This window comes from Mytilus galloprovincialis, chromosome 1 (genome assembly GCF_965363235.1).
Source record: "Mytilus galloprovincialis chromosome 1, xbMytGall1.hap1.1, whole genome shotgun sequence".
NCBI lineage: Eukaryota > Metazoa > Mollusca > Bivalvia > Mytilida > Mytilidae > Mytilus > Mytilus galloprovincialis.
In genome coordinates this window covers 110195557-110246346 of record NC_134838.1, presented here as the reverse complement: position 1 = coordinate 110246346, position 50790 = coordinate 110195557, and the positions used below count along the sequence as shown (strand labels likewise).

Genomic DNA, 50790 nt, shown 5'->3' with positions numbered 1-50790 from the left:
TTGACACATTCCACATTTCTCAATTTTATGAAGAGAGCAAAACACTAATAGCAGTGTCTACCATTATATGTTTAGTTCTATACTAGTACACTTATGTAGTAGGATAAGGTCGACAAGTAAACCACTATACCATTTTGAGATTTAATCGCTCGCATACATGTTTAACACTGTCATACTGTATATTTGCCTGTTTCAAAAGTTGTCGTTGGTTGTCGTGTAAATTTGTTTTCCATTTTATTGTTTGTTTTCTTTCAAAATCATGCTGTTGGTTTTTGTCGTGTGTTTGTTTAGCTCTTGTTGAAGGCCTTATGGTATAGTTTGCTACTTCCACATCTGAAGGTCTCTCATGGATGGTTGTCTTATTTGATATCATACCAAATTTCATAATTCTGTTATAGACCATTTTACAAAGGCTTCAAAGAAACACAAATCTGAACAAAAATGAAAACTAACCTTAATGAGGTACTAGTAATCGTTTTCGGTAAAAAAATATATATTTCAAAGATGATATAATGACACATTCATCGTTATTGTACATTCTAAGGCAGCAACCATTTGATTTTCTGGGGGGAGGGGGGCTATGGATTTTTTTGGAAAAAAAAGTTTGTTTCCAGTTTTGGGAGAAAAAAATAATTTGTTTCCGAATAAAAATAAAAAGTTTGTCCAGAAAAAAAATCCATAGCCCCCCACCCCCCGAAAATCAAATGGTTGCTGCCTAAATGGGAAAATATAAGCAATCAGTTCTGGAATTCAAATCTTTACATATCCCTACCTATTTAAACGAGAACTTTTACAATTCAAACAAATCTACACACATGCCAAAGCAAAACTGCATGAAAAAAATACTAAGTTGAAAATTGTTCAAACAGTTTGAAAATTATTATTTCTTTTTGGCGAGTTATCTTTGAACTTTTTGTTGATTTTTAACGTCAATTTGTGTAAATGATAATTTTAAGATAATTTAATTTTGTGTATGATCTTTCACATTTGTGTTACAGAGGCAAACATTTAAAATTTCGAACTTTTGTTTAATACATATTAATGTACAATTTACTTTAAAATAGAGATCAGTGGTACAACAACCAAACAATACAGTAACGTTAACACAATAGACATCCAGCATTTTATCGTGTGGTTTTCTATGTTGTGATGTTATGCTATTGCTTCAGAAAAAGGGACAAGGTTTGGTATCATTAAAACGTTTAATCCCGCTGCAAATGTTTGCAACTGTCCCAAGTCAGGAATCTGATGTACAGTAGTGGTCGTTTGTTTATGTAATTTATACGTGTTTCTCGTTTTTCATATAGATTAGACCATCGGTTTACCCGTTTGAATGGTTTTACACTAGTAATTTTGGGGCCCTTTATAGCTTTTTGTTCGGTGTGAGCTAAGGCTCCGTGTTGAAGGCCGTACATTGACCTACGATGGTTTACTTTTATAAATTGTTACTCGGATGGAGAGTTGTCTCATTGGCACTCACACCACATCTTCCTATATCTATTCAACACTTTTAGCTCTGAATCGACGAAACTCTAGACAAGTACAACGAATGAATCATTGAGTCTGAAACTTTATCAACTCGAGATAAACTCATGAATACGTGTATTCTCCTATCGGTTGGTTTTATCCATAGTAATGAGAAAGTATAACAGAAAATGATATTTTGAAACTATTGCTATATTATTTCTAGAATGCAGTCCTGTTTCCTGTTTCAGTTGCAATTACAAAAATCATGGTATATCTCTTCATCTCTCTTCTCTTTCTTTATGAAATCAACCTGTTATGTTTTGCAGATATGATCGAAGGTTGCTGTCTTATTTACGTATTCTCTATATTTCCTTTTATACTTTTAAATCAGTTCCAATTGACTCTTCTGTAAAAAGTTGATAGTAAGCCTGAGACTATTTTCTCTTGTATAAAACACTACATTCTCATTTTAAAATTACAAATAATTTTTTTGTTTTGACACAATTATTGACATTCAGGAAACAGATGTTTATATTTATATTGGAATTTCAGTAACAACAGATGAGAAAAGTAAATGGAAATTACTGAGAATGTTTTACTTCTTGCAGGTTTATATCTTGCTTTATACCGTTATTGAGATGGTATAAACCTACAACAAATTCTAAACACTAGTTGTCCATAGAAGTGACAAACTGTTATTTAGCCTTGATACTGGTTGACCAAAGCTTTTCAATGGCACCTTTGTCTTCTTTACGTCTGTTGAAAATTCCTTTATAACATTTTTTATTAACAACTTCCGGTTCAGGTTCTGGACTGTCTTCATGGTCGAGTGCATCAAGAGGATCGAAATCATAAACATATTTATTGTAGGGATTTTCGGCTACAGGATTTTTGCCATGGTAACCTCCACCGAGAAGCTGTTTCGGCTTTCCAGTGTTCTCGGGAATACTTAAATGTCCATCAATAGAGTTTCTATCGTCCTCGTCATTGTCGTTTGTATGTTTCTTTTTATAATTTGACAAATATGAACTTATTTTGTCATCTTCTTCCTCTTCAGTTTTTGGTTTGAATGATTTCACATTCTTAGCAATGAAATTTGTCTTAGGTTTCTTAACATCCTTATCCTGTACCACTTCTTCTACTGGTACCTTTTCAAGGAGTTTTGCACCTGGTACATTCTTATCTTTTTGTGTAACTTCTGTTGTTTTTTTGTTATTTTTAGCAACTTCAACCTGGTTATTTGCCTTTTTCGGTACTGGTTTAGCAGTATTATTGTTTTTGTCTTGGCTTTTATTTTTCTGTTTGGAATCTGTGCTTTGAATAGTTTCATTTGCCTTCGTGTTAAATTTTGGATTTGACCTTTTACCGTTAATTTTGTTGTCCGATTCTGATGGTCGTTTTTGAGGGGGCTGCTGTTGATTCTTTGCAGCCTGTTTTTTCTGGTCCTTGACCTTTGATGGAGATTGTGGCGGAACAGGAGATTCCATAAATAATGATTCAAGTGTAACAAGTGTCGGTTTTTCTTTTTTGCTTTTTGATGGAGCTGGAGATTCCGCTTGTGGAAATTTTTTTACTGGTTTTTCTATTTCAGTTTTAGCCCGATTGTGTTCAGGGACCATTTTATAAACACCCAGAGTTCCGGCGTTTGATTCTATTTCTTTTATCATATTTTCAGCCTGAAATTAGAATGAAAACTACATTTTATATGTCAACGATGTAAGCATATCAAAATGTAAAAAAAAAATCTTTAAGAATATAGAATATTTTATACCCTAAGCGGAAGTTTGCAACAAGTGACGTTATAAAAGTTGAAACGGGCTAGGAAACATATTATCAAATTATTTTATACACAAAAAGAAGAGAATATCAAGGGTAAAGAAAATGAAACTACCAGTCATTACACCGACGTGCTTCAATAAGTTTATGAATGAATGTCATATCATACTTGACCATTAGGACTCAAACCTTTTCAAACGACATGAAAAATATCACCTACCCAAATAAACACAGAAGCCGCTTCATGACTTTCGGAATGTATCTGTTCGGCTGTATATGGTTCTATTACTTTTTTGGCCTCCACCGCAAGAGTTAAGTTGACATCTTTAGGGTCAAACTTTGACATTTTTGTCAAGAAAGACTTCTCACCGTGTAACCCTAATATCTTTTGACATTTTTTCCATGTCTGAAAATGATATAAATCAACTATTCATGTTTTGAATTTATCTCTAGCTCTTCTTTTTTTTAATTTTGACATGTTTCAAATTTATATGACGTATACAGATGTTAGCTAACTATAAAACAAATGGTTAAACATCCTATCATTCTCTGTGAAAGATAACTAATGGATTAATTGACATTATGCACGTCTTCACTCCATAAAATTGGTGGTTTCGAATCTTATATAGATACATATTATACCACCAAAGATCAACAGTTTGAGATAATAATGTAATTGATTCAGGCTGCGTTAGACACCCAACTTTCTTATGTTCATGTTCAAGCCACTTTAGTTTCGGCTTTCTTAGAGAAATGAGGAGGATCATAGTCTCCATGAATTTAAAATGTACGTCTATTACATGTACTGTTTTCAGATTGATTGCCAGAGAGGCATTTACTCGTTACCATGGTTACAGAGAAGGAGGTAAATAGAGAAGATCGAACTCTGTGTGAAATGATTGACAACAAATGTGAATAGAACTGACATTACTTAGTGCGGTCTGTCATACTGATTTCTGAAAAGGTGGAAAGAGACGTACATTTTTAAAGAGGATCTAGCGGATTAAAACGACATGTTAAGAGCATACCTTAACTTCAGAAGGATCATATCCCATCAACATCAAAGCTGCCATGATAGTCTGATGGACACCGTTAGGTGGCGTGTTATACTGTCTTATTTCACCAACTACCCTATTGTCTGTATTTCTGGCCATGTCTTGCATAGTTCGCATTGCAGCTAGTCTATCTCTTAGTCGTTTTGCATGTATCAACTGTTGGTCGAATGATCTATCTTCATTAATAGCTGATGCCACTACTATGGCTCGGTCAAGATTGGTCAGCTCTCTGGCTTTAAACGCTCGAAGTAAATCTGTAGTAAGTATAAGATTTATTATGTAAAATTAACCGATATTTTCTGGAAATTTTTAGATAGTAAGTCCTTTGTGAAGAACATTGTACTGGATAAACAGATGGGTAATATTTGTCATGCGTCAAAACATAACAAGTACATTAAGTCTGGGAAGATATTTAAACAGTACAAATTTTAACTCTTTTATAAGGATTTTTTTTATGACGACATATTTTAATGAACCTAAAATACTGCGCCTTTTAAAAACACGTTCTGATGTTATTGTTTTTAAACTTATGTAACACAAATGTTCCAGAGGAGGTCTATTACTTTCAATGTTATAACCTAATGATTATTAAACCTGGTTCCATTAATTAACTGGTACATAAATAGGTTGTTCCTTTGGCAATTTTTGCCTATTATTGCTTACATCCACTTTATTTCAATTTTGGTAGATAGTTGTCTCATTATAAATCCTTATTTTCATGTATAATTTACTTAAAATGGTACTCATCAGTATTTGTTTTTAAAAGGAAAAATAGAAATGCACTTACCTTAAATTAAGCATTTGTTAAATATTAAACAAGAATATCATATACACAAAATAAAATTGATTTCTCTCCGAAAATTTTAAATGCTCACTTTACAACTTTAATATATATCGATTTTATCTAATTGCTACGTTTTACTTTTAGATTAAAATATGAAATATTATTACATTGAAGGACATAAAGTTTAAATGCCTTAAATAATAAAAAATCTGTCAATTTTAAATATTTGTTCACATAGTATATAAATTGTTTTTATTATTTAATTTCTACGTTGTAAATATCATATGAAAACATTGTACCACGCGAACCATATTTCAATACTATATTTAGTAAGTAGCACAGATAAGGAATATTTTTTATACATGTAAGATATCACGTGAAAAATGTCAGGTATACATATAGTTCACACGAATACACAGCGTAAAATCTAGTGACATAAAACATAATGTATGTGAAGTTAGCAGCCGGTTCGTTATTCGATATTCAAAATTTAGTTGATAATCATAAAAACAAAAATACTAAATAACATTAAAGTAGGATTTTAATAGTAAAGAGGACTGATAAGAAAATCGTTTCATGACACTTCTAACTGCCGTAAATTCTCGTTGTTCTCGAATGTAAATTTAACCCTTTTCTAACTGGCATATTTGTCTTTATGTAATATAGATTTTTGTCAATAAAGGAACTTCAAAGATGTACTTTTATAAATGATATTTCTTAAAACAAAAAGTAAAACCGATCACGCTAGAAACATTTTGGAATATAAATAGAAATACTTATGGAAAGCCCAAAAAAGAAATATGTAGTGAAAATCTACCTGAGACCGCTTAAATGAGGGTGAGACCCCCAGGTCTTTCAATGTCACCAAAATTCAACTAAATCATAGACTCTGTATATATAAAGGTTGTATCAGACGGATCATCTTCGATATCTACGGAGAGCATAGATTGTCACTTTTTAGCTAAAAATTGTCAAAATTTTAGGACAAAGGGCACAGGGCAATGGTGAGAGCCCCCTGTCCCACAATCTTTCTAATATTATGCAGACATTTAGTAGATGAAAAGTGACAATCTAAACCTTCCGTAGATATCGAAGATGATATTATTCTGGGACATCCTTTTTATACAATCTCTATATATACAGTCTATATACTCGTATAATTTTATGTATATTGAAAGAACAGGAAGGTCTGATCGTCATTTAAGCGGTCTCTGGTAGGTTTACACTATATATTTCTGTTTTTGGGCTTTCCATATTTATTTCTATTTATAGTTCTATATGTTTCTATCTAGTGATCGGTTTCTGTTTTTGCTTTAAGAAATATTAGATATAAAACAACATTTTTGGCGTCGTTTTATTGATAAAACATATAATAAAGACAAATATGCAACTTAATTAAGCATTGATAAGGGTAAAGAGAGTTTAAGACAACTCGAAGGGATCATAAGATTTCCTATGTATCTTTTCGCTCCTTTCAACTAAAAAATCATGCTTTTAATGTTATCACATATTATAATTTTTTATAATTTTCAAATAAATTTGAATATCGAATAACGAATAACGAACCGGCTGCTAACTTCACATCCATTAAAACATATGCCTTCGCTGCAATCACTTAGCTGGAAAACTACTTTGTGGAAATTTCAGAAAATTGCATGTATGCTCAGTACTGTGTAGAACCCTTTGGAATCTGCTTTCTGGTCGGGTTGTTGTCTCTTTGACACATTCCTTATTTCTATTCTCAATTTTATTTAGTTTTTGTGTACATGATTTTTAATTTTAAATATATATATTTTATCAATATGCAATAAAAGAAGGATAATTTATAATTGGTTTTAAGTGTCAGTTTAACAAGTTTCTAATGCAGTTTTTTAATAAATAAACAAAACCTGAGGTAGAGGATTTACTATTCCTTCGTTCTCACCGGTTCATAACTATACATACCATACTTTGCTTCCAGCTTTCTGATCTTTTTCTTACTATTTCTCAACAGATCATCATCCTTTTCAGGTTTGTTGTATTGATACTCTGACAAAGCCTGTCGTATTAATTGTGGATTGTTTGATTTTAGAGCTTCCGTTAACATTTGGGCAGCTTCTATCCTTTTATCAACTGTAAACATGCATTAGCTTATATATTTTTAAAATCGATTTGGTCAACAATTTTTGCAAAAAACAATATGAAAAAGCTATTATTATCTGAACGAAAGTTTTTTTTTATAATAATGATATGGGAACACACCATCTCATAAGTCAATAAATGGTTGCTTCATTTTTAAAATGCATAAACACCTATCTTAATCACCGATCCTAAAAACATAAACTAAACTATTTAAATAAAATACAACACAAGATCGATGGGTATCTATCTATATATTGACCAAAAAAAAACACAATGCAACGACCTCTTTAAATCTTGAACATGTCACTTTTCGGAAATCATGATCAGTTATTAAAGTTCCTCAATAAATTCATAAAATGTCTTACTAGTAAACACAAATAAGAACCGGTCTGAAAAATATTGTACTAAATACTGTTTACTTAACCATTTATAAACCACTTACAGCCCGTAACAGAGAAGTGATCGAATTCGCGTTTCTTTACCGTCAGCATAAGTTACGTTATCGACAAACTTATTTCAGAAGTGACATAATTTAATTTTCTTCATCGACAAAATATTTAATGTGCAACGTGTAAGTTTTCATTGTTTAAGTCGAAGTTTTTTTAACACAGTAAATCATTTTTTATAATCAACCTCTGTCATTGGCATTTTCATTTTAACAGTAAAACGTTTCTACAATAAACATGACCTCATCGATTTGCTCAATGTAGATATTATATACTGCTTGCACTGTGAATATTTATGGGATTCAACACTGTAATAGTTTTTCTTTCGTCTGATACAGAATACCCCATATCTTTTCTTTTTCATAGCTATCTGTTTATTATGTCCCCGGGATTATGTCAATCATACATTGTTGCAATACCGACATGCCTATACTTTGTCACAGAAAAAACTAAAATAATTTTCCTTCAAATCGAAGTAAAAAATACAAATGTACCCTTTAACATTTGAAATGTTGAAGACAAAATTGCTCTATATCTTAAGTTATTGACGAATAGATTATTTGAAATTTAAACCTCTATACGATGTGATGTACGGCATTTCATTTTATCATTGGTAATGATCCATATCTGACAGAGAAGAAATATTCATAATTCTCAGAAAGTTTTCATAAATATTGTTAGATACCACTAATCGTTCCAACAATCAAGACAACAGAGACAAATATGGAAAAAATATGAAAACGAAAAGATATGACTTAAGTGTTGTCATGTTCACGGAGATGGCACTCAATTTACAAAAAAATAATTGATGTTTTAAGGAACTGTAGAGGTCTCCACATGTTTTCAACAAGGGTAGAATTCAAAACCTTGAATATGAAAGCCTCGAAATCCATGATACTTTTTCTGTGCGGTAATTATATCTTCAAATTCCAATCATGTACACGACATATAATACATGTATATTCATACATGTATATTTATATATTGGGAATTTATTTTTGTTTCCAAACAGAATTATAAGGTTATGTATAAGTGCCTCCGTTCACTGCACAATTGTAAATTGTCTTCCTAAAGACCAGCAAAAATTAATGGCACAAGTTCACGTAGTCATAAAAAAAAGTCGTATAATTTACGTTATCGAACAAAAAATCAGAAATACGGAATATTATATGTGAATCGTTAGGAAATCCGTTTCCCCTACATGTTTTAAAAGTCAAAGAAAAATGTTTTCCCTGATAAAACGTTTTAAGAACCAGCTTTGTGTAACCTATATATAGACAAATTCGACTGGATACAAGGAAGTTAATATGTTTACTCTGATTTGAAATTATCTTTTAGAACTTTAATAGGGTAATAGGTGAAATGTTGCATGATCCCTCAAAATGACAGCAAGCGCAGTTTTCCGGACGATTTTCATTTGTACACTGCTAAAAACTGTCAGGTTCTGGATATGGTATATTTTGGAGAAATTTTTTTTTACTGATTTTTACTTAAAAAAAATATTCTCTGTGTGTGTCATTGCAAGAAATAGTTTTGCTCGTTATTTTGTCATATTTAAAAAAAAATCTCAACTAAATTTTCCCGTTTAAACTGTACTAGAAAAAAGTTTGGCATGTGAAACGGACGAAGACATATTCTAACAGAAGTACAAATACAAGTCCTCCCCTTTGTGTATACACATGAGAAAACATTTCAAAGTTATTGATTGAATTCAAATCCACAACACATACGGTACACATTGTAGTCCGAAAAAATAAAGGACTTCATTCCTATCAAACACCTTTTTAATTGTTTACCAGTATATTTCTTTTAGTTTTGGGTAAAATTGTAAATTTAGGAAATAATACTATCAAGACGTCCTTCCATAAATCTTTTTTTTTCTGTTCTGACTTTGAAGAAATGACTACTTTTCGCCCGATCGAAATGGTGCATGGACATATTTTGTTTCATATTATTAGAATTATTTTCAATATTATCAATATTAAACTTGATTATCGACACATGAAAGTTTGTCAGCATGGTCAATCTTTTTAACGTTAAAGTACCAATAGTTCGGTCACTACTCAATTAAGTTTGTCGGTAACGTAGCTAATTTTGACGGTAAAGAAACATCAATTCGATCACTTCTCTGTTACGGGCTGTATAATTCACCGGAATATCAACCTTGCGAGTGTATACCCCATACGTGTTTAAAACCGTATGTTAAAACTTTCCTTTATTGTTTGAAAAGTTACAAGTATAAATATTAAGCTAAATTAAAGAACTAAAAAGTCATCATGACGGACAAATGGTACACACAGTAACGGAAATGGCTTAAAATTATCTCATTCCTTTTATAGTTTATCTATTACTGATAGTTTTACCTTAATGCCCGCGTCACACTGTCCCGATTTTTACGCCGATGACAACACGATAATGGAAATTTTCAAAATCGGGACTGATCGTATCCAGATCGGGCTATTCGTAGTGCCATCTTTAACCATCGTAGAACCATCGGCCACTTTTTCTAGCCTTCGGGGACAACTTCGGGAAGGGTTCTAAATTTTTTAACATGTTAAAAAATCCCCGAAGGTGCGTCCGATGTTGAGGGTTCGTATTGAGTTCGTATCACCATCCTCACTATCGTAATGTCACCGGGAATGCATCTTTGCACATCGTATTACATTCGTGTTTCCATCGTTTCCATCGGGCAGTTTTGACATTACGATGTCTACACGAATGAATCACGAAGATACCCGAAGGTCTTACGATGGCAACACGACTTCGAAAAGACCTCGTAATCCCGTCGTGTTGCCATCGAATAAAAGTACGAAGGCGACAAGATGGAACTACGACGGCAATAAATCCAGCTAAATGTAAGTTAATTTTCGCGTTAAAATACATTTAAAGTGCCATGCGCGATATGCACTGGTCAGTCTAATATGACAGTTAAGAAAGACGTTCACAAAACATGGAGCTCATATCATATGATTCTATGAGAACAAGAAAGGCGACAGCGTTGTTTCTATTAATTCAAATGGAACAAGAAGAGCAGCTATTACAGGCTCAGGATTTACTTTTACAAATAAAATATTATTTTTTGTCAATTTGCCATATCAAGTAACATAATGAAAATCATAAACGCGCCTCGTACACCAACACTGCAGGTACACGTATATAGGGAAACCAACTTTTTCTTCATTATTCTGATTTTTTTATGTATCGTCTGAGTTGTTGTCACACGAATGTTTACTCCATAACCATTTTGTTTTCTATATGTCATATTTTGCCGCATTTGTTGCTTTCCCCACATCATTCCCTTTGTCTATATTATTATGATATTCTCCTGGAAAGAGCTCTTTTTGAATAAAAGGGATCAACGAACCCATTACTTTACCTTTAAGATAGATCAGTAAACATGGTCATAATTATGGGTGATTATTCAGACTAGTGCACACATTTTACAGTTCAAACAAGGCAATGACGAGCGTGGCATCCCCTCGTATGTAACATATTGGGGACAAATATGGACACTATATTTGTATATACACATGCAGAAAATGGTAAATTGAATATGCATATTTGATACATAAACTATTTTTCTAGAAATCAACCAAAACATTCAGTAACTGGAAATACCTTTAATATTGTCTTTAGAACCAGCAGGTAAAAAATTGAGCAACCAATTCCTGTGTATTATGCTATTTCAAGGAGAAAAAAACAAGTCCATCTGCATGACCTTGACCTTTGGCCTTGAACGTAAAAAATGTCAGATCATTACAAGGAAGAACAATATACCAAATGTGGTTAAAATCTTTTGAAGCATATTGGTTTTAGAGTGCCCACAAGGGTGATATTGCCTTGTATTACAACTGCCACTGTGACCTCGACCTTTGAACTTTAAAGTCAATAGCGCTTAAGATATTCTTAACGAGTAACACCATACCAAGTTTTGAGCATTTTGGGTCTAGAGTGTCAATAACAATTTTATATACACGCAACTTACATGTAGTAGGCGAGGGGATAATAAACTAAGTTTTATAAGAATTAGACAAAAAGATCGATTTCCCGCCAAGCATGGCAGACTTGTACAGAAACGATATGTTGTCGAAATTCTGTTCGTATCTTTTAGACATCGTATGGCCATCGCGCCATCATCGTAATCCATCGTGTAGCCTTCGTAATCCATCATGTAGCCTTCGTGATCCATCGTGTAGGCTTCGGCTGAGATATGAAGCTTAAATACCCGTCTTCGGTTAATCTTCGTATGTCCATCTTTTGCTATCGTATATAATTTCGGCACCATCGTATAGACTTCGTTATTCATCGTACTTTCTTCGGTCACGTTTTGGTATTTTAACGAGATCGGGACCAACTTCGTACGAACTTACAATTTTCGCATTCGGGTGTCCATCGTATATAAAAATCGGGACAGTGTGACTCGGGCATTAAGATTTGTGGGGTTTTTTTTCTACATGGACTTGAATTAAAATTACTTCCTTAATATACTACCTTGGAAATATTTTTTTACGCAGAACGGTTATGATAACGTGGAAAAACATAATAGTCAAAGCTAGTTGTATTTTTTTTTTTTTTATTGTTTTGTCATAAATTTGGACGTTGTTTTTTTCGTTTGTTGTTGTTTGTTTTTTTCCTAGATGTTTTGGCATGCCTTTTATAGATGTATACAGAGGTTTTTTATGTAGATAAAAATATGTATATAGCATGGGTACATATGTTAAAGAATTCTAGATTACTATTACACTTTGATAATAATATGATTTAATCTCACCATCAACAAAGTTTTTGAGACGACTATCATTTATATGACGTTCCAGATCCGAAACGTCTGTTCCGGCATTTTCTCTTTCTTCTTTTATAATTTGCAAAACTTCTTTAGCGTCTTCTTCTAACTCTTCCTCTTTGTCATTCCGTGTGATGATATATCTGCTGACTAAACGTAGAAACTTGTTCTCCTGTTGGAAAATATTAAAGATATAATCACCAAGGTCTTCCAAGGTCACCTTATAAATGTCAATACCTTTCTCTGTATATCTTTGTATAGATTGAGAATTCTGAGGTTCAGATCTGTCAGCTTTCTGGAGAAAGGCTGTGAGTATGTCGATACCTCTTGGTACAGGAATAGATATTTCAGTGTCAGTCGTAACTATTGATTCTGCTTTAACTTCTTTTGTATGCTTCCAGAAGTTTTTGCTGTTTTCCAATGTTTTATTGTTTAATGTTCCAACTTCTATGTGTCGACCATGAGAATTTATAAGGAAGGCGTACGCATTGTTTAACTTTTCTGGTTCATCTTTCTTAATTGCATAGACATTAAATGCATATTCTCCGCGCACTGGAACATCAATGGCGAATGCTTGCTTTTGATTCTTTCTATATTGATTCACTCTCATTCTAGGAACGGCTGACGGATCATTTGAATGAAGCTCGCCTACTAAATCAACATCTGACTTTGTCATAAAATCTATATGTGTGTGTCCATCTTTTGCTATAATGTAGCCATTTTCATGCATATTTGCTGCAATTCCTAAACGTTCGATGGTAGGATGTGGACCAAGATTATCTTGGGCGATGTTCGGTAGACATTGTACCTCTCCTTTTTTCATGGAGCAATGTATTAGATAGTTAAGAACATTCTCTTGTTCCATTGACTCTGTGTTTCTTGTAAAGAACTTTAGTCCGTATATTCCCTGGTGTGGCAATCTTGTTCGAACAATATATTTTCCTTGATTCCAATAAAGCATAGCGTATTTTGACATGTTGGCACTGTCCACAAACGGATTGAGTAATTTCATTTCTAATCTAAGTTCTTGTCGTCCTTCGATTTCAATGTCTAGTATTCCTGTTGCTGTGTAAATACTTGATTCCTCGTGTGTAATGGGAACTAATCCTAATCGTCTGGACACTTTGTTCGGTCCCCAGCCTAGTTTAGGATAGTCAGGTAAAGGTAGACATTCCTTTGCTAAATGTGTGGACAAAACTACAAATGAACATATTAAATCAAATTTTTCTAACCCTTCAGTTCCAGGGTCACATGCGAATACATTGACACGAAACTTGCCAAGAACTGGAATATTAAACATAAAGTGAATACTTTCGTCATGTCGTTCAAACATAATGAAATGATGGAGAATTTTATCAAGTTTCCTGGCTGTGTCACCCTCAGGAATTGTTCTAACAAAGTTGTGCTTAAAATGATAGTTTTGGCCTCTTACTTGTGGAAAATGGAGTTTAAATTCAGCTTGTCCTTCAACTACTTTTACCAATATATTATTTTTTGGATATGTTACTCCCATTTCTCTGGATCTCTCTCGGACGTATAATCTTTTGAAAAATTCAACTTTTGACATATTGTCCCTTAGTAACTGCCATTTGTCTTCATCGGGATAGTGTGTCCATATTAAGTCTTCTGCATTTGTGAAGAAATATTCTTCGTCGGCATCATCATCATGACCAATTCTTTGTATAGACCTTGTACTAAGTGATTCGTCATCTTCACCCGAGTTAAGTTTTACACACCATTTTGCCCAGAAAATATCAACAAGACGCCATTCGTTTTGCACAAACACAGCATTCCATTGTGCTTTCAATTCTGGAGTTTCTGGTTCTCCAAGATCGTAGTCTTCATTCTTTGTTATTCCATCGATAACTTTACATGGAACTTCTGCCATTCTTTTAACAAAGCATATTTTAGTACTGTATTATATGAGTAAAGTTTAATTTTCTAATAATTTAAGCTTTTATGACTTATAAACACTATTGGATGCAACCTTACAATTGTTTTTAAACATCTGAAACATATACAAGCATACACTATAATACTCTATAAGATATATATCCCCTTTGAAGTCTTTGATCTGTTCAATGTTTAAACTTTTCAATACACTCATCTTCGTCTAAAGTGTTCTAAAGTTATTTGTTAAATGGTCGTTCTTTCGTCTTTCTTATTCGGATATTAATACGAAAATGTGGTATGGAGTGTCAATAAGACAACTTTCTACAACATCGAGTATATAACATCGACAATCGTTCCGAAACATCGGTGTGTATCATATACTATGGTGATGATTGCGGATTGTGTATTCCAATAAAAGTGATTTACCTTTTGGACAGCTATGACGCAATTGAGAGACATTTCACATGTTTTTTTTTCTTCTTCTTTGTTCTTTTTGCGGGTCAGATTCACGAAGAATAAATGAAATTTAGTTTTTTTTAGCAGAAAATGGACAGAATGATATAATGAATTCAGATATGTCATTTCTCTCAACTTTGAGTTGTTCTTGGTTTGTTTTAAATTTTACAGAATACATTGGTTTTTTGTTGTTGATAATGATGCAACACCTTTAGTGATATTTTTATTTTATCAAATATAATTTTTAGGGCGTGTATATGTTGAGTTGTACTTACGTGCATAAGATATAGAAAAGATTAGCAAGGTTTCCCATATCACATTGAATTTTACTGAAGTATTCTAACGGTGTATCTGGTACTGGTGTTGTAGCTATTTCCATATGCTGTACATCATAGGATGTTATCCATCTATAGATCGCCCTCACCCGAACCAAGTCATCAAACACGTCATCACCAGTTAAATACTGGACAAGTTCCCAGAATGTTCCTTCTAACAATGACTTGGGTGCCTGATTTCACATGAAAATAAAAAAAAACCCTGGTCGTTATCAATTGCAAATTTCTGGATAAGTGTCATCAAATCAGTGGGTTCAGTTGCATAATAATGAATACTCTTTCAATGGAAAAATAACAGTGAAACCATTACGAAATTCATTCAAATTATTCTAGGTATGTAATTTTATGTCAAACCATAAATTGCTCTGATTTTATTTTTAACTGTGACTAAGGATTTGTACAGAAAGAATTTACAAATTCTTGGACAATCAAAGTTGTGTCATCAACATTTAATTCGATTGAGGACAAATTTATTTAGATGCAACAAAGAATAAAAAAACACTGATGAATTTCCTGATTAAGGACAAGCACATAGTAATATGAGGGTGATATTTAGAGTTTTTGGTTGTAATTGTGGTTTTGTGTTCGGATGCTTTAGAATCGTCTAATTATTTGAGAGTTTGTGTTTCGCTTTGAATGACCGACTACTCTTGCAATCATGACGCTTAAAGTCATTGATGTATTTTTTATTGTAAAAATTGGGGTTTGGGAATGATACGAGCGATTAGGAGACTGTGATGTTCCGTACTATACGAATAAATACGTCGTAACTACAATCCCCTTCCCTTTAATAAATGTGACCTACCAAATAAGACTATTTACCGGAGGTGTTATCTCATAAGCAACGCGACGGGTGCCACATGTGGAGCAGGATCTGCTTACCCTTCCGGAGCACCTGAGATCACCCTTAGTTTTTGGTGCAGTTCGTCTTGTTTAATCTTTAGTGTTCTATGTTGTGTCATGTGTACTATTGTTTGTCTGTTCGTCCTTTTCATTTTTAGCCATGGCGTTGTCAGTTAATTTTCGATATATGAGTTCTTTTGTCCCTCTTTTTTGATCATACGACTGAACAATTTTTTTAATAGTTATCATTGAAGAACACATGCCTTTTGTCAAGATGTTCTGTGCTTTGAAATGCTTCTTGTTTCTTTTGGATGATTGTGTTTTTTTTCATGAACTTACCGTTAGCGCGTGTCGATCAACAACATCAAAGTTGATGCCACGAAGAAATACCTGCTTCGTCTGCTTCTGTGGAATTGGTTCTGGAATTTCCCCTTTCTTCAGATTTTTTTTCCATGCCCCTGGTCTTTCATCTATCTGATGAAATACAATTATAAAGTATATATGTATAAACGTGTGTACGATTTTGGTCGTATTATTTTGATTCGGATTGTCTATTTGCAAATTCCGAATGTACTCTGTCATAAGAGATCCAGGTGTCCAAGCTATGCCTTTGGGAGAGACATAAATGTTCATTGACAATGGAGAGCTAGTATAGATAGCAAATGTAACTGTGTGTAATGTATTTAATCCGTAAGTTTTTTTTAATAATCTTTTAAGTTCAGGTAAAACTTTTGATATCAACATTTTGTTTTTAAAACGCATGTTCAACTGTTCATGCTTTGAATGAGTAGCGTCCCAGTGTGTCCAGTTTAGAACAAATGCTACAATTGTCAAAGGGAAACCACTTGTGTAAAAATGTGTGTAGTAACACAACAAATCGGTCATTGCCAGCAGGGTATTATGTTTTCAAAATGTTTCATGAACAATCTCACTTACTTAATAAACGAAACGGCCAAATTCTGATAAGGCCAAACTTGCCAGAGGGAGTTGAAACCTTAGTTTCCTTATAATTTCAGAATTAAGAATGGTTTTATAATTATGTCTGTACTAAAGCAGTGACTACTGAGCTGATGATACCCTCAGAAACATATAGTCCACCAGCAGAGGTACCACCCAGTGCTGTAAAATATGAAACCAATATGTTATTAATTGGTCTATCCTTTATATGTATGTACCTTTGCTGCATAGCTTGATACAGTTTTATCATCACCATCATTTGTGTTGGCCTTCTCTAGTGATTTTTCATCTTCATTCGTCTCAGCATGCGTTGGGAGTTTTGGTCTTTCAGTGGCTTTGGCTTTGGATTTATTTGCATCATTTGATATTTTGCCTTTGACAGTTTTATTCTGACGAATACTTTCATTGATTTCCCTAGCATTTGTCTCCCTTGGGACAGTTCCGCTAGTGGTTTCTACTGGCTGAGCGACATTATTAGCCGCGTTCTCTGTTACACCTTGTGAACCTTTAGACTCATTAGCGCCCATGTTCCTAGCGATATCTAAAAATTGTAATATGCAATAGTTCATAGAATCTTACGTCAGATGCAAACAAATATGTTACTGATATTTTTAATGCCAACATATTATAATACCCCTTTGTTAGAACAAATTTGGTTCGAAACAAATATTTTGTATTTGTATGTGTGAAATCAGTGTTTCTGAAACATGGTAATAAACACACTATACAGTCCACTTGTATTTTTGTCCTCCTGATGAGTTAAGCCTTTTTCAACTGATTTTTATAGTTCGTTCTTATGTTGTCAGTACTGTTATACCACTGTCCCAGGTTAGGGGAGGGTTGGGATCCCGCTAACATGTTTAACCCCGCCACATTACTTATGTATGTCCCAAGTCAGGAGCCTGTAATTCAGTGGTTGTCGTTTGTTTATGTGTGACATATTTGTTTTTCGTTTATTTATTTATTTATTTTTTTTTTCTTACATAAATAAGGCCGTTAGTTTTCTTGTTTGAATTGTTTTACATTGTCTTATCGGGGCATTTTTATAGCTGACTATGCGGTATGGGCTTTGCTCATTGTTGAAGGCCGTACGGTGACCTATAGTTGTTAATGTCTGTGTCATTTTGGTCTTTTGTGGATAGTTGTCTCATTGGCAATCATACCACATCTTCTTTTTTATATTCATTAACAAAGGTGTGTTCGTTACAAAAAAATGCTCCATCTGATGAGTTAAGCCTTTTTCAACTGATTTGTATAGTTCGTTCTTATGTTGTACTGTTATACCACTGTCCCAGGTTAGAGGGAGTGTTGGGATCCCGCTAACATGTTTAACCCCGCCACATAATTTATGTATGTGCCTGTCCCAAGTCAGGAGCCTGTAATTCAGTGGTTGTCGTTTGTTTTTGTGTTATATATTTGTTTTTCGTTCATTTTCTTATATAAATAAGGCCGTTTGTTTTCTTGTTTGAATTGTTTTACATTGTCATATCGGGCACTTTTATAGCTGACTATGCGGTATGGGTCTTGCTCATTGTTGAAGATCGTACGGTGACCTATAGTTGTTAATGTCTGTGTCATTTTGGTCTCTTGTGGACAGTTGTCTCATTGGCAATCATACCACATCTTCTTTTTTATATTCAACAGAGTTATGTGGAAGAACGACTGAAATCGACATTACATCAATATTATGATCACAATTATGAATTGGTTGATCGATATAATGTGAGGGTGTACCAATACACTGGCGGCATCTTTTTGTCGTCTTAGATCTGTAGATACCAGTAAAGTCGTATGATCAGAACTTTTTCAGACAAGTATAAATGCGCACGGTAGATGATGCGTACATGCCAGGATACTCTTACCCTCTAACGCATCTAGTCTTGATCCTTTTGAGTTAAGCCTTTTTCAACTGATTTTTATAGTTCGTTCTTATGTTGTCAGTACTGTTATACCACTGTCCCAGGTTAGGGGAGGGTTGGGATCCCGCTAACATGTTTAACCCCGCCACATTACTTATGTATGTCCCAAGTCAGGAGCCTGTAATTCAGTGGTTGTCGTCTGTTTATGTGTGACATATTTGTTTTTCGTTTATTTATTTATTTTTTTTTTCTTACATAAATAAGGCCGTTAGTTTTCTTGTTTGAATTGTTTTACATTGTCTTATCGGGGCATTTTATAGCTGACTATGCGGTATGGGCTTTGCTCATTGTTGAAGGCCGTACGGTGACCTATTGTTGTTAATGTCTGTGTCATTTTGGTCTTTTGTGGATAGTTGTCTCATTGGCAATCATACCACATCTTCTTTTTTATATTCATTAACAAAGGTGTGTTCGTTACAAAAAAATGCTCCATCTGATGAGTTAAGCCTTTTTCAACTGATTTGTATAGTTCGTTCTTATGTTGTACTGTTATACCACTGTCCCAGGTTAGAGGGAGTGTTGGGATCCCGCTAACATGTTTAACCCCGCCACATAATTTATGTATGTGCCTGTCCCAAGTCAGGAGCCTGTAATTCAGTGGTTGTCGTTTGTTTTTGTGTTATATATTTGTTTTTCGTTCATTTTCTTATATAAATAAGGCCGTTTGTTTTCTTGTTTGAATTGTTTTACATTGTCATATCGGGCACTTTTATAGCTGACTATGCGGTATGGGTCTTGCTCATTGTTGAAGATCGTACGGTGACCTATAGTTGTTAATGTCTGTGTCATTTTGGTCTCTTGTGGACAGTTGTCTCATTGGCAATCATACCACATCTTCTTTTTTATATTCAACAGAGTTATGTGGAAGAACGACTGAAATCGACACTACATCAATATTATGATCACAATTATGAATTGGTTGATCGATATAATGTGAGGTGTACCAATACACTGGCGGCATCTTTTTGTCGTCTTAGATCTGTAGATACCAGTAAAGTCGTATGATCAGAACTTTTTCAGACAAGTATAAATGCGCACGGTAGATGATGCGTACATGCCAGGATACTCTTACCCTCTAACGCATCTAGTCTTGATCCTTTTCTAGTTAATGCAATTCTCGCAGTTTTTATCAGTATCAAGTCAGGAATTTGACAGTTGTTATCCATTCGTTTGGTGTGTTTGAGCTGCCATTTCATTATGGACTTTTGCTCCATACATTATTTGGAGTAAGATGAAAAATTGGTTTTGTATTAACTTACCGTTTATCAATGAATTTCACAAATTATGAATTTCAAACGAGTATCCATTTTGTTTCTTCTATCTGTACAACGCTAGTGTTATAAGATTTAACTCTCCGATGAGGGTTAAGCGTTGAAAAACATACCCTAATTCTATTGTGTTATTAATTCGTAGCTAATATTTAGCCGTTAAATTCAAAGTGCATTTAACGGAGATTAGTGGAACAATCAATATTTATTTTTACATTCCTAAATTTTTCCTATTCATAATACTTAAAACGTATGGTCGATTTAACGTATGTTTGAAAATTAAAATTTAATCAAAACAATCCATCAAAGTGATTTTATTTGAGATTTTCCCGCTGCTTTGAAGACCCATTGGTGGACTTCGGCTGTTTTCTGCTCTTTGATTGGGATGTTGTCTCTTTGAAATATTCCCTATTTAAATTCTCAGTTTGATACTATATTAAAAAAAAATGTAACTTTTTTTTTCTGGTATGGACATGAATGATAATCATCTAAATGCTAAATTGAAATGTCGCAAAACTATCGACGAATACAAAGCTATCAACCTGTAACAACCTTTGCCCATAATCAAATGTTAAAGTTGCCAAAATGTATACACGTATATGCTTTTAGAATCATCTTTGATCGTTTATAAATTATGGAAATGAAAGCAACTTGACGTCCATAAATGAAAGTACATGTACATCTTAAAACATTTGCCAATTATTATTTAAGAATTGAATGCTCTTTTTTGTAAATTTATTGGGGTGTAAAAGCGTTGACCGAAGTACATTTTGTATGAAGCGCGGAAGCGCTTCATACTTAAAATGTGCGCACGGTCAACGCTTTTACAACCCTATAAAGTTACAAAAAAAAGCATTCAATACTTATAATTACATTTTTAACTATAGGATCATGAAAACACGCCTTTTATCAAGTTTTTATTTTATTTACCTGTGCACTTTATTGTGGGACCTCGTGTCATCATGAATGAGAAGTTTTATTGAGTGATACAACTGCTTAAGGAATAAAACATGATGTGCAGTTAGCCAATCAGAATAACGTATTGTAATGAAACATACATCTAATGTAATTATTGTGTAATGAAGTTGCTTAAGGAATAACGCGAGATTGCAGAGTAGCCAATCAGAATCACGTATTATAATGAAACATACTAATGTAATTATTTACGCTTGAATATTATATCACACGTATTTGAATTCATTCCTATATTACATTTTTTTCTTTTCGATAATTGATGATGATTATTTTCAAAAGGCATACGGTATAGTAAAAACACTACGCTGTTTTTCCATATAGCAAGTAAAATAATAATTTCAAGGGTTTCTTTTCGAAAAAAACATTTCATATTGAAATAAGAATGTTAGTTGATTTTTAAAAGAAGAGGTATAACAAGAGTCAAAAACTTATATTGTAAGTATAGTAAATTCCACATGGCTTTCAAAATTATGGTATCATCAGAACACTTTTGGTGCAAAACAGTCACTTGCCACTTTTTTACATTTTATTTCTTCAAAAGTAAAACAATTTTCAAACATCATATTTGAAAAACTAAGAAGGTTATAGAAAAATCGGAGCTACAACAAATTAAACTTCCCAATTTCACATTTCAACAATAAATGTCTCCTGAATGATGCATGATACCAACATATTTGAAAAACTAAAAGGCTTATAGAAAGGTCAAAGCTAATGTACTAGTAACTGAAAATTACTAAAAGTAATGCGAACAACCAATCAAGGAATCAACGCTATGCACGAGCACCACGAATTTCCTTAATTTAAAAGGGTTTTCTATGTTTTACAGCGACACATTTTATTAGAGAATATCCGGGGTTTTTTTCATGCCGGTACTGAAATATTGAGATACTTAGCTGGCAGTACTCTCGGGGACAAACAGTTCACAATCAGGTATTGAAGTAGTGGTTAAGTAACCAATTAAACACATTTTACTGCACCAGATGTACATTTAGAGGTCTCTTCGGTGACGGCAAAACAAATTATGAAACCAAAACCTATGTATATATAATCTGCTCTTGCTGCTATTTCGTATGCCCTAAACTGTGATGATGGACAAAAGTCAAGATGTTACGTATTAATTTCTCACCAGTGACACACCATCTTCCCCGTTTTCTACATTTACACATCTCAACTCCTATATAATGCTCGTTTATTTTGACATACGAACTTGTTTTACAGGGGAATGAACCTTCGACAAAAACTGCTCAACAGAGTTATAAGAAAGAAACTACATTATTTTAACGGTCACAATCACGAATTGGTTGACCGCACAGATGTGTCTTTGTCTCAATTCATTATTAGATACATGTTTCGCGGTTTTGGGTCTTTATAAATCAGAATCTGCCACTTAACCAATTGTATCTCATTCCCGATATATGCAATATTGACCGATTTTCAGACAAAGCAGGAATTGCGTTCCCTGTAGATGTACCCTGTCTCGCTCCTTTTGGAGATGATGCGATTCTCTCAGGTTTTTTTTTATTATTGTCTTAATTGAGTCACCCTAATGGTTGTTTAAAAATTGTGCTTTTAGTACTCTTTATGTTACCTCTAATTTACAACTAAATAAAATTTTAATTTTTGATAAGTCAAATAATCAAGATTAATGAAATCGATAACCGAAATTGTTCTTTTTAAATCCGAAAACTGGACATTGAATTTGAAAATGCGTTTTTAATAGTAGTAATTTTGTAAATTAAAAAATCAAAAACCTAGGTTTGAAATGAAAAAATTAATACTTTTATCAGCTGAGAATTCGAGATTAAGTGAAAATTTAAGATGTAAAAGTTTGATGCTAATTATGTTTTATATTTTTATAGTGATTAAGATAATACTACAATGTTGACTGCTGTACCCTATGATATTTTTACCTATCATGTCTGGGTTTTTTTTTTGTTCACACATCGTTTTCAATATAACGGAATTTTATGCGACTGCCTCACAAGTGGGATATTAAGCTAGCTATAAAATAAGTTTAATTCACCATTTTCTGCATAAGAAAATGCATGTTCCAAGTCAGGAATATGAGTTGTTGTTGTTCGTTTGATGTGTTTGACCCTATAAGTTTGCCATTTGATTTGGGACTTTCTGTTTTGAATTTTCTATGTTCATGAAAAGCTTCATTTGTAGCTATAAAACCTTCAGCTGTTTAAATGTCATGCCTGTTATTTTACGCATAGATTTTACGTAAAACACTGTCTGGTAAAATCTGAACTAGCGTAGATTGATATTTATGAAACTGAGTCAGATTGCCTTATATCTTTTTTGCATCCTATAGGTTTTTCGACCAGAGTTTCATTTTGAAAAATAAAACAACATTCCAATCTTCCATCGGAAATTGATATTCGAGATGAAGACCATAATTGGGGTAATTTACAAAAGAAATCCCTTTATCCTACGACATTTACGGCTACAAGTAAAGTATAGTTTGTAATATTTTTAAAGATGTCGTTTTAAATTTTGTCAGAACGTGATCTTATAAAACCGACTATATGGTATCGTTGAAGGCCGTACTTATAACCTATAGTTTGTCCGGACGAGGTCTTATAAAACCGACTATATGGTATCGTTGAAGGCCGTACTTATAACCTATAGTTTGTCCGGACGAGGTCTTATAAAACCGACTATATGGTATCGCTGAATGCCGTACTTATAACCTATAGTTTGTCCGGACGAGGTCTTTTAAAACCGACTATATGGTATCGTTGAAGGCCGTACTTATAACCTATAGTTTGTCCGGACGAGGTCTTTTAAAACCGACTATATGGTATCGTTGAAGGCCGTACTTATAACTTATAGTTTGTCCGGACGAGGTCTTATAAAACAGACTATATGGTATCGTTGAAGGCCGGGACGAGGTCTTATAAAACCGACTATATGGTATCATTGAAGGCCGTACTTATAACCTATAATAGTTTGTCCGGACGAGGTCTTATAAAACCGACTATATGGTATCGTTGAAGGCCGTACTTATAACCTATAGTTTGTCCGGACGAGGTCTTATAAAACCGACTATATGGTATCGCTGAATGCCGTACTTATAACCTATAGTTTGTCCGGACGAGGTCTTTTAAAACCGACTATATGGTATCGTTGAATGCCGTACTTATAACCTATAGTTTGTCCGGACGAGGTCTTTTAAAACCGACTATATGGTATCGTTGAAGGCCGTACTTATAACTTATAGTTTGTCCGGACGAGGTCTTATAAAACAGACTATATGGTATCGTTGAAGGCCGGGACGAGGTCTTATAAAACCGACTATATGGTATCATTGAAGGCCGTACTTATAACCTATAATAGTTTGTCCGGACGAGGTCTTATAAAACCGACTATATGGTATCGTTGAAGGCCGGGACGAGGTCTTATAGAACCGACTATATGGTATCGTTGAAGGCCGTACTTATAACCTATAGTTTGTCCAGACGAGGTCTTATAAAACCGACTATATGGTGTCGTTGAAGGCCGGGACGAGGTCTTATAAAACCGACTATATGGTATCGTTGAAGGCCGTACTTAACCTATAGTTTCTTACATCCATGTCATTTGAACTCTGGTGGATAGTTATCTTATTGTCAATCATCTACTTATTTTTATATCAGTATATAAGTAACATTTCATTACATGTAAAAGTATTGCTTATTGTTTCTTATAAATATAAAAAGATGCCAATAAGACAACTCTTCACGAGAGACAAAATGACACAGAAATTAACAGTTATAGATCAAGTATGTTGACCTGTTTTTTAAGGCACACAATAAACAATTCAACCACTGAACAAAATAAATAAATTGAAGAAAAAACAATAGAGGGTGAGCACAAATAAACTACAGTTGTTGTAATATTGTTACGATAAGAGCAAGAATATACAAAAAGGGGAAAATATAAGTTTTAGAAAATGAACATTATATTTTTATGCTATACATAAAAAAAAAATCACAAGCGCATTCAATTGTATTCCACATCACGAGGCTCGTCACAAATTTTCTTCAGTTTTTCCACCATTTCATAGTGATTTCTTTTCACCATCCGTCGTCAGAATCATCCCATTCCTCACTTTCAAAGATAATTGTTCCGTTTGTCTCAGTAGAATATTCCGGTAGCATTGCCTTTCGTGGAGCAACTCTCTTTGAGATGACTGATTTTCCCGACATGCATCGCTCTACATTTCCTTGTTGATATTCCATAATACCAATGATTCCTTTGACCTACAAAACAGAAATCAATCATAAAAACAAAGGTAAATTTTGTTTGAATATACATGTTATAGTCAGTACAAATGGAGGAAGCTATGAATTTTTTTCTGACTCACAATTCAATAATTTCAACATTTTAGTTAAGATTGTCTCACTCATCCTTTCCCCCTCGATATTATTGAGCCTTATGCAATTGATAACAAAGGTAAGACAATGCACATTCATAATTAAAAAAGCAATAATCATATATCACACACAATGTTAGCTAAAATAAAACAAATTATCATTACATTGCAGAAATGGCAGTTACGGAAAAAGACTTTTCATGAAAAACGAGATGATCCGGGTTGGTATAAGCTTCCCATGTAATTTCGATGGAGAAACATATCAGCCTTAAACTTAGCCATACAGTGAATTAGTTGTAAAATAGAACAAAATAAGATTTACAATACAGTAAATGTCAACATGATCGTAAACAGAAAAATATGTCGTATAACTACCCAAAGAAATACTGTTGCTGCTCCTTTACTGACATCTCGGACCTGCCAGGCTTTGTATGGTTCTAATATTGTCTTCACGGCATTCAGGATGGTATTGCTTACTGATCTATAGTCAAACTGTTCCATTCTTTTCTTAAGGTTGTCTTTTCCTGATTTAAACAGTAATGATTTGCAGGTCCTCCAATCCTATTTAAACATACACAATAAGAATCAAAGTACGAGATATATTATTTGGGATAAAAAAAAAAGAATAAACATTAAAAAATATTATTATTTACATTTGTAAATAGTTTTTACTCAAAACGAAGTTTAATAATAAAAAAAAATGTAAAATAAAAGATATTTAATTTTATCTATCAGTGTAAAGGAGGCGGAATGAAAGGATTTGTTTTTTTGCCATTGAGATGTGAACATGGTAAAAGTCTCCGATTCTTTCTAAATTATGACAATTTTCATTATTTTGTTGACAACTAAATAAGGCTACATACGTTACCTTCACTTCCTCTAGTCCATAGCCTAACAAAAGAGAGGCCGCTACAAGAGTCTGGTGAACAACATTTGGTGGTGTCTGGTACATTTTCAGCTCGGCTAAGGATCTTTGATCAATTTTGGACACTATTTTAGAAATTTTATCTATTTTGTAAATCCGAGAAAGAATTCTAGTTGCTACAACAATCTTTGAGTTAAGAGGTTGATTAAGCCCTGATTTCTTTGTTTGTTCCACCGCATCTTCTAACATACTTTCTTTCCTTGACTGACAAGCTTTGTCCAGATCTAAAGATAGATTATAATATTCAATTACTGATATTAATTGTACAACTAAAACATAATTGTTCTTAACCAATTTGCTCCGTGGATTTGGTTAATGGATATCTTTGATAAATATTAAAGGTATACTGTTTGTGGTTACATCATTTTTTTTCTGGTTTAATTGTATTATATTATAAAGCAGAATGCAGACTAAAAAGTTTCTATAATGTTCGTTTTTGTTTTAAAATTCTTAAATTCTTGGTATTGTACTAATCCGTATCTTTCTGTATTATTTATGAAGTTGTTGTATGAAACAAGTAAGTTAGGTGCTTAAATATTGCTCTCAGTGACTGTATAAATCTTCGATGCAGTGTCGGTTATAACTGTGTTGCTTGTACTTATGCTTTTGGTTATTTTAAATAACATTAAAGCAGAGCTTAGATATTCTTGTAATGAGTTTTAAATAGTCGTTTTGGGAATTTGATGTGTTGAGGGAAGGTCTTTAGTGGTCCGTATTAAAGCCATTCCCAACGTTTGAAAATACTCGGGGATGATTAAAAGCTTAATCAAAATATATACTATAGACCGAAACGTCGGGTGGTGTGTTGATAGCATACATGTATTTTCAGAGTAAAAAATACGGCATATAATTTATTAATCATGTGGATATGGTTAAGTTAATAATTTACATTTTTGAGCTTGAAGAAACATGATCATCTGATTGGCTTCCAATGAAAGTGGATCGGTTGTTGATGGTCTAGTGACGTCATATACCTTCATACATGTTATTAATTTATCCAGATCTTTCTGACTGATGGCTTTTTCAATGTTCTTTGTTAATGTTCCCTTTGTAGCTGAAAATGAATCCATGAAGTTTGAGAAATGAATAAGAAGTCTCATTACTTTACAGTCAAATTAATTAATATATATATGTATATATATATCACACACTACTATTTTAAAATAAAATCTGTGAAATTTAAAAAAAAATAAAACCCATAGCCTCTTGTTTGTTCATAGTTAAATGCTGACCTGTTATATGCAACTCTATAGGTACAAGATAAACAATCGACACTATAATATCGTACGACCATTCGATTTGATGGACAGAATAATTATTTTCATCCTATCAAAGGCCAGATTATATTTTTTCAGCTCTTACTAATGGGCCAATTTATTCATTTCTAAACTCCTCCTGCCCACACCCCTCCCCACCAAGAAAATCAGACGTGTCCTCAACGTGTTTTGAAATTTGTTTTGAGAAAAAAAACGTACACTGAACTATTACATTAAAATGCATCAAAATCATATATCATGGGTGAATTTAAATTGTGTAAATGTACATTTTCTGAAAGTTATTTTACAACCGCAGATCTATGGTAAGAAGTATTGAAAGGAATAATAGACCGAGGATCAAATCAATTTATACATTTTGCTACCTGTTTAGAAAGTATGTGTTATTAATTCATGACAAAAAATCCCTATCTGCATTTCTCTCAGCAATGAGCTAACACTGGCAAATGACTGTCAGCACAAGTTTGAGCGGAATTACATGCTAGAGAAGAATCAATTGTTCATTGCAGAAAACAGATAGCAACACACAACAGGCTTTAGCAGGCATTTATCGCGACAATCAATGTGAAGAAGGGAGACAGTGATACATTAAGAGAACCCCAAAGGAACATTTAGATACATTTTCATATTAATTTGCTGGGAAGAATGCACCCTCAGTGCAAATAATTCTAATGTACTACCTTACAATTTCGATGAACAAACATACAGAAAGAATATAGTGAAATTGATCACAGATAAAAAATTTCAAGAAGAAATACGACATAACTGTCAAAATAAAGTATACATCTCAATTTTTATAATCCTAGTTTCCATATTTTTTTTTATATTTGCATGTTTTATACAAACCTTTAACTCTCACTTCGCTGTCTTCTGTTACCGGTCTATTGTACAAGTTATTTGAATCATTTTCTTCGTCGTCGTCAAACAAAGCATTCACGTCCATGGATTCCCAGTCATTTTGGTCTATAGCAGGATTAAACTTTCTGACAATATAATACCTGGCTATGGTAGTCAAACCTTCTTCTGAATGGGTTTTGAATATATCCAGCGTAAACTCGCCTGGAAGCTTTAAATGAACAGCCAATTCGTTTTCCTGTTTGACAACTCTGGCAACTTTACTTAGCTGATTTGGAGGAACATTACTACTCCGTAAGGATGTTGATATTTCTCTGATGTCTGTTATGGCGGGAATTGTAATGACAGGTTCCTGTGTTACAATAGTCTCGTGCTTTATTGGCGTATGCTTACTTTGGCTAGTTTCTTTTAGCATTGAAGGAAATGGATGACCTGATGACTTTACTAGACAACTATATATAGGCTTAATTTTATGTTCTGGGTTTTTTCCAATCAAATTAAAGGAATATAATCCCGCAATAGGCATGTCCAGCTCAAATATCCAATTTCCATCTCCATCTATACATTTTTGACAAGTCATCATCTTGGATGATTTATCATCGGTACTACACAATTCTTGGTAAAGTTTGACACCGGAGCCTGTTTTAAATTTCAGCTTTGCTATTCCTTCGTTTGCAACTATCTGCCCACTTTCTATTTCATCTTCACTAACGAACTCTTTATCAGTTTTCTCATTGCTCATATTGTTTTGATTTTCTCCTGTTACATTCTTTTGATATTTTCCATTAACACCAACCCCTTCAGTATTTCTAAACTTAGCTGCGACCATTGCAATTGTATTTGTATCGATAGCACCATCGACTTGATTTGCTCTTCCTTTATCATTTTGCCCATTCTCTTTTTTCTTTTGTTCACCAACGTTTGAATTTAGATGACCTTTATTAGTGTCTATTCCCCTCTCATGTACACTTGGTACAGTAACATCAATATCTGTAGAACTTTCTTGAACACCTAAGTGGTCACCCAGTATTGCTGGTAAAGGCTGTACTTTATCTTTCAAAGTTTTACCATTTATAAGAAAAGTAAGTATATTTTTGAGAACACTGTCTTCTGGTTCATATTTCAACTTTCCAAATATTTTCAAAGCAAATTCTCCATCAAATGGAACTTTGACTAGTATTATATATTTTCCTTTTTCAAACCTTCCCGTTGTAAATCGACTGAGCTCAGCGTCACTCATTGCTTTGCACTTTAGTTGATGATTTATAAAGTGGAGACTTTTCGTTGGGACTAAGATTTCGACTTCACCTCTTACGGTCTCTATGATTGATTCACAGGGTATTGGTGTAACTCCTTCCTGAAGCATATATGCATTTGAACCCCAACCTAACCGAGGACAATCAGGATACTCATCAACTTTTATTTCAGCTGTTCGTAGACATTTAATTCCGTATGAACAGAGAAGATTGTAGAGCTTATCTGTGACTATATCTTTCCCGTATATATCCAAGCGGTATGTACCCGGAAATGGAACCCTCACAGTATAGCATAGTTTGTTTCTAGAATGTTCAAACATTACAAAATGTCGTAAACTCTTCCCCTCAGAACTGTGTTCAGACTTTATCAATACTAAATTATGCGAAAACCTGTACTGATGACTTTTACCTTCTGGTAGTGTAAAATCCATACTGATTGGAGAATTTTTCGCCATTAACATGCAGGCATCTGATTGTGTGTTAGTTTTCATTCCCATCACAAAGAAGTGTTCTCGAACATATGGCGAATTCTGCCATTGTTTTAGAGTCCACCAATTTTCCTGTAATTGCCATTCCGGGTCGTCTGGGAAATGAGTGTTAATGAATTCTTTCGGATCCGTTAAAAAGTAGAATTCATTAACAGGCCTATTGGGTTTGCCAGCGTCTGCCCTTTTGATCTTTCCTTTTGCATCGACCGAAATCTTGTCGTCATAATCACCTTCATCAATACACGAGTATGACCAATAAGGATCAATCAGACGCCATTGGCCTTTGATGAAGACAGCATTCCATCTAGATTCTAGTAGTTCTCTATCGGGTTCATCGCCAATTACATATAACATGTTCTTTGTCATACCATTAATAATAACGCAGGGAATATTCGCTATTCTAGATGAAAAGAAAGAAATATAAGTATATCATAAAATATTTGGTTAACGAAGGCTTCGTCAAAAAGAGCATTTGATTGTACCATTGAAGGTATATATAGTGGTATGGCAAAAAAAAACGCAATTGAACCACAGTTTCTGTAGTATTTTGCCAGTTATTATATTGAGGGCTTTTTAATTCCCTTTTCCAATTTATGTGATATATGTTTGGTTTACTGAAAGTTAAAATTAGCTATTTGTTGGCTTCTTTAAAAGTACGTGGTTTGTAAGAAGTATTTTTATGTAAATCTTTAACCGTGTTCCTATTTTCTAAGAGAAATTAACCGTGACAACGAAACTATTTTTTTGACTGTGACTCAATTGACACTTAAAAACTATTACTGGCATAGAGCATAAAACAGATGGCAGTGGTCTCCAAAATCTTGCTGAATGTTCATTAGATAATCAATAGGTGACTGTTCTGGTGGCAGCATATCAATTTCTATACTTTCTGTATCAAATGACGTCATCCATCTAAATATAGCACGAACCCTCAGTACCTCGTCTATATATTCAAATGATTTCTTTACTATGATATGTTCCACAATGTCCCAAAACGTTTCCATCAAAAGATCTGGGGATACCTTTAAAAATAGTGTTTCGTATTAATTTCGAATCTCGATACAAAAACAATGCTACTAAAATCAATCTTTCAAACCAAAATGAAACAAAATAGCTAAGGCATATAGTATTGATAATGCAAGAGCTTTTCATGACAATAGCAAGAAGCGCAGTTCAATTCAACGGTTAACAGGTGTTATTTAAACGTCAAGTGCGCTTCTTGCACGTCAAAACTCAGAATGTTTGTTTGAACAAGAATTGCCAGTTTTCCTACAAAACATCTTTAGGATCCCTGTACGGACTTTCCGGCTTTCTTCACCAAAAAAACTAAAAACTGACAACTTCTATTAAAGCAATAGTGCTGAAAGTGGGGTTTTAACACAAAAAAATCAAAAAATAATAATCTGTTCTTACACATTTGTTAATAAGTTACTTACATTCAAAGCTTTATGATCAATGTTTGTGAAATCTTTATTTTGCAAAAGCTGTTGTTTTGACATTGTGGTAGGTACGGGCGGTGGTACTTCTTCAGATCTGTATGTACCACGATCATGGTGGAAAACATCTGCTAACTAACAAAGATAAAAACAAATCATGATTTTCTGCTGTAAGTCAACTTTTCTTGGAACGGATGAAAAATCCACAGTGTGTTAGTTGCTGTTGTTTTATACGTGTGTCTTTCTTGCATTGAAGTTCTGTAACAATATTTTCAATTACCTTAGTTTGAAATTCATTGAGGTTAATGAAACATAAGCTAGTCACGGTCTGAGTGTTTTACCTCCCAACATACTCGAAGCGGGATAAAGGATTGTGTCAAATCTATATCGTTTTCAAAATATTGACAAACATGGTACAACTTAAAACTATGATCCTTTATTGCAGTGTGTCTACTGTATAGAAACAAACTACCCGTCTCCAACTACCCTATAATGTTAACTGATGTTAGTTATTATGAAATGTCTGGGTACCTAATTAAATACTTCATCAACAGACGATTCATGTACTCGGGTTTCTTTTCCATTACAATGCTGTTTAGCAGCATTTAAATCATGATGTCTTAATATTTAACGGTTATCGTCTCCATATAAATGTTCATCGTCTTTAGCAAATTTGGTGTAACTTTGACCTACATTTGCCGCTTGATCGATTTAAATTTTGCGTTTTTTATGGTCTTTTACATATCACAAAAAAAAAGTTTGGGGGAACATGTCCTTATTTTCCGAATCAGGACTGATCTGCCAATTCAACTTGCTGGGAATAACAAAGAAAACAAACATTGATATAGCATGAGTTATAACATACCTTTTTAGATTATACACAATTTTTGGAGGGGGTTAATGTTGCTACGTCTAGCTTTTTCAAAACATGCTATGAATCTTTGTTTTAATTTCTTTTTTACCATATCTAAAATTTGTTTGGAATATTTAGGTTTTTTTTTCAGGTACACTTTAGTGTTTGGTTTATCCGTTATCGTTTTTTATATAGATCAGATCGTTGGTTTTCTCGTTTCAATGGCTTTACACTAGTAATTTCGGGGCCCTTTATAGCTTGTTGTTCGGTGAGAGCCAAGGCTCCGAGTTGAAGGCCGTACATTGACCTATAATGGTTTACTTTTATAAATTGTTGTTTGGATGGAGAGTTGTCTCATTAATATTGGCACTCACACCACATCTTCCTATATCTATTGGTAAGATAATCAATATATCAAATTTTTTTGATTTTATAAGATTTTGATTGTTTACAAAACTCTGTTGTTTAAGCAGGATTTTGTTTTGCTAATTTTATCACTTTTATTGCATATCAATATAATATGAAATGCAAATGCATGTAAAATTCTGGTAGTCGATATATAAGAGAATCATGTATTAACTATAAAAGTAAATGTTGCAATTTTAAGATTTTGATTGTTTACAAAACTCTGTTGTTTATAAGCAGGGTTTTGTTTTGCTAAAATTATCACTTTTATTTCATATCAATATGATATTATAAATGCATGTCAAATTCTAGTAGTCGATATATAATAAGAGAATAATGTATTAACTATAAAAGAAAGTGTTGCAATTTTTGTAAATAAATTTTTAAAAGTTCGGTAAGAAAGTCTACAAAGTAAATCAATGGCAATAATACTCACTCGATATGCACTTGTCGATTGAGGCCTTTTACCTCCTATATTTCCCATTTTGAAACGATGATCTGTTCTAAAACACTTTCATAGTGAAATGTGTTTCTTCTTTCGTCAAAAACACGTTTATGCAACGGTATATTTTTGAAATAAAACATAAACGGTTATGATACGAGTTTAACATAAATATTGTGACTAAATTAGATATAAATAATGTCAATAGCATTAGCCTATATTTCGCTGTAATTGTGGAGGTGAACGTAAGTTAAGCATTTTATCTCTTATTGTTAGATCAGGTGTCAATAAAATGACATTTAACAATTGGTATTGATATTAAAGATTGTCAAATATTTTTCCAAAATTATAAGATACTGATCTTTATACATTCTGGCAGTCATCTATCAGCAGATAATTTGTCAGTCTTCCTTCAAATTTGATTTATAATTAGCATACAATTTCCCAGGAATATCTCATTTCTACTGTGCTGGGAGAGATCATTCTAATTATTGCTTGAACGATATATGTTCATGCAAACATGAAGTTTCAAAACATTAAACCTAATATTTAAGGTTTCGAAATTTTGCATATTTTGACATTAATGAAGCATATTATAGAAATATTATTGGTAACATTTTATATCTTATGAACATATATTCTCAATAAATATGAATGAGAGTTCACAATGAAACCACAATTAAACGTGGTTTTATTGCCGATGAAAACTCTATACCAAAGACACGACGACGGTGTAAAAAGTTAAAAGGCACAGCATGGCAATGACAACCAGTAAAACTTCATGTTCATGACAGGAACTTAAGAGGTGGGGCAGGGTTGTTTGTGACTTCTGGACCATCCCTATGTCTTTTATAGTGTTGTAGAAACAAAACATAAGCAATATGAAAACAAAAATCAGTTTGAAAAGGATTTACTCATTAACTTAACAACATAAAACAAACTAATTGCTAGCTATACTTACTGCAGGTGTGATAAAATGATTGAAGCTGTTAATTTTCTCCTTGGTAATATTTATATACGTTTCGGCAACAAAGGTTATCGACAGGTTGTAGATATCCCTATAGGCACTAAGTGTGCCCTTTTAATAGCAGACTTGTTTTGTACTATTATGAATCACAGTTTATGACCAAACTCAGTAAAGACCCGTCAAAATTGCATTTAATTGATAAATTCAACAACACTTACCGTTATCTTGATGATATATTTTTTTCGTTAAATAATCAAGAATTTTCTCAATATACTGCTGAAATTTACCCAAAGGAACTAACTTAGAATAAATCAAATTTAAACGGAAAAAACTGTGTTTTCCAAGATTTAGATATTTCGGTCTTAAACGGGAAACTCCACACTAAAATTAACGACAAAAGGTATAATTTTTCGTTCCCTATTGTTAATTTTCCATTTTTAGATGATATTATTCCTTTGGCACCATCTTACGGTGTTTATATTTCACAGCTCGTTCGCGTGACCGTGTCTGTTGTGACGTTTATTATTTTAACGAACGAAACTATTAAGCCAGGGATTTCGTTACCACAAATTACTTAAAACCTTAACTAAATTTTTCCATAGATGTAAGGATTTGGTTTTGAAGTTTAGTTGTACCTGTAGAAGACGTATTTCTAACGGGATTTCACATCCGCATTTTGAGAGAAACTTTGTTTACCGTGCCGGAAATTTTAGAAACAATGCTGGTAAACTTGTCGATCCTTTAAATAAACTTATTCTTAAAGGTTTCAAATTCGACACTGTAATTAGATCATAGAATATTGTTTTTATTGGTATAAATTTTGCTTTTGTTATCAGTAAATTAAAAGCAAACTAAATATTACTTGTATGTATACATCGTTCAAGACCGAGAGTTAAAATCATTCCTCAGTAAAGGACCTAAATATCGTCCCCCGTCAATTATTTATTGGAATGAGTGTCGTAATATCATCCACGACTCACTCCATACTTACTGTATGAAATGGATAAAACGGGAAAAAGCTGACAAAAAATTTTTGGACTCTTTTTTTAATTCAGTAATGAAGATAGTTGATATACGTATTCAACATTTTAAAGAACATTTTACTATAAGCAATAACCACAATAAACATATTTCTCGTATCAAACATAAACTAAAAGAACTAGCCAAGGAATTTGTTTTTGTCCCGGTGTTATATAGCCATTCTTCCCACATGCCAGTTTTTCCCCCGGGGGAAAGACTGGCATGAGCCAATATTTCCCCCGTGGAAATTTTGGATCATTGCCATTCTTCCCCCCGCGGAAATTTGACAATACGTATACATATAGTCACTTTTCCCCCATGCCAATCTTTCCCCCTATATTATAGATATCACTGTATATATATATACACGTCTGAAAATTAAACCGAACAGTGTTAGAAATAGGTTTATAGATACAAATTTTTAGTTCTTTTACATTAAAAAAAGTCTGTCTACAGGTTTATCAGTCTGTCTATGTTTCAACTAATCTGTCTTGCTTTGTGTCCCCTAGTCTTTCTACATTCTCAACTGCATGTCTGTCTATATGTCGACAAGTCTGTCTACATATTCACCCGTCTGTTCACATGCTTACCAGTCTGTCTACATATTCACCCGTCTGTTCACATGTTTACCAGTCTGTCTATGCTCACTAGTCCGTCTATATTTTCACTAGCTTTGAAATAACTTTCAGTAACTGCGAGTACTTTTATTTCGATGCTTTGTTTCTATTGTTTTTATGTAAGTGATTTTTGTGCAACGTATCAACATTTTTAGTGAAGCCAATTGCAACTGATACTTTTTTCTTGCGGTGTGCTGTCCTAGGTTGGGTTCATTGGGGAGGGTTGAGTTTATGGCCACCACATTGTTTATGTACCAATGCCCATTCCAAAGCCAGGAACATGTAGTACCGGGTACAGTGGTTGTTGTTGGTTCATGTCGTTTGAGTATGTTTTTTTGTAAATTATTTTGTAATCAATAAGCCTGTTAGTTTTGTTTGTTTTGTTCCCTAATTTGTATGGTCGGAGCATTTTATAGCCGACTATATATGTTTGGTTTTTTTTTCATTTTTGGAGGCCGTACGGTGGCCTTTTATTACTTGCTACCAGGTCCGTGTAACTCCGGTGGATATTTGTATAATAAGTGCTAGATCGTGGTCGACCCTATATATACACCTTTAGGGCAGGTGGAATATTTTTGTAGATCTTGTACAGCAAGTCACAATAATGGAGGTAGTTCCTGTTATTCCACGTTTCCACTGCACGTCTCCCATGCTGGTTGGAGAGGGGGTACATATCTCCCCTAGGTTAGATGAAGTTTCACCCTTATGTAACAATGTTTTCGATTTAAACGAGAGAAATTTATGTATTACTGAAAAATTATTACACCAGGGTTTTCGATATCACAAACTAGTCAAAACATTTACTAAATTTTATCATCGGTATAAAGACATCATTCGTAAATATAGCTCAACATGCAGACTTCTAATACGTTCAGGTATTTCACATCCAATTTTTTATGGTAATATTCTTTATAAAGCACAAAGGTGTCAGTATTCACCTCAGAAACTTACAAAACCTTTAAATAGACTTATTAAGAAGGGATATAATTACGATACTGTTGTCAAGTCATTAAAGATTGCATATTTTGGCGTTAATATTGAGTCACTGATAAGGTCTTTGCATCGGAACTAAACACATTTATTCTAAAAACAGTTGTTGGCATGACACGGGTTATGTTCTTCTCATATATGTTATGATGGTATGATACTAAACTCCTAACGGGAAGGATTGTGCCTGATGTTCATATGATGAAATCATAATCTTTCAGTCAGTTTAATTGAAGTCTGGAGCTGGCATGTCAGTTAACTGCTAGTAGTCTGTTGTTATTTATGTATTATTGTCATTTTGTTTATTTTCTTTGGTTACATCTTCTGACATCAGACTCGGATTTCTCTTGAACTGAAATTTAATGTGCGTATTGTTATGCGTTTACTTTACTACATTGGTTAGAGGTATAGGGGGAGGGTTGAGATCTCACAAACATGTTTAACCCCGCCGCATTTTTGCGCCTGTCCCAAGTCAGGAGCCTCTGGCCTTTGTTAGTCTTGTATTATTTTAATTTTAGTTTCTTGTGTACAATTTGGAAATTAGTATGGCGTTCATTATCACTGGACTAGTATATATTTGTTTAGGGGCCAGCTGAAGGACGCCTCCGGGTGCGGGAATTTCTCGCTACATTGAAGACCAGTTGGTGACCCTCTGCTGTTGTTTTTTATTTGGTCGGGTTGTTGTCTCTTTGACACATTCCCCATTTCCATTCTCAATTTTATATACATATAAACATTCATGGATCTACAATCTGTCGGTACCTTTATTCTGACATTGCACAAGGTCATGTTTTTCTCTGACCATTTATGACGTCTTTACACTAAATCCATTGGATGTTGGATGTTTACAGATTGATAATTTAGTCTTAGATGCATGATTTCTTTATTAGTTGTTAGTGGCTTTGAACTAGCTACAGTTGACTGCAAGTACTCTCAGATCTGTACCAAGTGTATTTTTGTTGTTGAGATGTACAAGTACCCGTCCAAGTCCACTTGTATTTTGAATTATCCATCTGATGAGTTAAGCCTTTCTCAACTGATTTGTATAGTTCGTTCTTATGTTGAACTGTTATACCACTTTCTCAGGTTAGGGGGAGGGTTGGTATCCCGCTAACATGTTTAACCCCGCAACATTCTGTATGTATGTGCCTGTCTCAAATCAGGAGCCTGTAATTCAGTGGTTGTCGTTTGTTTATATGTTACATATTTGTTTTTCGTTCATTTTTTGTACATAAATTAGGCCGTTAGTTTTCTCGTTTGAATTGTTTTACGTTATCATTTCGGGCCTTTTATAGCTGACTATGCGGTATGGGCTTTGCTCTTTTATCTTGGGCTCTTGGGGAAATATGTCTCATTGGCAATCATAACACATCTTCTTATTTTTATAATAAAAAGAAAAGAAAGGAAAAAAAAAGAAAAGATTTATAAATACTAGCAGTTAATCAAAGCTAATTCAAACCAAATTCTAACTAATCAATGAACAATGTTTCCAAGAATAACATTTCGATCATGGCACATGCAGTGAATTTAGTGTAAAGACGTCACAAACAGTGTAAAAAGGGCATTCTGTTTCTATTAAAAAAAAATGGCTGATGTGGTTTCATGGTAATTGAAACAACTGTCAACTAGAGATCAAATGACGTAGATTTAAGAAACTAAAGTCAACCGTCCGGCCTTCAACAATGAGCGACAGTCATACTTCATATTGAGATCATTTCACCTTTTCTTGAACTAAAACGATTTCCCACAAATGTGTTGAAAAATGACATGAAAATTATTCTGTTTGATAAGATTTATGGTCATAAAAGCCTTTTGTCATCAGATGTTCATGTCGTCGATTAGTATTCAACAGACATTAAGCATTCCAATTAGTACTTCTTTTGCAACCCAACTGGCTAGCTTGTTATTGTAATCATTAGACGCAAAATGCATACAGACCCTTCCAATAGACCAACGAACAAATGTGGTCATGCCTGCTTTTCTGCTATTCTACTGTTGCCTTTAATTACTATATTGAAGCAGGATTGAAGTTATGTTGAAAGTCTGTAACTTGAAGGTTTACTACAAATATCACATGCACTTAACATTCTCAGTGATCTACATATAAGAGGAAAAGTTCAGAGGGACCCCATCAGACAGATATGCATAACAAACAATCATACCATAAAACAAATAAAGTTAACCTATATATTGCTTATAGCATTTGCAAAGGTTCTTACATATACATGGCTTTCAAATATTCGGGTTTGAGCTTTCCTGATGAAGGTAAATCCAGAAAAGCGCTTCGGACGTATGAAATTATCAAACGTGTTGTTTACATTTTTTTTTTTGGCAAACTGTTCTGATTACAAAAACTCAACATTGACAATTGAACCACAAAATGATGTCAAGGTAGTATGAACCTTACCAGATAAACATCTTACAAAAATGCCATACATCAATATAGTGTTCCTATACAATACAATCCAAGACACTTATCGTATCTCAAAAACGAAACAATAACCAATGAACTAGGAACGTGAGTTCAAGGTCAGATGAAACCTGCCAGCAGAAAATGTTCACCTCACTATCTTCCTTACTTCAAACACATTTGACTTATTGGTTATTATATCTGAGATATGGACTTGAATGCGAAAACGCCACTCGAACATTGATATATGAAGTGAGGTCTTTGGCAGGTACAGCCTGTCTGACGGACATGAAGACGATTTTTGTTATTCTATTTCTCATAATATGTGATTAATACCAGGACAAAATACTGTAAACTTTTTCAAGCAGTCACTGAACCATAATAACGATAATAGGGATTATGGATATAGAACTAACGTAAACTTGGTAATATAAGGCCTCTGCATGCAAGGTTTAAAGCATCCGGATATTTTACCTTCTAGAATATGATGTTAAATGCCAATAGTATACGTTTTATGCACAGTCGGACAGTAATCTCTTTGCTGATTTAAAATTTTCTATTATCAACTTTCCAGTTCTTAGTTTTACCCTATGCTCCGATCGTACTGAAATGAGCAACACGACGGGAGCCACAAGTGGAAAAAGCACACCTGAGATCATCCACCTTTTCTGGTGGGGTTGGTGTTGCTCAGTCGTTAGTTTTCAATGTTGTGTTTTCTGTAGTATTTTTTGTTTGCCAGTCTTTTTCCTTTCCTGCAATGGCGTTGTGAGTTTATTTTCGACTATTAGAATTTCCCTCTGGCATCTTTCGCCTCTCATTTCCAAGTAAATCGTTACGCTTATGCTTGCAACGTGCAGGTTGAATAAAAAAAACATGAAACCAGGTTCAATCCATCTATTATTTTTCTTAAAATGTCCTGTACCAAGTCAGGAATATGACAGTTGTAATCAAACATCCCATTTCCGTGTATGTTTGCGTTTGTTTTGTCGCAATTCAGTGTTTCTGTTGTTTTTCTTATAGTTGATGTGTTCATTCGGTTTTTTCTTCTTACTCGAATATGTTATTTGCTTAACCGATTTATCACTATTAAATAGCGGTATACTACTGTTGCCTTTATCTATTAAAATAGATATAGAAAGATGTGGTGTGAGTGCCAATGAGACAACTCTCCATACAAATAACAATTTAAAAAGTAAACCATTATAGGTTAAAGTACGGCCTTCAACACGGAGCCTTGGCTCACACCGAACAACAAGCTATAAAGGGCCCCAAAATTACTAGTGTAAAACCATTCAAACGGGAAAACCAACGGTCTAATCTATATAAACAAAACGAGAAACACGTATATATTACATAAACAAACGACAACTACTGTACATCAGATTCCTGACTTAGGACAGGTGCAAACATTTGCAGCGGTAAACGTTTTAATGGATCCAAACCTTCTCCCTTTTTCTGAAACAATAGCATAACATCACAACAAAGAAAAACATACGATAAAATATCAATTGGCAGACTTAACTCAATCAAAAAATGTATGATTAAACAATGAACGAATAAATTTGATCTGCGATATCTGAATACAAATGCACAGTTAATTAAATATTAGAGACAAACATTCATGACCATGTTCATTTGAAATGTTATTTCTTTGTAGTCAAAGAAACTGTTTGCTCGTCTAAATCTGTTTCATAGCCGTTCCTATCCTAACTTTTGGTTTCAATTTTCACTTATCCAATTTATTAAGGTGTTTCCCCTACGGGACCTATATTTACGAACGTTCAAACTCACAATAGAAAACGTTTACTCTATAAGGCCATTTTATTGTCCTTTTGGTTTGATTTCGTGTTTCCCGTGTAATTTAATATGGATAACACACATCAGAACTCTTTGCAAACTAAGTATATAAAATTAATGAAGTGTATGATAAAATGCCTATACATCTTTTTTTGTAAGTTTATAATTCTGTGTTTGGTCTTACGATTCCGTGTTTGCTTACTTCTACGGCTATATTTCATAAAATTTAATCTTATTAATCTTAATCTCTGTACAATAATCTCATCATTGATACTAGTATACAAGACTTTATTGTGTCAGTCAAAAAGCCTTTTTTGAACACATTTAAAACCAAGAGATACATTTTAAGATGAAAGACCTTTAAACGCTCTCAAGAAAGGTTTCTATATTATATGGTCCATCAAGGTGTGTTTATTATATAATGATTTGAATAGGTCATTGGTGATTTCTAATCTGTTCATATTCGAACTTGGAAGCTACCGCCGTGGTGATGCACTGACAGCGTTGCGGGCCTTGGTCTAGAGGATCTTGGTAGCATGTCTTTACTTTTATTTCGACGTGGTTTCTTTATCTCGTCCAAGATACCAGTGATCTGTTTTAATCATGGAAAAATGTACATAAAAAATGTTATTCATTGTTCATTCTAACACTCTAGTTTTCGTTGATGGACTTTCCATTCAACAGTGGATTTCTAAATGTTAAATAAATAAAGATATAATACTTGTTTACAGTTAAACAACTTTTCACGATCGCTTAATTTTTACAACTGCTGTAAACATATTGAAAACCGCTTAGTCCTATAACCGACAACGTGAATCTCTTTAAAAAAAATGCTGCCAAGGAGAAACCTAAGGAAACGTTGAGGGTAAATTAAGAAGTTTTATAGAACTCAGTATACCAGATCGTATTCAGTTTCAAATTATTTGCTGGCAAAAAAGTTCTTTTTCGAATTTGTAAACAAGTCTTCTTATGTTACTAAATAAGACAAATACTCAGACCTTATTTCAATTTTAAACTCTAACATGTGCTTTGATTCACATGATTTGACTAGACTTGATTGGTTTTACGATCATAACAAGGAAAGTTTCATGCGTTTTTACACATATTTCACATTTTCCCGTTTTTTCTTCACAGCGTTTTCGACGACGATTAATCACTGATAATAGTTTCACTATCGAAGTATTACAGGCTTTAAGAAGATAAACCCTCGACAGGACCTCTTTTATGTGGTAACAACTTTTTGAATCAGCTTGCTTGCATGATATTAATGTAGAACATTGCATAAAAGTTCCATTGGTATTAGAAATGCTCAATACTGCTGTGTGGCACTTTCTACAAGATGCTGAACCTTTCAAATCTCTAAGGACCACCCTTGGTTTTTTCTATAGGGTTCGTGCTGCTCAGTCAAGCGTTTTTATGTAGTGTTTTGTATACTGTTTCTATGTTGTATTTTGTATAATATTGTGTGTTGGTCTTTTTTTAGCGCCATGACATTTTCAGTTTATTTTCTACCTGTGACTTTGAATGTCCCTATGATATCTTTCGTTACTCTTATTGGTCTTTTCGTCGTGTGTCATATCTTTTTCAAATATTTTTCAGTTGCTCTTCAACTTATCAATTTAAGTTCTTTCTTTGTTAGTTTCCACCCTTTTTTTTCTTCTTTGCTTTTTTTTGCCGTCACTTTTTTTCTTTAACTTTTTAAGAAATTATTCTTTCAAATCCCATAAATCTATTGCATAAATTAGCCAGTGCTAAAAGTAATAAATCCTTTCCTTTAAATTGCCTTTAAAAAGTCAGGAATAAGAAAAGCTGCTTCCATTGGTGTGATGTGATTGAGCTTTTGATTTTGCCATTTGATAAGGGACTTCCGGTTTGAATAAGTTTGATATTATTTTTCTTTTTAACTTTTTTAAAGATAATTGTTCTGTTTTCTTTCTTAAAATCATTTAGAATGAAATTCAAAACAGTGTGGCTGTGGACATTGATTGACACATTAAATTCATCCATTGACTGGGACAATTTACGTGAACGTTTGTCTGTAACGACCACTGTTCACGACGTACCTACGATAGACATTTAAACTGTGGGGTCACCAAAGGTTTCTTAACGCCTTTAATTATAAAATAATTCGAAAAATTAATCAGGAATAACCTTTATGTTTTGATTTATATAATTGATATAAATCAAAACATCGTGTTATTTCTGCTTAATTTTTCGAATTACTTTATTAAGGTGTTGAGAACCTTTGGTGACCCCATAGTTTAAGTGTCTTTAAAAAGTACATAGTGAGCAGTGTTCGTTACATACAAACGTTCACCTAAATTGTCCCAGTCAATGAATGAATTTAATGTGTCAATCAATGGCCACAGCCACACTGTTTTGAATTTCATTCTATTTCTTACCCATAGATAGAATGCAGCAGCACCGATACTAGCGTCACGTATCTGTACGAGATTGTAAGGTTTGAGTATGCTGTTAATTTTATTGATCATGGCTGGTGACGTCGAGTTAAAATCAAACTGAGATACTCTCCTCATTATATTTTCTTTGCCGGTTTTAAAAAGAAGACCCTGGCAGTCCTTCCATGTCTGTATACGAATAAAGAAAAAATACACATTTAATGTATAATAAGTTTTTTAAAAAATGTTGGAAACGGTAAGCATTACGCTGAAAAACACTTAAAATAATGATTGAAAAATATACAAAAAGGCTTTATTTAGCGGTATAATAAGAGGAACAAGTATTTGTGTTTGAATTATTCAGTGGAAAAAACAAGGCTATTTAAAAATGATTGTTCCCCAAGATAGAAATGTAATATTAATATTTCCATGAAAAATTCTGTAACTTGCATGTCAAATATATATAATTTTACCTGAAGTTTCTTAGGGTCATCTCCAAGTAGTATACAAGTGGCTTTGAGAATCTGATGAACACTTTCAGGAGGTGTCATATATTTTTTCATTTCGGTCAACATGTTTTGATTCATTTTTAACAAGGGCTTCATCAATTTTTCCACTTTTGTTACTCTGTCGAGAATCTTTGTTGATAGCTGAATTTGCATGTCAAGTCGATGATCAAAGTTTGCCTCTTTTGCTTCATTGATATATTTCTTAATTGTTTTAGGATTTCGTCGACGACATGCTTCTGAAATTTCTACAAAATAACGTTGCAATACATTAACATCGGTAATATAGTTATAGAATAAGTTTTCAGAACGCGTTACATGTTTGCTTCGCTATATTTGTGATGTTCATGGAAAGTGTTGACTTTTCGTTTCATGATTTGCAAATTATCCATTGTATGTTTATTTTGTATTGTATAACCTGATACAAAAACTAAGTACTTACTTTCCTTGACCGTGAGCTCTTTAACTACTTTCTGTACATATGCTACCATCTTATCCTCGGGATCAAGGTCAAACTGCTTGAATCGCTTAAGTTGTGTCTTCATTTGTTTAAGATCTTTTGACTTCAGGGCCTTTGTCATTGTCTTCTTGATAGACTTTTCTTTTACTAAAAGATAAATGTTAATAAGTTTATACGAAGTGCAAATGTATTGCACAATCCCGTATTTTGATTTGTCTGTGATTTAAAGTGAAAAACGAATAATTTGAATTTAATGCATCGCAGTCCTCACTTACCTTTTACGTAAACGTCAATAACCTATAATTGTAAGGCAAACATGCATAATTAGAACAAAAGCAGTTAACTTTATGCAGATCATAAAAAAAACAGTTTATGTAAAAAGTAGAAGCCTGAAATTTTATTTTGGGGATTGCAGAGACGCACACATAGAGAACGTGATGTTAATTCATTTTTGTTGAATTCTCGGGTCATTCTACTCAACGATATTTCATAGATTGTAACATCTTTGGTGTTTTTTATTAACTTTTGTTAAATTTTCTTGACAATCTTTAAAATTAAATCGGAAGTGTATGTTTAACCGACTATTATTCCAATTAATGCATTCTGTCTTTTTTATAATAGTGATCACGTTAATGATTATTTTGATTACACAATTGAAATTTTTTTTTATATTTTTGCTTATATTGTTATTTGACGCTACCTTGCTTAAATTGTTCTTTTGCTATTTCTTCCATTTCATCCATTTCTTCTTGAAAGTCTGTATCTTCCGTCATAGCCACAGATTTTGTGCCGTCTTCAGTAAAGACAACCGACGTGATATCTTCATCAAAACTTATCGCTGTATCTGATTCATTGCCATCCATTTCTTGTTCTTCATTAACTTCAGCATTGTCACTGTCTGAATCTTCACTACATACCTCCTCAAACTGACTCTGTTCAAAAACGCTATCTTTTCTGTCCGGAATTGGTTCTTCAACAGGTTCTATTTCATCGACAGGTTTAAGCGTATTAACGAGTTCTTGGAAATCACCTTCAAAAATGTCTTCATCTTTTTTAAAATGTATGTAAAACCTGCCGCTCGTACAGATTGCATTCTCATACTTATCATGAGTAAATACCTCGAGTACATATTCGCCATAATCATTCAAATGTATTTCAATTGAATCTTTGCTTGTTTTCACTTTTATTTCGTTTTCATTTTCGTAAATCTTCTCATCTGTTTTGCGTACAGTTGTAAATAGTGCCTCGTACTGTGTTGGGCTCGGTATCGGAATAACGACGTCCGGTTTAGCAGTAATTATTGTGTCTGATATTATATTTTCCACGATACTGTCATCAGAAAACCTCACTCGTCTAACTATGTTTCCTTCAGAGTGAATGAAGAAACTGTGTATCTGGTGCAATCGGGAATGATCATTTTTCTTGAATGCAAATACATTCATAGAATATTCTGCTGGAATCGGCATGTCAACGTCAAATTTCCATACTTCATTATTTACTTCTGTTTCCACTGATACTCTACTGTTGCCATCACGTTTACAACAAGAAAGCTCACATAACAACTCAACTGACTCATCTGCCAGGAAACGAAATGAAGCTCTTCCATCTGGTGCTTTTAAAGAGTCTCCGGTTTTACTCAAACATCTCACTCCTAGTGACATGGCATCTAACTTTGCACCTAGTTGACCCTCGGTGATGTTCGGATAAGGTAAGTTACATGGTCTTTCTTCTCCTTTAAATTTGATTACAAAATTCAGCAAATCAGCTGGGACATTTTGAGTAATATTGTCTTCCGTTTGACCAATATAAAATTTAACAGCGTATTCGCCTTCTCTTGGTAATTTTATATTTGCGATGTACTTATCTTTTTCTCTTCTAGCAACAACATGTCTGCTCAGAGTACCACTTCCTATCAGAAGGCTTTTGAGCATGTGGGATATTTCTAACTTTGCATCAATATGAATGATAAATTCCACTACGCCATTCCCTGTCCTTACAAATGGTGATTTTGGTGAAATTGCGTAGATATCCAATTTTTCTGCATGCGGATTATTACCAAATCCTATTTCCGGAAAATCAGGGAATGGTAAACATGGTTCTTTGGGGTCTATGCAGTCAATCATGTATGAACAAACTAATGAAAAATTGTTTGATTTCGTGAAATCACATCCATATACATCGAACTGATATTTACCATAGAACGGAAGTCTTACTTTGAATATTACTTTATCTTGTGTGTGAATAACACTAACAAACCTTTCTAGTAAAATATCGACAGGTTTATTTGTTTGAATTTGTGTTCTTTGCTGGGTTAGCATAACCTTGAATATATAATTTGAACTCCTTTTTGGCGGAAGGGCGAACGAAATATTGATTGTCTCTTTTTCTGCTGTAAGCTTGTTTGAAATACAACTTCTTTCAACAATACTCATTTCATACATATGAAAATACTCTCGTAAATATGGCGACTTTTCAAATTTAGAAAAATTTACCGGAACTGGAAGTAACTGCCAGAACTCTTCATCCGGGAAGTGTGTATAAATAAGTTCGTTTGGGTCAGAGAAGAAATAAAATTCATGATATTTCACGATTTCATCGATGTCCCCTTCTTTTGAAATTTTACCGTCCGAACTAATGTTTATTGTGTTATCGATATTGCGACCAAGTACGCATGTTGACGCCCAGAACACATCAACAAATTGCCATTGACCTTTTACATAAACGGCGTTCCACTGGCTGTACAGCTCATCACACTTAATGTCGCATCCGACTTTGTATAGTTCACCTTTCGTTATACCATTTATAATAACGCATGGAATATCCGCTAACCTAAAATAAAGTATGTATTCATTTAGATTTGCCTCAATGTTCAGGAGCAACTGTTTCCAGACATATAGAAACACAAAAAAGTGTTCATGTAGTAACTAATCTGTATACAGTCATAGTGTAAGTCTGAGTTCAACATTGTTTGCCATTTTAATTTAATGGTGAATGTTAATATTTTTTATTACATTTTAGTATGAATATTACTATAAAATTGTATTCGTGTTTCTGAAATCAACGAATATAATAATATTCTGAAAATTAGCAGTTTATAAATAGATATTTATATTTTCCAATCTTGTCTCTTTTTTTTTTTTAAATTTCTATACCATACCAATTCAGTTATCACATATGGTCACATATACTGAAATTTTGATTTTTCTCAAAACTTTAGAGATTTTGTTGGCTTTCTGATAGTATTATATAATTAACACGACATATATCAACAAAAACTGTTTGCTTTTAATCGTTTTTGGTTCTTAAACAACATTATCTTTCAATATATTTGGCTTTGAGGGTATCTGATGAAGGTTGTTCCGGAAAACGCACGACATTTATAAAGGGTTGTTTCATTCTTTATATAGTACAATGAATAGTGAAAGTGCCAGTTGACAAGGGAGAGATACAATTTTTTGCTTCATGTATTTAGAATAAAGATTATCAAATTTATATGAATTATACTTACAAACACAGCATATAAAACATTTGTGCATGTGAGATTAAGTCACATTGTATTTTAAGCATGTGTTCTAATGGTGAATCAGTCGGGGGAATCATTTCTGAGTCTATGCTGTACACGTCATATGATGTCATCCAACGAAAAATTGCACGTATTTTTAATAAATCACCAATCTGTTTTCCATCTGGAGTAATCACTAAATATTCTACAACATCCCACATTGATTTAGTCAATAAATCAAGAGGTGCCTGAAAAAAATAAATGTAATATCTAATCATTCAAGTATGATTGTATATCTATTTTCATTCGGGGGCTCAGAGACTGGTGTAAGTAGTTTTGTACTCTATCATTAGCCTGTCAACACTGAAATTAAAGTTAAAACTCTGCATGTGGCCAGTGTGTTCGACCTTAATCCTAATTGACTAGAATTGCCAGGTCTTCTGCGTAAGGGCAGTGGTTCTCTTCGGGTATTCTGGCTTCCTGTGCCGATAAGAACTTGCTGCTACGATATAGCAAATAATGTTGAACATTTCATCACAAATACAATCAAACTATCAACCAATCTTTTTTTGATTTGCACTCAATTCTGGAAGTCATGATCCGTTAAATATAAGAGATATTTTTAGAAAATGTGAATTAAGTCTTATTTCACTCTGACCTGCTGGAACGTCTGACCTGCTGGAACGTCAAACTTAGCTTTAAAAGATTGATAAGAAACTGAAAAACTTATTTTATTTGACATAAAAAAATGTTTTATATAAGTTACCTCCGACACAATATAATCAATATCAGCAAAATTGATATTTTTCAAAAACTCTTTTTTCTTTAATTTAGGTGGAAGAGGTCTTGGTTGATCATTTGTCGTTAATGTTCCTCTCCTAGCTGGTAACGTGCGTGGACTATCAGTAGTCGTGTCTCCTGTTGATGATAGTTTTCCGGCACTGTCGGTATTTGGAAAAGTCCCTCTCCTAGATGGCATGTGGCGTAGACCTCCATTGACTTGAGATTCAGACAGCAGTCGTTTCTGAAAGATTTTTGGGAGTCCATAAGGAATAAAAAGAAGATAAATCCTGAAATTTGAGAACAGGGAACAACTATAGAGATATGTGTCCTGTATTACATGTACCTGAAGTAGTGACCAAACCGATGAAAGAGAACACTAGAAAATCAATCGTCACTTGTTCACTGAGATATGTAAACACCGTAGATTGTGCAGACAAGTATACATATTGTTTCATCTTAAATGTAATAGAATTTAAGCTTTGTGGTTATTTTTGTTTTCACAATATATGCAATATATTAATTTTATTGATTATGTGAAAACTCACCCCTCTTTGATAATTAGCTGCAAAACTCTCTCTGTTGTGGTTACTTTCTGGAACAGACGATAAGTTGCTTCCCATAGTTAAACAAAAATGCATGTGACATCAGCTTCCATTCAACTCCTGCATTGCATGTGCAGTTTACAATCAATTACTACTTCACAAAAGTACAGACTTTTAATTAGCCTACATTTTTTTTAATTTCGTGGATTAAAAGTTATAATGCTCTTAACATACTTTTTTGTAATAGCCGAATGCAAGGGATTTTGATAATCTTGGCTAGGTCAGGATATGATCTGTATTAACAGGAATTATATTTAAATCTTAATATAACCTTGATGTTTACAGAGCAAGTAATTCAGATTGGAGTGTTGTAATCAATTAGCGTTTTAAAATGTCACAATATTAATTCATTTTTCTAATTTTGCAAAGTAATTGTCAAATGTTTACTAGCATTCCGAGAACAGGAAACTATTTTCGAGTACACAAGTATTTAAATGACCAAGATATGCAGCCTATGAGCAACAAAGACCACATATAATCTACTTATATATGTATGTTGAGTTTAAACTTATTGCGGCTTATAAAATTTAATCACAAATGAAAATCATGATTAGTAACAAAATAAATAAATACCACATATTCTTATTTTATTGAACTACTTAGTCTAACTATGGAAGTATTATATTTAATTATATTTAATATAATACTTCCATGGTCTAACCAAATCATGAACCATTATGCAAGTGTTCAATTGTTCTTCGTATAATGAAAATGTCGCATCTAGCTAAAAGATGTGGACATCGCCAATATAGAAGCGTCTGTATATTGTGTCGAGTTCTATGGAGCAGTGTTTCTGTTTTCCGTTGTTTTCCTCTTATAGTTGTTGTGTTTCCCTCGGTTTAAGTTTGTAACCCGGATTTGTTTTTTGCTTAATCGATCTATGACTATTGTAGAGCGGTATACTACTGTTGCCTTTATATACCGTATGGCCTTTTGTTTGATGCGCCTGGTATAATGTTTAGACACTTATTTATTTGTGTAGACACTTGTGTTTTTGGTTGGTATTTTATGGAGAGAAAAAAACTACGCTTTACTAGGCAAATGATAAAAAAATAATATTTAAGTTATTTATCCTTTTGCTTACCCTGCACTCTTAAACAAAATACAGAATGTTTTATTGGCGAAGATTTACATACACAATATAGAAAAGCCTAACCTATATGCCCTTTTTTGAATTAATCAAAGTAAAATTATTAAACATTATCCAATCATCTTTGTTACTAAAACTTTAAAACACATACATTATCTGTCTTATCATGTACAAAATATAAGAAACGAATGCTCCTTTTGTGGGTTTTTTTACACAAAGTAAGATGTGATATGGATGACAAAGACAGCAAATGACCCTACAAATGTCTAATAGTCAAC

The 50790-nt window shown here is 33.4% G+C and overlaps 3 protein-coding genes across 3 annotated transcripts; all 3 read right to left on the bottom strand.

Annotated features, from left to right (window-relative positions):
• Positions 1–1659: 1659 nt before the first annotated feature.
• Positions 1660–20225, bottom strand: LOC143051031 (uncharacterized). The gene is made up of 9 exons (XM_076224100.1): positions 20095–20225; positions 17135–17457; positions 16299–16433; positions 15057–15289; positions 12421–14321; positions 7027–7194; positions 4272–4552; positions 3464–3649; positions 1660–3143 (listed from the first exon to the last, which is right to left on the bottom strand). The coding sequence occupies exons 2-9, from the start codon at positions 17441–17443 to the stop codon at positions 2163–2165; spliced, it is 4194 nt and encodes a 1397-aa protein (XP_076080215.1). The 5' UTR covers positions 17444–17457; positions 20095–20225; the 3' UTR covers positions 1660–2162.
• A 4715-nt stretch (positions 20226–24940) lies between these two features.
• Positions 24941–33505, bottom strand: LOC143050957 (uncharacterized). Its single transcript, XM_076224051.1, has 8 exons — positions 33367–33505; positions 31673–31807; positions 31017–31258; positions 28484–30636; positions 27253–27417; positions 26307–26587; positions 25814–25999; positions 24941–25325 (listed from the first exon to the last, which is right to left on the bottom strand). Exons 1-8 carry the CDS (start codon positions 33412–33414, stop codon positions 25140–25142), a joined length of 3396 nt encoding a protein of 1131 aa, XP_076080166.1. The 5' UTR covers positions 33415–33505; the 3' UTR covers positions 24941–25139.
• A 7966-nt stretch (positions 33506–41471) lies between these two features.
• On the bottom strand, positions 41472–49596 carry LOC143050945 (uncharacterized). The gene is made up of 8 exons (XM_076224046.1): positions 49366–49596; positions 48804–49061; positions 48044–48285; positions 45236–47364; positions 44518–44682; positions 44043–44323; positions 43573–43758; positions 41472–41762 (listed from the first exon to the last, which is right to left on the bottom strand). The coding sequence occupies exons 1-8, from the start codon at positions 49456–49458 to the stop codon at positions 41628–41630; spliced, it is 3489 nt and encodes a 1162-aa protein (XP_076080161.1). The 5' UTR covers positions 49459–49596; the 3' UTR covers positions 41472–41627.
• Positions 49597–50790: the final 1194 nt, after the last annotated feature.

Coding starts and splice junctions, on each gene's coding strand:
- LOC143050957 (XM_076224051.1), bottom strand. CDS start 33,414: ATGGGAAATATAGGAGGTAAAAGGCCTCAATCGACAAGTGCATATCGA. Junction 26,588..27,252: donor GTTTCTTCAAGCTCAAAAAT/GTAAATTATTAA, acceptor ATCTATCTTTAG/ATCTGGACAAAGCTTGTCAG. Junction 26,000..26,306: donor ATGGACTAGAGGAAGTGAAG/GTAACGTATGTA, acceptor ATGTTTAAATAG/GATTGGAGGACCTGCAAATC.
- LOC143050945 (XM_076224046.1), bottom strand. CDS start 49,458: ATGCATTTTTGTTTAACTATGGGAAGCAACTTATCGTCTGTTCCAGAA. Junction 44,683..45,235: donor AAAAGAACAATTTAAGCAAG/GTAGCGTCAAAT, acceptor TTTATCTTTTAG/TAAAAGAAAAGTCTATCAAG. Junction 44,324..44,517: donor AGAGCTCACGGTCAAGGAAA/GTAAGTACTTAG, acceptor GTTATTTTGTAG/AAATTTCAGAAGCATGTCGT.
- LOC143051031 (XM_076224100.1), bottom strand. CDS start 17,443: ATGGGCGCTAATGAGTCTAAAGGTTCACAAGGTGTAACAGAGAACGCG. Junction 7,195..12,420: donor TCTCAAAAACTTTGTTGATG/GTGAGATTAAAT, acceptor GCATGTTTACAG/TTGATAAAAGGATAGAAGCT. Junction 3,650..4,271: donor ATGATCCTTCTGAAGTTAAG/GTATGCTCTTAA, acceptor TATCATTTTCAG/ACATGGAAAAAATGTCAAAA.